Source organism: Phragmites australis, chromosome 15 (assembly GCF_958298935.1).
Source record: "Phragmites australis chromosome 15, lpPhrAust1.1, whole genome shotgun sequence".
NCBI lineage: Eukaryota > Viridiplantae > Streptophyta > Magnoliopsida > Poales > Poaceae > Phragmites > Phragmites australis.
The window spans coordinates 19,461,493-19,533,581 of record NC_084935.1 but is presented as its reverse complement, the minus strand read 5'-3'; the positions used below and the strand labels follow the sequence as shown (position 1 = coordinate 19,533,581).

At 42.7% G+C, this 72,089-nt stretch overlaps 1 protein-coding gene across 5 annotated transcripts; it reads left to right on the top strand.

Moving 5' to 3' along the window:
* The first annotated feature begins 21,774 nt into the window (after positions 1-21,774).
* On the top strand, positions 21,775-46,959 carry LOC133892593 (uncharacterized). Of its 5 annotated transcripts, none has more exons than XM_062333455.1 (21): positions 21,777-22,231; positions 22,337-22,422; positions 24,572-24,673; positions 25,520-25,626; positions 25,723-25,823; positions 26,284-26,371; positions 26,945-27,033; positions 27,848-27,987; positions 28,073-28,232; positions 28,390-28,525; positions 29,848-29,944; positions 30,624-30,702; positions 31,570-31,629; positions 32,413-32,531; positions 33,460-33,584; positions 42,530-42,751; positions 43,459-43,619; positions 43,808-43,965; positions 44,079-44,161; positions 44,248-44,333; positions 46,603-46,959. In XM_062333455.1, exons 1-21 carry the CDS (start codon positions 21,980-21,982, stop codon positions 46,744-46,746), a joined length of 2,595 nt encoding a protein of 864 aa, XP_062189439.1. In that variant the 5' UTR covers positions 21,777-21,979; the 3' UTR covers positions 46,747-46,959. The 5 variants fall into 5 exon arrangements, with proteins under 5 accessions (XP_062189440.1, XP_062189441.1, XP_062189439.1 ...); XM_062333458.1 differs by lacking the exon at positions 21,777-22,231 and adding an exon at positions 24,179-24,345 and having other exon boundaries at positions 22,350-22,422; XM_062333456.1 differs by lacking the exon at positions 42,530-42,751 and having other exon boundaries at positions 21,775-22,231.
* Positions 46,960-72,089: the final 25,130 nt, after the last annotated feature.

Genomic DNA, 72,089 nt, shown 5'->3' with positions numbered 1-72,089 from the left:
ATCCTTCATCAAATGCAACTAAACTAAATCACCCAGTTCAAATTTTGTTTTCTTCCTACCTTTACTTCCAGCAATCCTATACTTTTCAGTTATGTTCTCTATATCCTTTTTAGTGATTTCATGCAAGTTAAGAATAAATTCATCACATTTCTTAGCATCTAAATTAAGTCTTTTAAAAGTAGACAAAAGTAGTAAATCAAGAGGAGCACAGGGATTAAATCCATACACTATCTGGAACATACTTACCTTGGTGGTAGAGTGTACCGACCTATTGTAAGCAATTCAATATGTGGTAAACACTCTTCCCACATCCTCAAATTCTTCTTCAGAACTACCCGTAACATGGTCGATAATGTACGGTTGACAACCTTTGTTTGACAATTGGTTTAGGGATGACACGTAGTAGAAAACAACAACTTCGTACCCAATTTATTCCAAATGATCTCCAAAAGTGACTAAAAACTTTGTGTCACGATCCAAGACGATAGTGTTAGGCACTCCATGTAGTCGAACGATTTCCCTGAAAAATAAATCAGCTATGTTTGTAGCATCATCACTCTTATAGCAAGGTATAAAATGTGCCATTTTAGAAAAACAATCCACAATTACAAATATTCTATCCCTCCCCTTCTTTGTCCTCGGCAATCCTAAAATAAAATCCATGGAAATATCCTCTCAAGGTGCACTAGGAACAGAAAGAGGCATGTAAATGCCATATGGATTTAAACGAGACTTAGCTTTATTGCAAGTGGTGCAACGTGACACGTAGCTCTCGACGTCATGTCTCATATTTGGCCAAAAGAAATGAGCGGCCAGCACATCTTTAATCTTCTTTGCTCCAAAATGTGTCATCAACCTTTCTCCATGCCAAAATGGAGCTAGCTGGAATGCATAGCTTGTTGGCACGATAAAGCAATCTGTCATTCATCACATATTTATTCCATGTTTTCCTTTTTTACAATGTTCAAGTACTTCTTTAAAGTCTAAAGCAGTAGCATATATGTCCTTAATAGTCTCTAAACCAAAAATCGTATGATCAAGTTGAGATAACATGGTATAACGCCTAGAAAGCGCATCAACAATCACATTGTCATTTTCTTTCTTATGTTTTATGACATATGGAAAAGAATCAATAAATTCTACCCATTTAGCATGTCGTTTATTCAGTTTAGCTTAACTTCTAATATGTTTTAGTGATTCGTGATCAGAATGTACAATATTTTGGGCCATAGATAATGTTGCCAAGTTTCAAGCACACGACCCAAAGCATACAATTCTTTATCATAAGTGGAATAATTCAGACTTGGCCTACTTAATTTCTCGCTAAAGTAAGTAATATGTTTACATTCTTAAATTAGCACACCTCCAATTCCAATCCCATTAGCATCACATTCCTGTTCATAGGTCTTACCAAAATTAGGGAGTTGGTGAAGGTGATATGCTCTAGAGGCAATCATAGAGATGATTGTGTTACACGTCTATGTTCATGTACTACTGAAAAATGTGTTATTCCAAGAATAACTATCATTTATATTGATTGGCAAGTATGTGATTTTATCATGAAACTTTTGTTTATATCATGATGTTATTCTTAATCGATCCCTGGTCGCATATCATTGTTATGATACATAAGACCAGCACATGTATTGATTGATGATCACGTTACATGGATCATAGCTATAGATATATCAGGTCAATAATATAGACATTTATGTTAGAGAATATGATGTTGAATATACCCACCTTGAGATACTGCTAGGATTGTTATTTGTGATATGCCATTAGTTGTTATCTCAAATGGTGTACCTGCAGGATCCTTAGACCTGAGATCGTCATTGATTCCCAGAATGTGTAGTGGCATACTCTGAGACTGCTAAACGCTATTCTGTAACTATGTAGTCATAAAGGTAGTTTTTGGGTTTATCATGAAACATGTCGTGGGGTGTGAGCAATGAAGATGGAATTTGCCCCCTCCTTGATAACAGGAGAGATATCTCTTGGCCCCTCGAGAAAGTGCATGGCTATACCAATATGATTAAAGAGTTAATCATGATGAATCCACTACTTGATCGAGTAAATAGTCGAGCTATCACAAGGGTGGCACATAAGCTTAACTGGTATCATGAGGCAAAGAGACCGATGCATGTGTATATTAAGGTTCAGCCGATATGATCTTTTATGTATACTCGGGAGTCAACATGTCCTGCTAGGGACCGCTATTGATTTCGGTTTGGAAAGGGTTTCCGAGTCACAGCCGTTTGTACATGAACTTAACGGGTCACACACTTAATGGGTTGGAAAAAAACATTCGAATTGGATTCGTTTATGGGTTTTGATTGGATTGTGATCCATGAGAAGTTAGAGTCCTAAAGGGCTTCCAATGTGGGAGCCCATTGGTGAGCTCTATATAAGGAGAGGCGTGGGTAGGGCGTGCTTAGGTTGAGCCACTCTAAAACCCTAGCTGTAGCCTTCCACATGATCTCCCAAAACCCTAGCCACGTGTGAGATGCTAGCACATCGGCGCTCGGCGTTTCTGCACAGTACATGTGGATACCGTAGAGACGTTGCTGCTATTGTGGCGCTAATCTTCTCAGTGAGTTGAACACCACCTGCTCAGAGTTGGTCGAGGAGCACGACCACCTGCTCGGAGTTGGTCAAGGAGCACGACCACCAGCTCAGAGTTGGTCGAGGAGCGTGACCACCTGTGCGGTGCTGGTCGCAGATCTGATCAAGAAGCTGTTGGGGGAGTTTGATGCACACGACATTGGATCGGTCTACTCCAACTCTTCTTCCACTGTACTGTGCGTTGAGTGGTAACAATCTATGATCTCCTACAAGCATGATTTCCTAATACGGTAGAATTTTTTTGTTTTAAGCTAGCGTAGCCTTCCCGTTCCCCAATAGTTGGAGCAATGGAGCATGTGTGAGCTTCTCTTTCAACAATTTGAATGTTTGTTCTTATGGTCCCCATTTGAAAACTACTTCTTTCTTTGTCAACTCGTTTAATGGAGCAGCAATGGTGCTGAATCCCGCACAAATCGTCGATAGAAACCCGTAAGACCATGAAAGCTTCTTACTTGTGTAACAGTCTCAGGAGTTGACAAGCTCTTTATAGCTTTGATTTTTGCTTCATCCACCTCTACTCCCTGTGGAGTAACAAAGCCAAGAAAAGATACTTGATCCATGCAAAAGGTGCACTTTTCGAGGTTACCGAATAAACGTGCATCTCTCAAAACATTAAAAACAACACGTAAGTGATCAAAGTGTAGTTCATATGACTTGCTGTAAATCAAGATTCATCAAAGTAAACCACCACAAATCTCCCAATAAAAGCACGTAAAACTTCATTCATCAATCGCATGAAAGTACTAGGTGCATTAGTTAACCCAAAAGGCATTACTAACCACTCATACAAACCAAACTTAGTTTTAAATGCAGTCTTCCATTCATCTCCAAGTTTCCTTCTAATCTGGTGGTATCCATTTCGCATGTCAATTTTAGTGAAAATTATAGAACCACTCAACTCATCAAGCATATCATCTAACCTAGGGATAGGGTAACGATATCTTATAGCAATATTATTGATAGCTCTACAATCAACACACATACGCTAACTACCGTCTTTCTTAGGAACCAAAAGAACGGAAACAATACAAGGGCTAAGACTTTCTTGTATATACCCGCGGTCTAAAAGGTTTTGGACTTGTCACTGAATTTCCGTAGTCTCTTCTAGGTTGGTCCTATATGCAGCACAGTTTGGCAAAGTTGCTCCCGGAATCAAATCAATTTGTTGTTCAATCCCTCAAATATGTGGTAATCCCGGGGGTACCTCAGCTGGAAATATATCCATAAACTCCTGCAAAAGGTTAGTAATAGCAAGAGGCAAAGAGCTAGATATATTCTCGAGTGAAACTAAGAAATCTTTACATATCAAAGCATAGCATGGTAGCTCATTATCATAAATTTCAATAAGGTCAGATTTAGTAGCGTGCATAACATACCCTTTTAGTCTAGTTCCATCGGACTTAGAAGTTGTTGTTGCTTTCTCCTTTTGGGTGGAAAACCTTTTCCGCTACTTGCTGATTTTCAGACTCATTCTCAAACTCTTTTCTCTTATTTTCAGCTACCTCTTGTTCACAATTCAAATTTCAGCAGGGGTTAAAGGTAGAAAAGTTATTTTCTTAAGGGTATACTTATTACTTCTACCATGATATGTTGCATTAGTATCAAACTCCCATGGTCATCCTAATAAAAGTGAACATTCTTGCATGGGTACTACATCGAAATTAGCACAATCATGGTACAAACCAATAGAAAAATGCACCCTAGATGTTTGCATTACCTACACCTTACCACTGTTATTGAACCATTGAATATGATAAGGGTGATGATGGTTTCTTGTCGGTAAGGCAAGCTTCTTGATCATATCTGAACTTACCAAGTTGTTGTAGCTTCCTCCATCAATAATGACTCGAACACGATAATTCTTGATAATGAGGAACAACTGAAATAAATTGTGACATTGTAGCTATTCCGCTTGCTCCATTTGAACGTTTAACACTCTTTGTACAATAAGTGTCCTAAAATTCTCCCTAGTAGCTGCACTCAATTCTTCCTCATTGTTGATATCCGTCTCATGGTCGTCCTCATCACCTGCCTAGTTAGCTGCCCACCATCTTCATCCTCAACATCACTAGCACTTACATGCCCACCATCTTCTGTTGTAATGTACGCTCGCTGACTTGGACAATCTTTCATAACATGGCCCATTCCCTTGCATCGGTGGCATACAATCCCGGTCGATCATCCTGTAGAGACAACCAAAGAAGAGTTCTTGGCTAGACCATACACACTTACAGATTTGCTTACCTTGGGAGTGTGCGATGGTGTCAAAGGTGCTGCTGAATGCGCCTACTTGAGAAGGGGGTAGCAGACCGTATAGCTAAACGTGGGTCTATTTTGACTCGTCCTGGCGTTGATTTTGATGTAATCGAGCTTCCAAAATTGTTACTTGGCCTCTATTGTCGTCCCTGCAATTCTTTTTCTGCTAGACATGCAAGTTGGAGCAATCTAGGAACATTATTGTATTCTTTGTAATCAACTATATCCTGAATTTCACGCCTTAACCCTCCATAAAAGCGGGCCATTGCAGCCTCTTCATCCTCAATAATATCACAACACAATATACTAATTTGTAGCTCCTAATAATATTCTTCTATGGATCTATCACCTTTGTTTAAGCGCTGTAATTTCTTATGCAAATCATGTTCAAAAGAGGGTGGAGCCAATATGTTACGCATAACTACCTTTAAAGCATTCGATGTGGTAGGCACTAATCTATCGATGCATACACTATTCCACCAGATAATTGCAAATTCTTTAAATTCACTAGTGGCTTGCCTAACTCTATGCACTTCAGGGGCTAAATGAGTATTAAACTTCTGTTCAACCGTCATCTCCCAATCTAAATACTTTTCAGCATCATAAGCACTAGCAAAAGATGGTATGGTAAACTTAACCTTAACAAATGGATCATCCTTAACACGTAGGTTATATTGCTGAAAATTATTACCTCTCGTGCCTTTGACACTTGAAGTTTAATCAGTCCCGTTGTCGTGCAAGAAAGGCGTCTTGTTCTTGCCGCAAAATTTCATCATATGCGACAGATTCCTCTTGACCTCATGCTCATGGTCTGCGCCACAAGGATCCACACGCCCATGGTTTGGTGGCTGATTAACTACTCTATCAAAACGTGTATTGAGCATGGTAATACTATCATTAAGTCGTTGCAATGTAGTGTTTGTCTCCGCAAGCTTCTTATCGAAATTGTCAGTAATAGCTTGTCGATGATCATTCAACACCATTGTGAGTTCTTTCCTCAAAACACACTCCTGTGCATCCGATGCTTCTCCTGCTATGGTTTGAAGATAGAAAACAACGAAAGATAAATTATCCCTATCGACTACTAGGTGGTGGATATGGAGTCACACACTCTCAAGCATCTTACCACACTCTCGCAAGTGTTCTTATCAATCACCGTAGTTGGCACAACAGATGGTTGGTTCGTGATACCTTATCGGGTGCGAGTGAGGTAGTTGCAAGGGAAGAAACCGTTCTGATCGAGAGAAGGTCTAGCTTGGACATGCGGTATTTAGTAGCAAGGAATAGAAATAATTAAAATCAGATTAGCGAAGCTGAATAAAAGTCCACAATACTCGTCACAGTTGCTGGCCCGAACACATTCCTAGAACTAGCTCAAGCAAGCCAAAAACTATAACAGACACAAGCACAATGGAACAAAATTCGCAATCCAAACTAATTGTCTTTTTTTTGAATTCTCTCTCTTTTTTTGCACTCTTTGCTTTTTTTTGCACTCTTTTCTTCTTGCTTGCTTTTTTTTTAGAATGTGACATAAACTCATTACTCTTCTACTACCTTTTCTAAGACTAGTGAGGTACGTGGGTCACAAACTTTTTTCGGAGAGCAGGGGTATAAAGGTAATAAAAAGATACTCTCTCTCTTTGAACTTTGGCTACCTCTGTTTTGCTTATGGTGGTCGGATCCGAGAAGGTGGGCGATTTCAACTAGGTGGTAGGAGTGACTGGTTGGGACCCCGAATGGGTGATCGGAGTGACTGGTCGAGACCCAGAGTGGGTGGTCGGAGTGCCTGGTCGGACCCCGAGTGGGTGGTCAGAATGGCTGGTCAGGAACCCAAGTGGGTGGTTAGAACCTGAGCATGTGGTCGGAGTGATTGGTTGGGAGCCTGAGTGGGTGGTTGGAGTGCCTGGTCGGACCCTGAGTGGGTGGTCGGAACGACTAGTGATCGAACCCGAAAGGATGGTCAAAGCGACTAGTGGTCGCAACTTGATGGTCGACTCGACTAGTGGTCGAACTCGACTTGATGGTCGACTCGACTAGTGGTCGAACACGATTTGATGGTCGTCTCGACTAGTGGTTAAACTCGAGTAGATGGTTAAAGCGACTAGTGGTTGAACACGAGTTAGTGGTCGACTCGACTAGAGACACAATCTCGGCTATTGCAGACAAGGGCAGACCGAGATACACGATGACTAAGTGGAATAATTCAGATTGGACTCTAGGTAATGGAAAACGATGAAACAAAGATGATAACTGAGATTACCTAAGAGACAACCGAGGCTCTGATACCCTTTGATGCGCGTTTGCCCGATCTTCCGAAGGCAATATGATAAGTCGATTGGTGGAGTTTCGACATTGATGATCCAAAGGCGCTGACCAAGATAGATGGAGAACCCTCGCAACACACTACACCACTACTCCGTGGTTATCAACCGTGCCAAGACGCGGTTGACCTTACCAAGAAGGCTTTTTCTGCAAGCAAATCGAGAACATAAGCAAAAATAGGTAGATGCAATCTAAATATTGCTAATTGCCAATAAAGTACTCGAGTTGGGGTTCCACAAACCGAACAAGCGGCGAAACTGTATAAAATAGAATAATCTAAGTAAAACCCAAGCCTAAACTATGACGACTATTGTGTATATATAGCGGGGATGTAAGGAGATCGACCTAGGGTTGTGCAGCCATTGAACAAGGCGTACACAACCTAAACTCCAACCTCGGTACGATTACAAGACCCAACTAGGTCCAAAACGGTGGCACATCACCTTATTTATTTGACTCTGACTAAACTATGAGTAATGTTTAGTCGAGCTCATATCCACTGGAAAGGGCTCGTTGTAAGCTTTCTAGAATGTCCAAGATTGTTTAAAACGGACTTCGTATGAGAGAGTTATGCCCGCTTTACTGACGTGCTGTCCTGCAACTCGACCACGACCACGACTAGAGCTCAGCCTCGAGTCCGAGTAGACTTGACCTTCGAGGGATGATGTCCGGGTAAGGTTATGGTGCTTCTCCCACTTTCTAAGCAATAAAACATCACAATAATTTAGTAGGAATCCATCTAAAGAAGCATGAACAGCGAGAAACAAGTTTATCTGGTGGTCTAATTATCGTGCATATGCTCTTATAATTGGGCCTTGTATGATTTGAGAATTATTGGTGGTATTGATCGTATCCGAAGGAGCTATGGGCTCATCACCTTCTCTAGATGAACACCAAAGTCTAACAAGGTTTGTTTCATATAAAGGATTTGAGCACGACATGCTATGGCTGCAATGTATTCCGCTTCCACGGTGGACAAGGCTACTGAGTTTTGCTTTTTAGATAACCAAGAAACTAGGGATCGCCTTAGAAAGTGGTACCCACCCGAAGTACTCTTACGATCCACACGGCATGCGGCCAAGAGTAGAAAACTAGCACCTTTCGGGTACCATAAGCCTATGCTAGGTGTATGCTTTATGTATCTAAGGATTCTTTTAACCGCGGTAAGATATGATTCCTTAGGATTAGCTTGAAAGCGAGCGCACATGCGGTAAGGTAAAGAAGTGACCCAATCATAGAACGATAAAGCTTTTGGTCAACCGGTTTACACGTTTCATCCAAGCCGAGATGTCCATTTGTAGACATTAGAGTCTTCATTGGCTTGCAATCATCCATCTTTGTAGGATCGAATATGCGCAAAATATCCAATCAGAGGAGGGGGTGAATGATTGCGGAAACCAAATTCAAAGATTAACTCACCCAAATCAAAACTCAATTATCTTGGTATTCCACTTGAAATCAAATGCACAAGCTCTAGTAAAAATAATGTAGAGAAAGATCTGCTGGTCGGATTGCTCTCAAATTTGGTCAGCAAAAACTAGATTCAAATACTAAAATAACACAATAAGTATCAAATAAATCGGATATGTGGATCAAACGTTATTCCCGGTCGAAGCATACTATGTTAACCAGTATCGAGTAGATCAAAACTTAGTCGAGTTGACAAAAAGCTACTCGAGAACAAACCAAATCCACTCGAAATTTTCTCAGATCAAACACTAGATATTCTTGCAAGGTTTTGGATGGATTAAACCAAGATGAAACTTGATAAAAACACGAGATTAATTGAAAACCAAAACCAAACATAAAGAATATAGAACATAGAGAAAATTCTGAATCAACGACTCATTAACTTACGAAACTTGATTTTTATTGCATAGATGAGTTTACAAGATGCCTCTCCAAAGCATCCAACAAGGATTTCCATGAAATGACCAAACAACTCTCTCTCAAGTTTCTGTGCTGCCCTGTTCTACGCTCTTACTATCCAATACAACAGACATCTGTATTTATATGGCAGCTACACGCACAAACGTGACCGAATCGAACTACAACTCCCTGTCGTATTCAATTTGGTCTCTATCCTCCTCTAATCACAAGAGAACAAACAACTTCTGCTAATTAATCTAATTAGTCAACTACTCTTATGTAATCATGCATGCATATCTCCCATGCACACATGCATATACGTAGCCAACTCAAAGTCCGTCTCCGACACTAACTCTTGTCTCAAGTCCAGCTACCACATGACTCCCTCGTGCCTGCTCCGACATTAACATGAATTAGTCTTCACGTCCTCTCACGATCCGATCACCTCCTGCGTCCACTGCGAAGCCTTGTCTCGATATGCATTGTTTTCTCAGCTCGAACGTCCCGCATAACATCCTCAATCACCACGACCTCAATTCCTCCTAAACCTAGTTGCCAAACCTCAGTTCCTCCCTGAACTTAGTTCATCAATCCATCATCGACCACGTTCACCTTCGAGCAACACCTGCACATGAGTCAAACAATAATCGAGTACGAGCATAAGTCCTTCCTGACTTGACTCAAGATCAGTTCACGCAACACCACGCAAACTCCAAGGAAAACAAACACGCTAACATAAGCATACCCAATTAATGATAACGCATCAAACCAACTATATATCCAAGCATATCTTAGTAACTCATGAACATCAACCACATACCATTATGCTAAATCATTTTGCTCTGCCAATTTCATCAATCAAACCAATTTTTCATCACATGATCTCACAATCTTCCCCTTGATGAAAATATTGGTAACCCTCATGTGAACATTGGCAACCTTTCAACATACATGGTTTGATTTTAAAATCAGACACAAAGTGAAATTCAAAATATCAAAATAATCCTTTGAAGAAAAAAAATTCTATCCCCCTTTGAAGCAAAAAATCATTTGAAGCAAAAATGAGCAACTTTTTCTCCCCTTTGACAATTATTTCATAAAAAGTTCAAAAGAGAGAATAAAATCTCGTTATTTCAATCATTTCAATGAGCATCAGAATTCATCCACATATATAATAAATACTCGACCAAGCCACACTATCAAAAATACTTGCACCAAACTGTCTACACATGTAAAAATATAATGTAAGCATAACTTATGAAGTATAATTAATGATTTATTTATAAGGCATGGTCTCCCAATCTCAATCACTCGAATCCTCAATTTATATGCTATCAAAAACATGAATATCAAAAGTATATCATTGTTTTGATTTAAAAAGACATATAATAAGATGCAAATTTTGATGTCAAAAACTTCTCATATTCTTTTGCAAGGAATTGTATACACCATCAGTCTTATTCTATCTAACCATGCCAAACCTATATCAAAAAGGCAATCAGAAGCTTAAGACAATGGTTTTGGTCATACACGACTTCTTCCAAGTTCATATCAAAGTGCAATAATAAGCAGTCTCGAAAAAAGAAGTGCAACAGTGCATACTTCCTTGATCTTTTATCTATCAACTATTATTCAACACTTATTTATTTCTTTGATTCTTTTACATATAGCATTTTATTAAAGATCAAAGTAATCAAGAGAGTTTAACCTTAACAAAATTTAATTCAAGTTATTATTCGATTTATAAAACCATGACAAAAACTACACAGTTACATATGTAGATATGTAAGTGCAAAAACTCCTATGAAGCATAAGCACTGGCTTCAAAAGTCATATATGTATTAGATATGATGCTCATCATATTTTATTGTTTTCTTATTTATATAAACTTCGATAAGTTCTAAGATATAAGAAGTCCCCCTCAAAATAATCCCATATGATGAATAATACCAAGTTCTCCCCGAAGAAAGTAAACCGAGAAGAATCCAAAGGTTTTGTGAAAATGTCTGCCAATTGGTGTTCAGTATTCACACGAAGAAGTTCAATGTTTCACTTTTCAACATTGTCTCTAAGAAAATGAAATCTGATGTCAATATGTTTAGTCTGAGAATGTTACATAGGATTTTTAGCAATACTTATAGCACTAGTGTTGTCACAGAAAAGTGGAACACTATCTAAATTAACCCCATAATCTTTAACTGTAGTAACTATCCAAAGAGTTTGTGAACAACAACTAGCAGTAGCTACATATTTAGATTCAACAGTAGATTGTGCAATATAGGACTATTTGCTAGATTACCATGCAACAAGAGAATTACCCAAGAAATGACATGTACCAGATGTATTTTTTCTATCAATTCTATAACCTTAAAAATCAGTATCAGAAAGAGCTCTTAAGCTAATAGATGAAGAAGCAGAAAGCCAAATGCTAAAATCTTGAGTTCCATGAAGATATCTTAGAATCTGTTTGATAGCTTGTCGATGTGAAGCACATGGAGAAGCTTGAAATCATGAACACAAGCATACACCAAATTATATGTCTAGCCTTAAAGCAGTGAAATACAAAAGTGATCCAATCATACTTCTATATTCTTTTTTATCAATTGGCTCACTATCTTCATTAGGATGAAGTGCCATTGTTGCTGCAATAGGTGTCATGATCGGCTTGCTGTTTTCCATCTCAAAACATCATAGCAGGTCTCGTGTATACTTACTTCGATGAACAAAAGTACCTTCTTTGGTTTGTTTGACTTGAAGTCCCAAAAAGTACGTTAGTTCATTCATCATACTCATCTTAAATTCCCTGCTCACCGTTTCTGAAAACTGGGACACCAAAGCATGAGAAGAACAACCAAAGATGATATCATCTACATAAATCTGAACAAATAGTTGATCATTACCATGCTTGAGCACAAACAACATCTTGTCCACTTTTCCTATTTCAAAACTCTTTTCAAGAAAAAAGGTTTTAAGCCTATCATACCATGCTCTAGGAGCTTGTTTTAAACCATATAAAGCTTTAGACAACTTGTATACATAATTTGGATATTTAGGATTTTCAAAACTAGATGGTTGCTTAACATAAATCACTTCATTTATGTAGCCATTTAGAATAGTACTTTTGACATCCATTTGATATAAGCCTTTAGATGCAGCAAAAGCTAAAAAAAAATCTAATAGTTTCTAGTCTAGCAACCGGAGCAAAAATTCCCTCAAAATCTAGCCCCTCTACTTGTGTAAAACATTGAGCTACAAGTCTAGCTTTGTTTCTAACAACAACACCATCCTCACTTTGTTTATTTTTAAAAACCCATTTAGTACCGATAAGTATATGACCCGAAGGAGGTGCGACAAGCTTCCATACATTGTTGTGTTTAAACTTTTCAGGTTCCTTATGCATGGCATTGATATAAGATTCTTTAGTTAATGCTTGTGAAACATATTTGGGTTCAAATGAAGCATCAAAAGCTGAATGAGCATGAGAATTAGAATCAATAAACTTGGATCGTGTGATTCGCCCATACAAATCTCCAACCATCTGATCAGGTGGATGACTCCGCTGAATGTGCAAAGGAGCTATCACTCGAGAAGCAATCTCTTCTTCTCCTTCAATATGCACAGATGATGTAGTAGCTTGAGGATGTCCAACTGTAGCTGAAGTGATCAAAGGTGTCAAGGGATCTACAGCTGGTTGTATCATTGGAATTAAAATCTCATCCTCATCGACCTCATCATCATCCACAAAAATGCTTTTATGCTTTTGAACTCCCTTGAATATGTGTACCTGTACCTACATCACTTGATCTAGTTCCAGGACTAGGCTCATCAAAAGTAACCTCACAGGTTTCAACAATTTTGTTAGTCTCCAAAACAAGCACTCGATAGCCATGAGTATGAACAGGATATGAAGAAAAATACCATCTATTAATCTGGACTCAAATTTATCCAAATTTTCAGATTTCAGCATAAAGCACTTGCAACCAAAAACTCAAAAGCGAGATACACTAGGCCTATATCTAAACCGTAGCTCATATGAAGTTTTACCTAATTTAGATCTCAAGAGAACACGGTTTGAAACATAACAAGTGGTAGATATAGCTTCAGTCCAAAAATTTTTAGAGTAGAAAATTCATCTAACATGGTCCTAGCCATCTCGACAGAGTTCTATTCTTCCTTTCAACTACACCATTTTGTTGAGGAACTCTTGGTGATGAAAATTGATGTTTAATACCTTTCTCAGGACGAAAGTGATCAAAAGAAGAATTCTTAAATTCTGTTCCATTATCACTTCTAATCGCTCTCAAAGATCCTGTAAGATCAACAGACAATCTAAGAACTAAACTTCTAAAATAACCAAAAGGTTCATCCTTAGATGCTATAAAGTAAACCCAAGAATATCTAGAGTAGTCATCAACATAACAAGCACATACCATTTACCTTCAAAAGATTGTACTCTAGAAGGACCAACAATATCAAGGTGTAAAAATTGATCGGGTGCATTTGTCATAAACATGGTAATAGGTGGATGTGAACCTGAATGCATTTTACTATATCTACAAGAAGAGCAAACTACTTCGCTATCACCTTTAAACTTAGGCAAGCCATGAATAAGATCTAAACCACTAACTCGAGTGAGATGATCTCTACCAACATGACCAAGTCTACGATGCCAAAAGAATAAATATTTAGAAACATTAGCAACAAGACATCTAAGTTTAGAAGAAGGTAATGCATCAAAATCAGCATTAAAAACTCTTCGAAAACGTGAAATTCTAAAAATCAGATCACCTGAAGCATATAATATTTTACATTCATTTTTCTTAAAGCGCACCTCAAGGTCTTCATCAATCATTTGTGAGACAGAAAGTAAGTTAAATTTCAAGTTTTTGACCAAAGCAACATCCTTGAACATAAACTTGTTATTTACCTGCACTGTACCTTTTGTAATAATTGAGGTAGAAGAAGAATCTCCAAAAGTAATACTTTTAGCACGAGATGCACGTATAAGGGAGGAGAACCAATTTTTATCACCGGACATGTGGCGTGAGCATCCGGAATCGACCAGCCAAATATTCTTCTTCCTCGCTCAGGAAGCATACAAGGAAACAGAAGATGTCGAGACCTCAGTACTAGGGTTAGTAATAAAGCTTTTAGGAATCTAGTACTGAGTCACTCGACCAATATCAGGAGTAGGCAAAACACGAGTATCTCGAGTACACTTAACTCGAGAAGTTCGAGTGAGTTCAACTCGAGAAGCACTAGCAGCTCGAGTAGGTTCAACTTGAGTTACACGAGTAGTAAAAAGTGATGATTGTTTCACCTGAGGCACAAAATGAGGTGCCACAACCTCACGAGGGATAAAATGTGCCTTGCACAAATTAGACCTAGCCTTAGACTTTTGTTTATTTTGTTATTTAGATAGTTTACAGCAAAAATCTACTAAATATCCATCTCTACCACAATGAGTGCAAGTGTACCTAAGGATTTTGAAGAAAAAGCAACATTTGCATTCATTGTAGATGATAAAAATCCAGCAGACTTAAAAATAACCTTCTTAGGTTCAGATTCATCAAGAGTTTCAAATTTGCCAGAGCCAAGAGCTCTAACAATAGTGGGTGCATTTGTCTTAGAACGAGCATAGGGATCAAAACCTAAACCTTATTTACATATACTTGACTTAGATGAATCTAAAATCAGGTTCAAATTTTTCTTTCCCTTAGAAAAACGTTCTAAATTTCCTTTCAAGTAATCAACCTGTTTAGAAAGAGTTGGGCGCTTGTCACAAGTAATACTCATATGTTTCTTTTGTTTGTGACAGTTAGAGCATGGAAGAACCTCATGAGTAATCATGTCATTAGCTATTTGAGAAACTCTAGTATTAGCATCATGCAACTTCAATTTAAGAATTGAGCAATTAGAACAGGAAATTGAATCATGCAAATCAGACGTGAACAACTTGTATTTTTAACATGTTTGCAATTCAACACAACAAGTTTCTCATTTTTCTCAGTTTCTTCTCTAAGTTTCTCAAGAGTATAAGCATGAACATCTCTAAGAGAAGTGAGCTCAGAATAAATTAAGTCACATAACTTGCAAGCATCATTATCAGGAATTAAAGTCTTAAGTCTTGCAGTTTCAGAATTAACCGATTCAATTAAAACATCATGTTTCTTAATTTTCTTGTTATATTTCTCTAAGAGTGTACCAAGACGAACAACAACATTCGATAAATCATCATAAGTAGGTAATACCTCGTTACCATCACTGTCAAGTTCATCTTTGGTTGAGCTTTCTTTGTTGCTTGCCATGAGACATAATCCAGCCAAATCACACAATATCTTGCTCTTAGATGTTGTGTCATCCTCGCTGCTCTCTGAATTTATGTTACTCAAGTTGACTTGTTCGAGCGCTGAAAGAACTTGATGCACAACCTTGCGGTTGAGAAAGCTCTTTTTCTTCTTGTTGTTGAACGCTTCTTTTTCTCCTTCTCATTTTTTGATGCTTTATCTGCAAGTTTAGGACAATTGGAACGAATGTGGTTGAGATCATTATATTCATAGCATCTTTAAAGACCTCCACTTCCTTTCTTTCTCATACGCACATTCTGCAATGCTTTAGAAAACCGAGTAGAAAGTAGTGCTAAATCTTTTTCAGGAATCATTGGTTAGTAAAGATATAGAAGATAATAAAAAACTTGATGAAGAAGATTCAATATGAGATATGCTAGGTTGAGAGACCAAAGCAATTGATTTATTAACGTTCTTCCTAACAAAAATATCTAGCTCATGAGTTTTCAATTTAGAATAAAGTACATCTAATGTAAGTAAACTCATGACAGTAAATTCTCTAATAGATGTAACTTTCATCTCCCACACTGATTTATTAATGTTCTTCCTAGTAATTGACGTGCATTCTCAGCATCAGTATATGTAACATTAATAGCACGTAAATTACTAAGAATTTTATTAAACCGAGCGAAGAAATCATCTAGTGACTCACCATGCTTCATCTCAAAATGCATGTAATGTTTCTTAAATAAATCTTGACGTACCTCTTTAATAGTATTTGAACTTTCATGATAATCACATAATGTTTTTCATACCTCGTACGCCGATTTGAGATGTATTACTTGATCAAAGTCGCTCCTTCCCAAAGACTTGGATGATCAGGTTTCTTGCCTTACTGTTCATGAGATATGTTCTGTGCCGTCACTTCATTATTCTCAGGGACCACATATGACTTATAGACCTTTTCCCAAATTGCAAAGCCCTGTGCTTCAATGTAGGCCTCCATCTTCATCTTCCAGAACTGAAAATCAACTCCATTGAAAACACAAGGTTTTGTGGAATACATATTTGAAGCCATGTTTCTAATTACCAATTAAGATGAATTAGAAATGATTAAGGCTTTGATACCAATTGTAGAATCGAATATGTGCAAAATACCCAATCAGAGGGGGGGGGTGAATGATTATAGAAATAAAATTCAAAGATTAACTCACCCAAATCAAAACTCAATAAAACTCGGTATTCCACTTGAAACAGAATGCACAAGCTCTAGTAAAATGATGTAGAGAAAGATCTGCTAGTCAGATTGCTCTCAAATTTGGTTAATAGAAACTAGATTGAAATACGAAACTAGCCCAATAAGTATCGAGTAAATCGAATATGTAGATCAAAAGTTATTCCTGGTCAAAGTAGACTATATCAACCAGTATCGAGTAGATCAAAACATAGTCGAGTTGACAAAAAGCTATTCGAGAACAAACCAAATCCACTCGAAGTTTTCTCAGATCAAACACTAGATATTTTTGCAAGGTTTTGGATGGATTAAACCAAGATGAAACTTGATAAAATCACGAGATTAATCGAAAACCAAAACCAAACATGCCGAATATAGAACATAGAGAAAATTCTGAATCAGCAACTCATCAACTTACGAAACTTGATTTATTGCATAGATGCGTTTACAAGATGCCTCTTCAAAGCATCGAACAAGGATTTCCACGAAATCCCAAATCAGCTCTCTCTTGAGTTTCTGTGCTACCCTGTTCTGCGCTCTTACTACCCAATACAACAGACCTCTGTATTTATAGGGTAGCCACACGCACAAACATGACCGAATCGAACTACAACTCCTTGTCATATTCAATCTAGTCTCTATCCTTCTCTAATCACAAGAGGACTGCTCTGCAACCAGAGGAAATTGGTCGTGGGTTTGCTCCTGCGACCTGGTGACTGGTTGCGGAGCTTGGTCGGAGAGCCTGGTTGTGTGGTCGCTGGCTGGTCACGCGGTCGCTGGCTGGCTGCGAGGGCTGGCCACGGTTCCGGACAAACGTGGTATGCAGCACCTGTTGATATCTTACTAGTGTGGGTCCGCCCGCGAGGGGACCCCACTATTATTTACACCGACAATATCCACTATGAATTAAGTCTTGTGAGTACCTCCATACTTATGTTGCTTGTTTTTTTTTCAGGTGAAGATGGGTGTCGGCTACTCGAATCCCACCGAGAGCGGTAGTTTACCATGTAGTTTACCCCGGTAACCCCGGTAGTTTACCATGTGGGCAAATGGCACCACCGGTCTTCTTTTATTTTAGATGTTTTCTTTCCACTACGATTTATGTATATTTTTACGCTAGATAACACTTGTGTTTGTATTTCATCAACTTGTAATCACTTATAATCTTGTTTAACTTGATTTGTGATATTCATGTGGTGAAATGTATGTATGGATAACAGTTATCTTGGGAGTTATCAAAGCACACATACCGGGACTGTCGGAATTGGATTCACTTTAATAATTAGTGGTTATGATCAGTGTGGTGAGATGTGGGTTAGCTCGTGGCACGTCGAGAGTCGTACACGGACTAACTTTTATCTTATTAAATGATCATCTTAATGATTAACTCGAATTTAATTTGGATGGGTCCTCACACCTTGCACATAATTGCATATGAGATTTGAATAATTGGCATTGACAAAACAACTTCCTTTTCCTGATCAGAATTTTTTACCAAATCTCCCATTGGTTGCACCGCCTTTAAGATTTTTCTATCAATTGGTATCCTACATTGATCCAGATACTCTTCATGATTATTTGCCCTTTGCAAGTAGCTCACATGACTGAACTCCCGTCGATGATTACCGCCCTTTGCAATTAGAGTTCTTAGTGACCTCACATATATTAGATTCTTCTTCAAGCCCGGGATATACTAAACTCCTGTCAATGTGCGATGTGCTCCATTATGCATCTCTAATATAATTGTTCTCACCTTAGTGACTGTAGACTCCTTGCAATCCACTAGATGAACAATTCCATCCACCAGGCGTAGAGATCTTTTGTCAAACATCTCCCTCGCCGAATATATATGGATGTAACTACCTGAATCTAATATCCACTTATGAACAATGCCTGGTTGACTAACAATAAGTAAGTCTGCACTTATCCTCCTCCCTCAACATGGAGTATGCATCTCTCATCGACTTCAAACTTGAACAATCCTTTTACCATGTGATTTTCCTCATCACATAAATAGCATGTACATTTGCCCTTGCTCTGTCCTTTCTTCTTCCTGTGATTCTTGCTTTTGCCTATTCCACATAAAGCAGCCATGCTTGATCATCCGAGGATGGAAAATCATGTGGCTTTTTTAAGGACCCTGCCTCCAATAGATATGCAATTGCATGGTTGAAGTTGAGAGTGGTTTTCCCAATAAGAATATTCATCACCAATTGCTCCCATGATGGTGGTACAGATGAAGCCAATATGATGACCTTATCATTCTCCTCAATTTTCTTGTCCACACTAATCAACTACATGACATGCTTTTTTAAGACATTCGGATTGTCAAATAAATTGTGTTTCTTCCTCCATGCGTAACCTAAATAGTTGATGCTTCCGCACCCACCGATTTGTTAGTGACTTCGCCTTATACACTTCTTCTATGCTCCACCATAATTTCTTCGATGAATTCTCCTTGATTATCGAGTACTTTACCTCGTTAGAGAGACATAGATAGAATGTATGGACAACCTTCCACTCCATCACTTTCCATTCTTCATTGGTTGTCATCTTTGATTTTTTCCCATCAAGAGTACCATTTAATCCCTCCTGGACAAGCACATCCTTTACCATACATTGTCACACGCTGAAATTCCCTTTGCCGTCAAATTTCTCTTTTTATTCCACATCACTGACATCATCTTCATTTTGTGCCCCTAGCTCTTTGCCAACCTTCTCACAAAATCAGATCAATTCAGCCTCGACTCTAATACCACTTCTTATATTCTGATACCTCTGATTATGTACAGCAGTTCTCAAATCCAAATATGATATTGCGAGTACGGCACGAGCGTGCACCGTATCAAGAACGATATAAATGAATCTCGTAAAAGAACCCAAATAATGGTGTTGAACCAACCACGATAGGAGGACAATATTTTGGAAAAACTGACCGCAAACTCTTCAACCACAACTCCAAAATAGCACAATTGATTGTCACTCTCACAAGCCTATTCAACCCTCGAATTCTTCCCCTATTCAAAATCAGTCCTGCAAGTTGGGCATGGTTTTCCTAAAAGACAAGTAGATGAAAAGTGGGTGCAATTGGTTACAAACTTTAACGCTACAAGTGTTGTTATAAAACAACAGTTGTCGGATCTTGACAATTTTGCCTAACTTTTGTTTGTCAAAGCGTGATGATGAACAAACAGCTCTTGAGCTATTATGGGCAAGCTACATGTTTGGCATGGCAAACTAGCATATGCGCCGTCCTATTTCTGAAGTGGTAAACATTTTTTCATCTAAAAACTGTTGTGTTTCAGATGGGCGAGTCTCTCTTTATTTAAACCGATAAGCGATGAGATTATCAAAATTTCCACCCAAAAAGCGACTCGTCCTCATATATCAATTTTTTTTTATATTTTCCCAATATTTTTAAATTTACATGGCTATTTTAAAAATTGCAACAATAGACTACCGTTTCTAGTTCATCGGACGAGATCAAGGTCTCACCCCATTAACAAGTGACACCTTTTAGGCAATGACTGTCAGGTAATAAAAAACCGGTGGCTGCCACATGTTGCCTGTTTAGCTAGCAAGATCTTGCTCTCATCCGTTGAACAAGCGACATCTTGCACCAACGGGTCCACTGAAAAGGTATCACCCACTCTTCGGATCGCACAATTTGGTATATAAATCGGCCCATCACACCATGTAGCTTGCTCGTTCGTGCTCACTTGCTCGTGTCTGTACGTGTGTCCATATTTTTCATTTAACTCTTGATTTTATCCAAACATACAAGTGTAGTCCAAAAATTTAAAAATATTTTTATGAGTAAACTAGAGCTTACTGAAACCCATTTTAATTGATTTGATCAAAAAAAACCTAAGCCAATATTTAATTAAAATTCTAAAGAAGCCTACTTTAATAACATATAGAATTTTTAATGTCTGAAATAAATTCCCAAAAATCAGAGAAAATTCACTAATATTCTTATCATGTGATGTAATTTATAACAATGTTTCTAATCCTAAGTTATTTAGTGAAAAAGTTAGTTCCTTTGTAATGTTCCATTTATTTGTATTTTTATTATTTTTTGTTTATATATTTTTTGTTCATCATGTGAGATCTTTTTAGTAAACTTACCCTTTGATTGTGCAACATTTAGATGAATTTGTGTATATTTGAATTTGTTTGATTTCAAATTGAACTAAAAAGAGAATATCACATGAAATGATAAAAATGCATATAAATGGAGTATTACAAAGAAACTCACCTTTTCAACAAATAAACTAGGGTTGAATTTTTTTATAAATTAATATATCACATGAAAAGAATATTAGTAAATTTCTCTGATTTTTAAGAATTTATTTGAGGCATTAAAAATTACTAGATGTTATAAAAGTAGGTTTTTTAGAATTTTAATTAAATATTGACTTAATATTTTTGGATAAACTAATTAAAATAAGTTGCTAGTAAACTCTAATTTACTTATAAAAATATTTAGAATTTTTATATCACTCTTATATTCTCAAATAAAATTAAAAATTAAAAAAAAAATATGAATACATACTGACACAACACATGAGCACTAGCGAGTTGGATGGCGGGACGAACCTATTTATATTAAAAAAATGTCGCCGAAAAGTGAGCGACACATTTTTGATGGGCCCGCCAACGTAATACCTCGTTCATTCAGCGGGCGAGAGCATAATCTTACTCGTTGAATGGATGACACATGATGTTTTCTATTACTTAACAGGTGAGATCTATAAGTTGTCTCTTGTTTATGGGACGAGAATTTAATCTCATCTAATAAATAAATGATGATAGTTTATTATTACTATATTTGAAAATATATAAAAAAGCTCTCGTATATTCCTTATTCAAACAGGGCAGGCACGCTAGTACGCGTTTCCTTTCAAGCCGAATATCTAGGACTCGCACATTTACCCAAAACTTCCAAATGTATGGCACCACTAGATTCGTATCTTCTGTTTTTACTGAAGCAATACCAAAATATAAACAGTATCATAACATTAGCTTCCGAACCGTTAGATAAAAATAAACTATCAAATTATCTACTACAGTAACTTATAAATAATAAATAATAGTAAAATACTATTTATATAGACTCAGATTACTATATATATTTTAATAACTTTACTTCAGAACGACGTATACGAATCCGGACACCACCAACACCACCCGCGAAACAACTCGCCCCCCCCGCCACCCCACTCCTTCCCCAAATCGAAGTCGCGTGTCAAATCTTTCATCGCCGCAGCGGGTCACGAGGTGCCCCACACCACTCCTTTCCGAATCCACGAGCACGCCAAGCGAGACCACCGAGGGCCTCGCGACGACAGCAGCGGCGCCGCCGAGGCTGACCAACGAGCCGCCGATGCCCCCCCTCGCGCCGCCGCGCCGGAGGCCTGCTGCGGCCGCGGGCAGCGGGGTGGTTAGTGCCTGGGAGTCCGCGCGCGTGCTGCTAGTGCTTGCCACGCTCTACGGCGCCATGTCCCTCTTCGCCTACCGCGTCATCCACATGCGCCACGTCGCGCCGCTGGGCGCCGACGCGCCGCGGGATGCCTTCTCCGAGGGCCGCGTGCTCCAGCACCTCCAACGCCTCGCCGTCGACATCCCCAGCCGCCAGGTCCGCCTCCCGCGCCCGCGTTTCGCCCCCTCGTTGGCTGCGTCCCCTTGGCCATGCTGTTCGCTCGTGTGATGTGACCGAACGGATTTGTTGCTACTGCTGCAGGAGGGGAGCCCGGGATTGGAGGCCGCGGCGCAGTACATCAAGGGGCAGCTCGAGGGGCTCGCCGCCCGTGCGGGGCCGGAGTACAGGTGAATCTTCCTTTGCCCCTCCCCTGCTTGTTTGGATCGTACTTGAAGGCTTGTTGGAATCCTTGCTCTGCTCTGAGTGCGGAAGATTGTGAGAAAATTGACTATTTGACATCGCAAAAGTTGGGCTTCGATTTTGCCACTAAAAACATTGTCCATATTGATTCTATGCCATTTTAGCCTATTTAATTGGTTTTGATTTTCTTTTATCCAGTCTGGCCATGTCAAATGACCATTCTATCCCTCAAATCAATTTTCTCCACCGGACTCCACCAGACTAGATCGATCGAGCATAATATCTACTGACAAAAGGAACAGATGGACAATCGCAAACAAAGAACTAGCACTTCAGCCTTACAAGAATGCACAGATGGGGAAAAATTGATGGCTGTAACAACCAATTCAAAGATAAAGGAATGCCCATACTGATTCAATGCCAACACCCCAGCTCGGTCCCTATGAGGTCATTGTCCTGACAATCTCCTTCCAAGCCATGGCCTCTGACAGCTTGAACCTGCTCTCCTCCATTGCTGCAATTGAACGCTCCGTTCATGGCAAAGGGGTCAACTGCAGCTCAGATCTCGTGCTCGGCGATGAGGTCTGTGTCGGAGGCATCGCTGAACCCCTCCCACGTGACCCGGGACTCAGGCTGCCACAGCGTGGCACCCTCCTTCCTGTAGATGGCGGTGTAGACACAGAGGCTGCCCACGACGTTCATGGCACTCTGTGGGGAGTAGCTGAAGACAGCGGTGGGGCGGTGCACAGACCAGCTGACGGCGTCGCTGTGGCTGGATACCTCCTCGAAGAGGATGTCCTCCATGTCGTAGTAGAAGTTGGGGGTGCTCTGGTAGGAGGGCTCGGCCGCGTGCTTGGGCTGGCAGCCGTGGGGAATGCCACCTCGCTGCACCCGCCCAAGCACATGGCCGTGGCGGTCGCCTTTGGGAGTTGGAAACAAGTTGGTTTGGTCGGTCTCGTCTGGTGGAGTCGGGTGGAGAAAATTGATTTTGAGGGGTAGAATGGCCATATGACATGGCTTGACTGGATAAAAGAAAATCAAAACCAATTAAAAAGGCTATAATGGCATAGAATCAATATGGACAATGTTTTTAGTGGCAAATTGTTGAAGTCAAAGTTTAGGATGGCTACGATGTCAAATAGTCAATTTTCTCAAAGGTTGTAGCTTCCAGTGATAGTAATGGTTTTGCTGTTCTTGGTTGTTGGTTTGTTGGTCCTGCCCGCTGGGTGTTCGTTGGAATGTTTCTCCAAGTATTGCATTAAATTGAGAACCATTAAATTTGGATGCGACAAACTATTGGTTTCTAGGCTTTGCGATCACAGTGATATCTGGTATTTGGACTTTATTTCGTTTGTCGGATGCTGAACTGATTTGTCTTCGGACAAAAACACAGGAAAGTGTGGTCCAAGCAAGACAACGAAGAAGGGACAGATCCATGACAGCTTGAAATTAGCATTTGAAGCCCCTCAATTGCCAATATTAGCATGTATGGGAGATCATGCCATCTGTTTTGCATTGCATTGGTAACATTGGACTAGGTTTCGTCAGTGGCTTATAACTTGGTTGAAATAGGAAATTTAAACTTCAGTACTGGGCCCAATGTCCAAGGCACTGTAATAAAATAGTACTTTTGAGTTTTTTTTTACATCAGACATTGTAGTGAATTCCTACATTGGCTCAATGTTAGTTAGGTCAAGAGTAATTGGTCTGGGTATTGACTATTGACAAATAAATCAACTGCAGATTCTTGATCCTGAGCCTGCAGGGTCAATTCATGCCAGTATAAGCCTGGGGATCTTTGGCATATTCTTGATCCTGAGCCTGTGGGGGTCAAATCATGCTAGTAAAAACTGGCTTTGTAAATTTTGAAGTGTCTACCATTCTCTCTTGTATGTTGAGCAGAACCACAGGTGTTTCCATGGAATCACAACTTATTTGAACAGCTCTTCTAATTTCGTATGTCCATGCAGTAGTTTCTGATGCTCATGTTTCATTAGTCTGTAGTTCTGTACCATGAACCACTGAGAAAATTAGAATATTCTGATGCAGGATATATTAATCTGAACTGACAAGTTTCATTTAATTTCTTTTCTGATTATCACCAGTTATTGACTTTGTTTTCATTTCCCATTGCAGAATAGAGGTTGAGGAAACACTTGTTAGTGGCTCTTTTGGCATGATGTTTTTGCGTCACAGAGTAACACTAGGCTACAGGAATCATAAGAATATTGTCATGAGGTACACTCAGGATTTGGTTTCCTATCTTACAACATCTTATTTTTTTTATCAAAGTTCAACTCCATGTAATTAGGTGATTTTGAATTTGATCGAACATAAGAAACTATTAAAACCACCTTAGCTCAATAGTTTTTCCCATGGCAACATAACTTTCATGTATGTTCATTCAAATCCATCATGCAATTTACCTATATTATGCATTTGTAAGCATGTCTCCTTTTAATGTTTATTATAAAACTCATAGTGTTAATTCAGGATGTCATGCTACGTCTTGCCTTTACAATATTCTTCAAACATATTAACTAAAACTGGTAACCATATCCAGTCTGGTACACTTATTAGATCATTATAGAAGAAACAGTTTTAATCGCATACAGCATACAGGAGTGGAACCAGTGAGGTCATCTATCTAGATGCATAATAAGTATTAACTATTCATCTGTTGAGCCAGTACTAATGTACTATAACCAGAAGCCATCAATCAAGCCAGAGGATAAACCAGTCACTAAGCTAGTTTATTGATCTGATTTAAATTTCTTCGCCTCTAAGGAAAGGTTTGAAACACCCTTGATATGTCCATAACTCCAAACCGTACCAACAACTAAGCTTTGGGCCTTGCTTCACCTGAAGGCAAAACTAGTTTATATCGGTGGTTGCCCATGGCTTATTTGGCCAAACTCATATAATCATCAAATTTTGGGTTATAATCCATTGCTGGCTCAGGGCCACTTTGGGGTGTTAGAAAATGACAATCAATTAATAAGGTAATATTAGTTTGTCTATCTTGTATATTTTTTGAAGAGTAATTTTAAAAAATATTTTCTGAGATATAACAATTAATTACAGGATTTCATCAAATGTTTCAGAAGATCATGATCCATCCTTGCTGGTGAATGGGCATTTTGACAGTCCACTTGGATCTCCTGGTGCAGCAGACTGTGGTTCTTGTGTCGGTAAGTACGAATGTCTATTTTGTAAAAATAGATCATGTTCTTACTATGCAGACTTCTATCAAACGATATGTATCTTATGGAATGTTTCTTGTTCAGCATCTATGCTTGAGCTGTCACGGCTCGTTATTGACTCTGGGTGGGTCCCCCCTCGACCGGTGATTTTCCTTTTCAATGGTGCAGAAGAACTTTTTCTTTTGGTATGTCACTGTCATCACCTAACTACTTGACCACTTATGCGAAGCAACACATATAGAATGCATAAATGGAAATGATGATAGTTCTGAGATTTTTTTCTCCAGTAGTGAAGGTGCTAATTTTTAGTTGTCTGTGCTTGAGCTTAGTCTGAGCTAATTTTGTTCCAAGGGCTGGATAACATTCAATCTTAGCTGGTACCTCTGAGAAACTTGTCATTTTTCTTGGTGCAAAAAGAAATTATAGGGTTGGCCATCCTGGTAATAATCAATGTGCCACAAAAAGAAACATTAAAAGTCCACCAAATATTTTCTTCTTCTTATGGAATATAAAATGGTAAAGAATGGATTTAACATTTTGAACAAAAATGAGTTTAAAAGAAACAGTAAATCTTGTGTTGATTGTTTGTGTAATAAACCCAGTGAAGTAACTCACCTGCTCTCATCTTCTATGCTTTTTAACCAGGGCTCACATGGTTTTATAAAGACACATAAATGGAATAACACAATTGGTGCTTTCATTAATATTGAAGCTTCTGGAAGTGGGGGTGCAGGTATTATTAAATACTTATTTATTATATGATTTTGTTCTACTCAAGGCAAAATGAGTTAAAGGCCAAGCTTCATCTTATTTTGATTGTTCTTAAATGATCTTAATGTATCAATATATTCTACTTCATATTTCATCTGATGAATAGTTTATGAAGAAATTATCATACTGAGTGTAAGGTTCACTAATTAAGTTGGTAACTTTTAACACATATTAGTTTCACTAGATGTACTCTCACAATAGTAGAGTATTGAGTATTCTTATTGAGTACATCTGAAGTTTCCATGTGCTAATATGTCCCTCCCTGCAATGACTGTTCAATATTGCCCTGCGTTACATGTTCATTGATGGTTAAGTTTTGTACTCTCACAATACTAGAGTATTGATGGATTCAAACTTGTTAGTTGGGGATTTGTGATTCTGATCTAAACAGGTTCTGGCATTGTTAGATGAAGAGTAAAACTACTAGCATACTTCATAGGCATGTTGGCATGCCAAAGATTCATTTTTGTTGTTTGACTACTATGCTGATTTTAGATGCAAATTTGATCCTGGTCATTTGTCTTTTCCTCACCAGATTTAGTTTGTCAATCCGGACCTGGATCGTGGCCTTCTCGTATTTACGCTCAGGCTGCAAAGTATCCTATGGCAAATAGTGTTGCTCAGGTTCTTGTTTCTTAACCTGCATTATTTATTCCTTTTGCAAGTTCCGCAAAAGGGTTTCCAAACTTTTTTTTTGGCTTTCTATTGCTTGCTTATATAAGACTAGTTACATGCTTGTTCTTGATCTGGCCTTTTTGGCCTAGATTTAGCCTATAAGCTGTCAGCCAAGGTCAGGCTGATACAACAGCTTATTTTGGGGATTACAAGCAATCAGATATATAAGATCCAAGAGTAAACTGGTCATAGCTGTTTTTTGATTTTATCACAATTGATTGCCTTGTTGGAGTAATGGTAGGTAGGATAGCTTCCAGGTTAGGACATCAGTTGCCAGCTAGACATCAAGCCAACAACTTTGGTTAAACAGGGGCACCAAAATGCGAGTACACAAAGGGGAAAAAGTTGAAGAGGATCTGTGAAGAGAATGACCCCGAAATTCCCATTTCCTTGTGCCTTTTTCTCGAAACCTAGTTCTCTAGGATTTAAAAATAATTAAAAATAGTAGCCAAAGAACATCCAAATTGACAAGTGAAGGGGAAGGAGGGAGCACGTGGAAACATTTTTTTTCCAATTAGGCAATTATTTCTTGTTCACTTGTCCGTTCCTCTTATGAATCTAAATAAGCTGTGTACTGCTGAGCTCAATAGTGCTCTGTTAAGCTCTATGTGAATACTTGTCAAAATTGTTAAGATACTCTTTTCTGATGCTTGGTTCATCCTTTGAGTTGGCCTTCCATACATGTTGTGGTCACTCAATCTTGTAATGTTAGTACTACTGTGTAATCCAGCTGATACCTTTTTATTGTACTTCCTATGTGCAGGATATGTTTGGAATAATTCCTGGTGATACAGATTATAGGATATTTGCTGAAGACATTACAAACATTCCAGGACTCGATATTATATTTGTTCTGGGTGGTTATTTCTATCATACTTCATATGATACATTGGAGAACCTATTGTATGTATTAAACTATTGCCCCAACAAAATTTTCTAATATTACATATGTAATAATATAATTATAGAATTCTCTTTTCTGTACCAGTCCTGGAAGTATTCAAGCACGTGGTGAAAATTTATTCAACCTAGTGAAGGCATTCACTAATTCTATGTTGTTGAAAGAGAATGAGATATCCAATAAAGCTGCTATGGATGGAATTGAGGATTTGAGGGCTGTCTTTTTTGATTACTTGACTTGGTTCATGGTAAGTTAATTCTGTATTCTTGCCAATTTACAGGACAACACTAGTAGGATCTGAATGTTCTGATCAAAGATTTCTTTTCCCACTTATCATATGCCATATGTTTCTGTCATTGCTTGTGAATTTTTATTAATGTAACATTTTTCATTCATATACACAGGTGTTTTATTCTCGTAATGTCTCGCTGATTCTTCACAGTCTACCAGTAGCCATTTTTCTTCTTATGCCACTGTTCCTGAAGTTCCCAAACATTACCGTGATGTCATGGTTTGTAACTCTTCTTGATTTAATGAGAGGTAAGCGGCGGAATGTACATGAAAATGGTATCATATTATACTGCGCATACCAGATCATGTTGGCAGTTTTACTTTTTGCGTATGAGGTGGAGGTTTTTTAAGGAGGTAGAAGGGAGTAGAGGAGGCATCTGGATTGGAAACATAAAATTGTTCAAGCATACCTATTTGCAAATGTGTTGCCCTAATATTACAATTTTATGAACTTTTATTAAAACACTGCTGTTTGACATATTTGTCCCAACTCTAAGAAACTCAAGTGAGAAGAGAAATTATCAAACAAATTATATATTAACATTAAATTTATGAAGTATAATTTTATGAATTTCAGGCGACATGTCCAATAGTTAAGTGCAGCAGAGATGTATATGTTGCGATGGATTTGTGGCCATACAAGAAGAGATCGGATCCGAAATGATGATATACGTGATAGGGTAGGGGTAACACCAATTAAAAAAAGCTTGTCCAACATCGGTGATCGGTTGAGATGGTTTAGACATATCCAACGGAGGCCTCTAGAGTCACCTGTGCATAGCAGGATATTAAGTCGTGTCAATAATGTGAAGAGAGGCAAGGGTTGACCAAACCTGACATAGGAGGAGTCTGTAAGAGAGACTTGAAGGAATGGAATATCCCTAAAGAACTATCCATGTATAGGAGCATGTGGAAGTTAGCAATCCATATGCTAGAACTATGACTTAAGCTATCGGTCTCCTTTTACCATTATTACTATTACTAGTATCTTTTTATTTTTTATTTTTCTTATCATCTTTTTTGTTGGATCATTTGGGTGTCATTTCTAGCCTATCCCAACTTGCTTGGGACTAAAAGGCTTTGTTGTTTTTTTCAGGGAAAACTGTAGGGGAAACCCCCACAAATTGCACTAAGAGGCTTTGTTGTTGTTAAGTTTATGAACTTTAAATATTAATTCTCTTCTCTCTCTCTCTCTCTCTCTCTAAGTTAAAGTGTTGAGCTCAAGTGTTTACAACTGTGCAATAAGCTACATTTGGATGTTACTTCAACAAAAAGCACAACTTTTTCGTAGTGCTCTGAAGTTAATCTTTTCTTTATTCATCTGTATGTATTTCTTTTGGCTTATAGATAATATTAATTGCTATCTGTCTTTTGAGTTCTGGAGGCTGCTTTTGCAATTTGTGAAGTTCTATGAAATGTGCCCAATCTCAGGAAAAGATTTATGGACACTGGAATTCCCATATTTTGTCAAGGAAATAACCTGATTAGATACTAGCATTATCACCACATATTACATAATTCTGTACAATATTGTGCTGGTGAACTATGATGTTTCACACATATGGTTGCAGGAACGTTGCTCCATGCATTTGGCATCATCCTTGCAATATTTATCCCTGCTGTGGCTGCAGCATTACGATTGTTATTCACGAAGAATGCAATGAACTGGTAATGTTTGATCTTTCTAGAAGTTTTCATGTCGAGAGGTGTTTTGATGCTCTCCTAGAGAGTGAAAAGCGTATTGAGGGTCTGATTTGCATCCACCCACTACTCAGCTGCGACAGTGTTGCTTCCAGATTTGTGCATATAATTTTTCAGAGAGCATAAAAGCACCTCTCTTTTATGACACGCCGATTCATTTTGTGGATATTTTGATTCCCTTCCCTAACAGGTTATCTGTTGGGCATAATAAGATATTCATTTTTATCTAGAAGTTATGATAGTACAAGTCATCCATATTGCACTATCTTGCCTGTGTTCGCACCCTCATCCATATTGCACTATCTTGCCTTTACGGTGCTGCCTCACTTACATGCAAGAAGATGCAATGAGTCTATGTATTAACTAGTCATGCGCAATTGCAACATTAATGTTTCATGTCTCCTTTTGGAAATCTGAGCCACTGGTGCACTTCGGAAAATGAGGTGTCAATTTCTCACATGATTTTGTACTTACATATATTTGGTTGGAACATATTTCCAACTTTTGCATGTCACCTGGAAGTCATCTTTTTCTTCATGCTTCTTTCTAAAAACCTATGAAGTGAAAAGTTTTCACTTTATTATATTTTAGTTGAAAGTATTTCCAATCAAATTTATACTATTATATGTTTATTGCATATATGCAGGTTTGCTCACCCTTATTTGGCGTTCTTCATGTTTGTCCCTACTTCACTGGTTGGTCTATTGCTGCCGAGGATTACATGGGTATGTTCCTTAGTTATAACATGTACTTTGTGCTATCCTTTCCCCCTTCCTTTTTTGTTTCTGTGATTGTATATCTAGTATTTTGGCAATTCTCTTGATGAAAAAGAATGCAAAGAAATTATATGATGATGGTTACATGTTTGTATTGGTTGTTGATATTACAAATAATTATTTACTTACATGATCATCTGTTTTTGTATATCGAACAAATAATACAGTACTGTTTTCCACACAAGACTACTTTATTTATACAACGATACTCTAAGAAAGTTAGGATTTACTGGTTAATTGCTTTGGTCCTTCGCCGAAGTCTACCTCATCAAATACTCTCTATTCCCTCCATTTTCGTTTAAGGCTATTTTTTTTCAAGAAACCAAGATAATAGTTGTGCGAAATGACCATAGTATCTATGTTATTAGTATCTTGCAAACAAGAAGCAGAATAGTTAGTGTGGGTGTTTACGCATAAATGATGAAGAGAGGTAAAAAATATGAGCACATAAGGGAGAAGTCGTTCGATATTCGTGCAGCCATGCATATCTTAGATTTGAACAAGATTGCTAAAAATTAGAGGACATATATTTTGAAATGTAGTCAGTACTAGCTCTCTAGACTACATGTGCACGACATTAAGGATGATCAGACTTTAGAAAGGTCAATTAGTACTATCCTTCTGTCATAGAATTTTTATGGTGTATCAATTCTTCTGCAGATAGAAGATTTGCCCGCATTCTGAAATATGCATAGTCTGATAGAATATATGTTTTATAATTCCTTGCATGTAGCTTCCATCTGTTGGTGGTGAAACTGCAGTGTAAATTAATATAGTTTGTGCCTTCTAATGGATTTTTCTATTATTGAACTCTAGGGGTTGTCGGAGCAAGCTTACTTTTGGGGTGCTTTTGGGTTATATTCTCTAATAACTATGGTAAGGTTTGGAACATATTTTAGCTCCCTCTACCTTTACACATCACAGTTGCATAACTAATTAACTATTCCTGCACCTAGTCACAAAATATTGTCGTTTTGGGATACATAGCTTTTATTTAAAATTTTGTTATTTATGTCTCTATGAATATTGATATTGAACATGTGAAAAATGATATATGTAGATTCGTCTTGGAAAGTACTTTCATAACATTACAAATTTACTAGTTTTCATAGATATATTTAAATAGAAGCACTTTTGCCTTTAGTATTCAGGGGCTCACTAGTCATTGCAATCGCATTAAAAACTGATTTTCAGTTATATAATATGTGGATTTCAATCTTGGGTAGTGAGTTGTAATAGTTTATTTTGGGAGAATTTGTTTTCTGACTCATTTTAAATGGTAAAAGGGAAGGGGCAGACTGGGAATAGCTATTTTTTCTGTTTTTAATACCCACAAGGCTCTTTATAATAGTAAATATTTCGTTTCCTGTATATGGTAATTTTGTTCCACATGTACGCACTACTGACTGGCTAACTAGCAAAAGAAAGCTTGTTTGAAGTAATATTAGTCGAATCAAGATATATTTTCGCATTTTACATGCACATAGACAACTTTGAACATATGATGCACATGATAAGATCACAGCTATACCTTTGCAGATGAAATAGTTGATTTTATTTTCATATGATCCTTATGTTATACCTCAACGTACTATTTTGAACTTAATAATTTCTATGGTCCTACATGATTCGTGCTTAGACTATTTCATTTGTATGCAGGCCTACGTGCTAGCTGGGCTGAGTGGAGGTTTTCTAACATTTTTCATTTCCATGTCCATGCTTCTTGGGCGATTTATCTCTAGCATCAATAGGAAGCAGTGGAACCAACAATCACCAAAGTATGCAAACTCTCTTATTCGGATGGATTCTCGTTTAATTACTTTTCACGTTAGAAATGTGATCAATCCTACATATTTGTTTCTTTACTTCAACACAAATTATTTTTTATTTTGTTATATCGTAATACCTCCACTATGAGACACTGAAAACAGACACTTGGCATCACTGGCATCTGCACTTTTTGACACTAAATGCCATCAAGAAGCATTTATACACTTGACGGACAGCTAAATGAAAACGAAGACAGTACATTACTACCACCTTTGTGTCACTTTTTGTTATCAGTTATCATGAATTCATAATCACAAAAAAAAATTGTTATCATGAATTCATGATCCCTATGATAAGACGAACAGAATATAAAAATTGTCAATGACCAGAGCTAATTCAATTATAATAGTGCATAAGTGATCCTCCCTCCAATTCTAAACATGAATAGATTTTGGAAATTTCATATTTACTTGGAGAACATACTTATAACAATTAGCTGTAAGATGTATGTGAAATGCTGTACTCCAATATTATTATGATACAAGCTTTAAAAAACAACAGTAGTGGTGTCTGGTTCCCTATTTCTTTGATGTAATGCCCTTGCACCAAGCAAGTGAATTTTAAAACTTGGATACCTATGTCCAAAGATCAAGTAGAGAAGTGGAAGTCAGGTCTTACAATTGAGTGAATGGTAACATTTGCTACTCATAGCACTTGTCCTTTTGTTCGTTCAAGATCAAATTGCAGATATCTCATACTCGTACTTTTTTTTTACATGTTTATTACCCCTGTTACGACCAGAGTTGTGAGTTTACACGAAAATGTGGATCTCCATCTTTAACAGAATTGCTCCATGCTAAGCCCACACCCAACCGCCACAGTACGTTTACTTCCAGATCTGTTTGAATATTTTTGATTGAGACAAATAATGTGCAGGTCCTTGGTTGCCTATGTGGTGCCTATGATCCCATGTCTCCTTTATTGTCTTTACTATGGCGGGTTCCTTATCCAGTTCCTGATTGAAAAGATGGGCATGATGGGATCTCTTCCAAAACCATATGGTTAGTATACTATCGCTGATTTCAGTTTAGAGTTCAGAATTTCTTGAAATACTTGTGGCATTCAAAAGTTTGGTGAGAATAGTTAAATATCATATTTACGTGGAGGCAAATTTGGCTCCAGGACACCCAAATCTTGTGGTGTTTGCTGATACACCTGAAAAACGTGGTTCGGCTCCTGTACCCTCCAGTTATTTGGCCCTTTCCTACAAGCATAGTTATTACGGTGGTGCGGCGCGGCGACTCACCACCTTCGCACCTTTATATCGCTTATGGCGCGCGGCGTGGCAACGCCATACAATTTTGCCACAATTAATAACTTTCCTTTTTTATATGCAATTCTTAACTTTCCTATGCTTTCCCTGCCCAACAATTGTTCTTTTGAAGACCGGGTATATACATTTCCCGGTAGCCCACTTAGAGCTACATTAGCTGACTAGTCCACATGCACAAGGTCGAAGCAGCAAAGCCCAAAAAGGTCACAACCCACTCAACTAGCAAGCCAGCCTACCCATCGTCGGTCCATCCTAAGTAACGAGACTGTTGGTGGAATGGGTAGGTTAGCTACGCTAGGACAAATAAAATTTCTCCACCGCATTCAACCAAGAAACCATACGAGTAGGGGATCATGGATCGTTACCGCTAGACACGCAGTGCAGCGGAAGAAGAGTCGTGCGCATCCACGAAGAGGAACTAGTTGATCACGTTGACCACCTCGCTGATCAGCACCGCAACAACGGCAGCAACGCCTCCATGGTATCCATACGTACAGGGATGAAATGCTGTACGTCGGTGTGCTAGCAACACGCCTGGTTAGGGTTTCGTAGGGAGTTTTGGAAGAGGTGACGGTCAGGGATTTGGTGGTCGAATCAACTATTGCGCCCATGGCTCTTGCTTACTCTTATATAGAGTATACTAATGGGCCTTTAATCACATTAAAACTCATCATGACTCCCTAATGGACATTCAATCATATTAAATCCCACTTGCAGATCTAGTCTGCATATATGATCGCCTCTAGGGCATATCACTAACAATCTCCCACTTATACTGGAGTCGATATGCAAGTTTTAAATTCTATCCCTTTAAGTGTGACCCGTTGGGTTCATGTGTAAATGGCCGTTACCCGGAAATCCTTTCTGAATTGCAAGTCAATAGTGATATCTAGCAGAACATATTGACTCCCGAATGCACACAAAGATCATATCAGCTAAACTTTGATATACTCATGCACTAATCCCTTTAGCACACGATACTAGTCAAGTTTAATGCGAGATACGTGTTACTCTTGTGATAGCTCGACCATTTACTCGTTCTCGTAGTGGATTACTATCTTGTGATCAACTCTTCAATCACATTAGCATGATCATGCACTTTCTTAATCCATCCACATCGAGGGGCCTAGAGATATCTCTCCTGTTATCTAGGAGGGGTAAATTTCATTTTGATCGCTCATATCTTAAGATTACTATCTTGTGATCAACTCTTCAATCACATTGGCATGATCATGCACTTTCTTAATCCATCCACATCAAAGGGCCTAGAGATATCTCTCCCGTTATCTAGGAGGGGTAAATTTCATTTAATCGCTCATATCTCAAGACATGTTTCATAGCATAGCCGAAAGTTATCTTTATAACGACTCGGTTACATAATAGCGTTTAAAAGCTCCTAAGTGTGTTACTTCACATTCTGGGAATCAATGATGATTTCAGATCAAAGGATTCTGTAGGTATACCATTCAAGACTACAACTGATGGCATAATAAATAGCATCGCAGCAATGTCTCAAGGTGGGTCAATCCAACACCATGTTTTTTAACATGTGTCCACATTATTTATTCGATATCTCCATATCTGTGATCCATGAAACATAGCCATCTATCAACCAATGTGCTAATCTATGAATCATTATTATCCCATATAACGATTTGAGATTAGGGATCATTTAGAATAACATTATAATAAAACAAAGAATTTCACAAATAAGTTACATACTTGCTAATTAATGTAAATGATAATTATTTAAGGAACCAAATAAACGATTATTCAAAAACACATAAACATAGACATGATAAAATCTTTCACATGCACTAGACTCAATCTTGCAAGTATCTAATACCCATAGAGCTCATGTGCGTCTTATGCTTGGGCTGCGAGAGAGGCTTTATCAATGGATCAGCAATATTTGAATCGTGTGCATCTTACATATCTTTACATCACCTCTATCTATGATCTCTCGAATAAGGTGATAGCGCCGTAGTATGTGCTTGGACTTTTGATGTTACTTAGACTCTTTGGCTTGTGCAATGGTTTCACTATTATCACAATGGAGCTCCATTGGACTAAATGCACTAGGCACCACATCTGACTCAGAAACAAACTTTCTGATCTAAACAGTCTCCTTTGGAGCTTCAGAAGCAGCTATGTACTTAGCCTCCATCGTTGAATCGGCAATCGTTTCTTGTTTGGAACTTTTCCAACTCACTGCGCCTGCATTAAAGCAAAACACAAATCCAGACTGCGATCTGAAATTGTCCTTATCGGTTTGAAAGCTAGCATCAATGTAACTATTTATAATGAGCTCATCTTCACCTCCATAGATCAGGAACATATCCTTAGTTCTTCTGAAGTACTTCATGATATTCTTAGTCGTTACCCAGCGAGCTTCATCTAGGTTTGATTGGTATCTACTCATAACACTTAGAGTATAGAAAACATCTGGTCGTGTACAAAGCATGACATATATGATGGACCTAATAGCAGAAGCATACAGGATCGCACTCATCCTCTTAAGCTCATCATGTGTCATACGACACTGACTCTTGCTAAGATTGATGCCATATGATATTGGCAAGAAACCTTTCCTGGAATCTTATATGTTGAACCTTTTCAATACCTTATCAATGTATGTGCTCTGGCTTAATCCGATTAGCTTTCTCGACCTATCTCTATAGATCTTTATGACCAATATGTATGCCGCCTTCCTAGATCTTTTATTTAGAAACTCTTTTACAATGAAGATTTGACAGCATCAACCATTGGAATATCATTCCTGATTAACAATATGTCATCTACATATAAGATCAGAAACACAAGTATGCTCCCACTAGCTTTTTTTCAAACACATGGCTTTTTTTTATTCTTGATAAAACCAAACCCTTTGACTACTTCATCAAAACAAAGGTTCCAACTTCGAGATGCTTGCTTCAGCCCATAGATGAACTTTTGAAGCTTGCATATCTTCCTAGCATTTTTCGGATCGACAAAACCTTCAGGTTGTGTCATGTACACATTCTCACTTAGGTTTCCATTAAGGAAAATTGTTTTGACATCCATTTGCCATATCTCATAGTCGAAATATGCAACAATCGTTAGGAGGATCCGAATAGACTTTAGCATTGCGACGGACGAAAATGTTTTATCATAATCAACACTTTGAATTTGCTTGAAACCTTTGGCCACCAACCGTGCTTTATAGATATAAACGTTTTCATCCATGTCTATCTTTTTCTTAAAAATTGATTTACACTCAATGGTTTTTACACCATCGAGCGGATCAACCAAGTTCTAAACTTTATTCTCTCGCATAGATTCTAATTCGGATCTCATGGCTCCAAGCTATTTCTCAGAGTTTGGTCCCGCCATTGCTTTTGTATAGTTTTTTAGCTCATCATTATTTAGCAATAATATATCACGCTACCCCGTGGTTAGGAGCGTGAACCGTTCAGTTGCGCGACATGCCCTTTCAAACCTACGTGGGGCTAGTGGCTTAACAACAACAACCTGCACATCCTGTTGAGATTCAATAGGAGCTGAAATTCTTTCTGGTGTTTCTTGAATTTCTTCGAGTCGCACCGTGCTCTCACTGTCTTTGAGAGGAACTCTTTCTCCAAAAAGACACCATTCTAGGCAACAAATATTTTGCCTTCTTGTTATAAAAATAACATCATTTGGTTTCCCTAGGATACCCCACAAAGAAGCACTTGCCTGATTTAGGAATGAGCTTAGCTGACGTCAAACGTTTTACATAAGTCTCAACCTCATATCTTAAGAAAAGACAATGCAGGACACTTCTCAGTCCATATCTCATACGACATCTTTGGAGCTTTATATGGAACCCTATTTAATCTAAACGAGCAGTTTCTAGAGCGCCCCTAGAATGACAATGGAAGATTAGATTGACTCATCATGGATCGAACCATATCTTAACAAGGTTTGGTTGCTCTGTTCGGATACCACATTCCATTGAGGCGTTCCTGGCGGAGTTCACTATGGAACGATTCCACATTGGTTTAGATGATCATCGAACTTATGGCTCAAAGATTCACCTTCACGATCTGATCGTAGAAATTTAATTGTCTTGCCCTTTTGATTTTGTACCTCATTCTGGAACTTCTTGACCTCTTCAAAGGATTCAGACTTGTGCCTCATAAAGTAGATGTAATTATATCTACTAAAATCGTCGGTGAAAGTAATGAAGTACTGAAAACCACATCTGACTGTAGAACTCATTGGTCCACATACATCTGTATGTACAAGGGCTAACAATTTATTCATCCTCTCACTTTGACTAGTGAAAGACGTCTTAGTCATCTTGTCAAGTAAACAAGATCCGCATGTATAAAATGATTCGAAATCAAATAAAGCTAGAAAACTATCTTTATGGAGCTTCTCCATACGCCTCTCATTTATATGACTCAAACAACAATGCCAAATATTAGTGTGATTCAAATCAGTAGGCTGAACTCTCTTTGCATTAATGTTATAAACAGAGACATCCTCAAGATCTAGAATATAGAGTCCATTCACCAAAAGACAACGATCATAACATGTCATTCAAATAAATTGAACAACACTTGTTCTTTATTATGACTTCAAAACCACTATCTTGTTTCAAACATGAAGAAATAATGTTTCTATCCAAGGCCAGAATATGATAACAATTATTTAATTTCAAAACTAATCCTAAGTGTAATGACAAAGGGTAAGTGCCAACAACCAGCGCAACAACTTTTGCTCCATTGCCGACACTAATATCCACCCGCCTCTTGCGTTACTTCTAGTCCTTCTTAGTCTCTGCAACGATTTGCAAGTATGAATCATCGTATCGGAATCAAATACTCATGAATCATTAGGACATAGCAAGATTAATTTTAATAACATTTATACCCGAAGTGGAAGTCTCATTTCACTTCTTCTTCTTGAGTTCTTTCAAGTACAACTTACAGTTCGTTCTCCAATGGTCAGACTTATGGCAGTGGTGGCAAGCATTAGCAGCAGCAGGGTCAGGCTTAGACTTTTCAACAGGTTTAGGCCTAGAGTTTGAGATCTTATCTGAAGTCTTAGCCTTGGTCTTGCGTTTTCTCTTCTTACTAACCATCATCATATGACTAGAGCTTTTCTTAATGCTTTCCTCTTTAGCATCCTATGCAATTCAGCTATGTTTTTCTCCATTCTATTCATATGAAAGATCAGAATGAACAGCTCAAAGCTTGCAAGGAGCGGCTAGAGAATCACATTAGGATGCAACTCTGGGCTAAAGGGGAAAACCAAGCTTTTTCAGGCTTTTAATGTAACCAATCATCTTGATCACATAAGGACTGACTGGGCTACTTTCTGTCAACTTGCACACAAATAAGGACTTTGAGGTGTTGTACCTCTTAGCCTTAGCTTGGTTCTCAAACATACTACGAAATCCTACAATCACATTGTAAGCATTCGAATTCTCATATTGTTTTTGAAGCTCATAGTTCATTGTGGCAAGCATGAGACAACCAACATCAAGTGCATTATTGGTGTGCTTCTCATAAGCCCGCTTTTCAGCGGCTGTGGCATCCTCTTTTGGTTTAAGAGGATAAGGAACCTTTAGAACGTATTCCTTTTTCTCTTGTTTTAGAATAATTCTCAGATTACGATACCAATCAATAAAGTTTGTTCAGAAAGCTTTTCTTTTTCAAGAATCGATCGCAAGTTAAAACTAGAAGCATTACTAGCAGTATGTGTCATGATCTACAATAGAAAATAAACATGCAAATTCAGTACTAAGTTTATGTGAATCTTCTATTAAACATTGTAATAAAAGACGCCCCACTACATATTTTACAACAGATTTTCCTTTAACGACATATAATGTTTCAAGATCTATATTCATCTAAGTTCCAGTGAGCTTTGGCATCACTGCTAGAAACCTAGTGACGCAGGTAAGTAACAACTTACTAATCATATCTTTATGTGACTCTTGTTTGTTGGATGGCATCGAATGCCCCTGCACCCAACACCATACCCAAAGCCTAAAACCGTTTTGATAGCTTTGTTAAGTAAACCAACACTATACTACAGATGTTCGACATCCATCCTATTTAATAAGATAGTTGAAGGTATCCTACTTTGGTAGATCTACCACACAACGATCAAATTTTAATAGGTGTAGCTATTGGAAGGGCATCAATTACTTTTAATTTTTCTAAGAAAAATTATTCTATCATAATAATCATATCCACCACATAAAACATAAAAGAATAGTATGACATGAACATAAAAAGTACAGATAATCAGATTAGCTGTGATATAGTATAACCCTTCCTATGTGGATCTCCATTGCTAAGCTTCCTGTCCTTATAGCCATCATGCTCGAAGGTTTCATGATCATATACTTAGCTACTATACCTAATAGTTAGCAATGGATTACATGGTAATATCAAGCATCACATGTCGACACATAGGCCGTTATACAATAACATGACAACCTTAAATTGTAATTAACTATGACACACAATGACACAAGGCACGAAATTACATACATAATAAGGCCATACCGGTCACATTATTCTCTGTAAAAACAAGTTAAGCGTATAATCGAATTCTAATATCGTGATGTGAACATGTTATTATAGCAATCTATGCGTGTACGCTACGCAATGGCGGTCCCGCTGGCCGGTCAGCAGGCGGGGGGTCGAGGGGGGAGCCGCCCTCCGCAGGTTTTAGGGTAACGCTCTGAAAACCTCTCAGAAATACATAGATCGTATCTATGAAATCGTTATGAAAATCTCATTGGATTGATCATATCAAGTTGATTCTGAATCATTTACAATGCCTCAATTTCCATTAGATCAATCATATTAATCATCGTATGAGATTTTTTGGAAACGACGATAACACTCACAACCTCAATCTACTGTTCTTCCAGCCATGTAGTGACGCATGCTGTTAGCCCCTATGGTGATTTCAGCCGGTAGTGGCAAAGTCACACGCGTAGGTAGGTGGGAGATTGAGCTAATTTTTTGGTCATATGGTTTCATCGATTCACACCTCATCTGACCCTTATTACATTAAACTGCGTATCATCCGATTCATCACATGAACCGATCATAAGAACACAAATAGATCCAATCTATTACTACAATATATCAATTATATATGACCGATCCAGATAAAAAATTACACATGTAGGCTTTGGTGCTACTGTTAAAGAACGGGTAGGCTATGTTAGGACAAACCAAATTTCTCTACCATGTTCAATCAGGAAACCATGCGAGTAGGGAACATGAATCGTTACCGCTAGAAGCGCAGTGCAGCGGAACAAGAGTCATGCGCATCCACGAAGAAGTCATCGATCACGTCGGCCACCTCGTCGATCACGAAGATGAAATAATCGATCTCGTCGTAGTGTCCTTATCGCCGATCAATACCGCAACAACGGCAGCAACGCTTCCACAGTATCCACACGTATCGGGATGAAACGCCGTATGCCGGTGTGCTAGCACCGCGTCCGACTAGGGTTTCGTAGAAGAGGTAGCGGCCAGAGTTTTGGTGGTCGAATCAACTATTGTGTCCACGGCTCATGCCTCCTCTTATATAGAGTACACTAATGAGCTTTTAATCACATAAAAACCTATTATGACTCTAAATCCTAATAGACATTTAATCATATTAAATCTGACTTGCAGATCCAGTCTGCATATATGATCGTCTCTAGGTCATATCACCAACATAGACTCCCGCACGACAGCTCGACACAAGCGTTGCCCATGGACACAGAGCAGCGGCGGCTGGGATCTAGGATCTCGACGGTTGCCGCAATCCCTCCCTGGCGTGGATCTGCTGGATATACTACTGCCGCCGCCAGATCTGTCGCTCTCGACCGTCGGATTTGTAGGGAGGGCAAGCAATGGCTCGGCGGCAGGCGGTGCAGGAACTCTAGCCCCTCAATGACCAAGTCTTCCTTTCAGAAAAGACCCTGTGCCCATGCTCCTCCCCTCCATAATCCCTACGACCCCGCGTGTATGGCACCCGCCACACTGCATGGGGATGCCACGGCTTGCCACAATAGCGCCATAGGGATGCCACAGCAATGTGGCGGACGCCATACACGCCAACATCATGGCGTTGTTGTGGCTAGGTGCAATTCACCGCCACGACGATATAGCGACGCTATGGTGATGATATGGTGACGCCTTAATAACTATGCCACAAGGCACTCTGCATGTTTCTTCTTTATCTTCCATCTTCTCCACGACAAATTGTTGTTGCAAGGAGAAGAAGATCCTGATTAGTGGGCTCCACTAGCTGACTTGGGCGAGCTATACCTTTCCCGCATATGCTGTCTCTTAGTATGGGTGTATTTTTTATGGTCGTTATGCCATACAGCAAATAGTCAGTATTTTGGTGTGTCATCCAGCAAACCCGTGGTTGAACAGCGTTCTACCACAAACGCCACAAATTGACAATGTCCTTTAGTGAAATTTTCTCTTGCATTAATTAGGTAGTCAGCTTACCTCTGATTTAGTTGAATACCGTAGATACTATTAGATATGATAGATAGGCTTGAATATAATGTTCTTCATTTGCTATGCTGCATGGATGACTACTGGGTTCAGGACAATTTGTAGTCTTCCAGCACTTACATCAATGGTTATGAACTTACATCATCATTTGGCCTTCTTGCAGGATATTTTGTGCCTGATATTATTGTTGGGGCTGTAGTTGGATTGGTTGTTGGTTGGTGTTTTGGTCCTCTAGCACCTGTTGCTAGTCGTTGGTTATCCAATACCTCAATTCTGCAGGGCCTTTTGCAAATTACAGTAGTTGCTTTGGCTATCTCATCCCAACTATTTCCTTACAGCACTGGAGCACCAAAAAGAGTTGTTCTTCAACACACTTATGTTACAGGTTCGGTGCTTTTAGGTTGCTTGAATTATGACACGGAATAATATATCTCCAATTTTGTATAGTCCTGAATCACTATAAGTAACTGAGCCATAGTTCAAGGAGTCCTCAGGTTCATATATGGGTGCCTACTTTCTTCTTAATGCAAAAGTCACCTAGTTCCTCATGGGTGGTCGTCTTTCCTAGTTGAATCGCTTGAAATGAAACATGTATTTCCTTCTCATAGTCATGTATTTTCATTGTTTACGAAGCTGCCATAATTTCAATATTTGATCCTCCAAAACTCACTTTACTGGAGCTGCTCATGCCTCCAACTGAAAATAAGCTCTCATGTACAATCAAGTCCTGGAATCAAGTCTAATTTTCTTGTCCATTGGAAAATAGTACAGGGTTTTAAACTTCATGGAATTTTGGTACTCACAAGTTTTCTCAGTGCATCAGTGATAAATTAACTCCATCCAGATCCTTGTTTTTGGCCTCTGCTGCAAAACTTGTGTCTTCTCTAGCCTACCCCTATGGCCTCTGCTGCTGCTGTTGTTGTAGAAAGAGGCCCCAAATATTTGACATTTGTAATTTGATGCCTCTCAACATTGTGGCATTTCTTCTGAAGCTATTATCTATGTTGCGCGCAATAAATTATCCCATGCATATCTCTGGCCTATCCAAAATATCATTTATTCCTATGAAAATGTATGCTTGATGTTTTTCAGATGCTGATAATATTGTGGAGTCAAACTATGGTTTCTCCGTGGTTGATGCTAACCCGTTGGAGTTTCTTTTCAACAATGCACCTGAGGCAGCCAAATGGCTGAAGGATAACTCAGAGTTGTCCTTTGAAGAAAAGTATCGGTCTGATAGAAGCTCATGGTTGGTAAGTAAACATGGTTGTAGAGTTAATAAGTGTAACATTGAGTCATCAAGATTCTTGCAAGTGTCATTAGTTAATTTTCAACAGCATAGCCCCTGATTGCTTTCTTCATATTTTACCTGTATGAATGTACGCCAAAGGAAAGTACACCAAGCAATATTGAGCAATACATTTTTTTTTTCATTTTGCAGGCTCTGTATCCTGTCCCTTTCTTGTTCTCTGGAAGTTTAAAGTTTCAGGCACAAACTGAAGACATTAGAGAGTATTACCAGCATTTCCCCCAGCTAGTTGTTCAGAAGACCTGGAGTAACAACAAGCAGCGAAGGGTGCATCTCAAGCTTTCACTTGGGTAAGTATTATATTTGTTTTACTACCATAGGTCGAAAAGTGTACAATCTACGAAACCTGCAAAGTATATTTTCTCATATGCATATTTCATTTTACTTTTGTATACCTGTTCAGTTCATTATCAGAGATTTGGGCCACTGTGCTGAACATTACTGGGCCACTATCAAATTGGTCCTTCGCTGATAACATGCTCCCAGGTTGTCGCAATTATTTTCCGCCATTAGAATTGTTTGCTTTCATTAGACTTGCACGGCATGCTAATAGTTTTCTTTGTCCTCATTAGCTCCTCAAACTGTAACTGGCGGGCCACCATCATACATCTGTCGACTTAGTGGAAAAAGCAACATGGATTGGTCTTTCTGGTTGGAGGTAATGTTATGCCAGGGTTTGTTGATTGGTCATAATGTTTTACGAAACTGCTTAAATAGTTAAATTCCACACGAGTTGATAAGATGTTCTTGTTAGGAATAGCAACTTATTTTCAATAGTAGCTCGTAGAGACAATATGCAGAGAGGACAGAAGAGAACATGATAAGAGAGAGTATATGATAAGGACGGTATATATCTGACACCCCTTCTCAAATGCCGTATACAATAGAGTTACATTTGAAATAGATGACACTAAGTAATAAATTTAGACTAATATATTAAAAAATTGTCTCTTGAAAGCCATCATAGAGGGGAGTCTTGTAATCCTATCGAATCATGGTGAAGAAGTGTATAGTGAAGCATAAGAGTAATGCCAAAGAAGTGCATAGCAAAGCATAAGAGCAGTGTCATGATGACGACAACAAAAGAATGCCCTTAGTCAAGAATCGCAACAAAACGATATCGAGTAGCAAGACGATAAACAAAATTGTCACTAGAGCTACAGGAAGACTAAGATAACACAAGAATACCTTAGATCAAGAATTGCAAAGACAACAATAACAAGTAGCGAGACAATAAATAAAGTTGCCACTAAAGCTACGGAAAGATCTAGATGTCTATGTTGCATTAATAACGACTAGAAAGAAATCGGCTAATAGATGAAGGAATATGTGAACTTGCATGGTATAAACGAAGACTTTGATGGATGTAGAGGAAAAGCAAAAATTAAAGCTAGACGTGATGATAGAATGACTCTAATACGAGGCAGACTAAGCAACAGTAAGGATACTAGCAGAAGTAGTAGAATCAGCCAAATATCACCATCAAAACTACTAGCGCCACTGTTGACAGCAGCTTCATTTTAAGGAAGAGCACTTGAAGCAGTTGGAGTGGCTGGCGAAGTTGTGTGCGCTGCAGTACCAGTCCCCTGGGCGGACAATCAGAGCCAGCACCAAAGCCACCGTCAAAGGAGGAACCACCACTGTCACCGAAGTCGGCATAATCACCTCCAGCACTACCATAATCAGCACCACGCGGCTCCCGTCTGGCACTGTTGAATAAGGAAATTCATTGCACCCCGAATCTCTTCTTCAGATGTGTCATGATCAATGCCAAGAAGCTTGTACACCGGAACATGCTCGTAGTTGAACCTGTGCCACTGCCGATGGAGAGGCTCATGGAGCTTCATCCACAGACGCGGCGGGAGCACCACGGCACCCCCACACGCTGCCGCCCTAGCCGCCGACGATGCAGAGCCGTTGGAGTGGGAGGGCAAGGAAGGCCCACAGTTGGAAGTCTTCGCCGCAGCCTAGCGTTGAGAGTTAGAGCCAGCTAGCCATGCAGAGGGAAGCTGGCTGTGCACATTTATGGAGTGGGAGAGTGGCGTGGCTGAGCGGGTGGATGGATGCCTCTGTTTCTTCCCCGAATTGGCGCCACACGGGCCGAGAGGAGGGAGGCGCAGATCCGCCCGACGGTGATGTAGGCGGGGGATTTGGCCAAACGGCAAGTGAAGGCGGGGGAGCCGGCAGCAGGGGCAACCCCGTGAGGGCGGGCACTATAGATCCAGTCAGGATAGGGCCGGATGAGAGCCAACGGGAAGAGAGCCGATGTGGAATAAATACAACGAGTTGCAGTGTAAAAAAAAAGAAACCTAACTGTGACTAGCAACTTGTATTCAATAGTAGTCTCTGAGGGCAATATATAGAAAGTACAAGAAGGAGTACAGGATAAGTACTCTAATAATTTATACGTAAGAGATAAGGACTCTGTATTCCTAACAGTTCTCACCCACATCGCATTGTGGCCCTTCACGTCCACATTGACCTGCAGCGGTGAACACTGATGCCATCTTGTCAACTTGGGTGGGGTTTATAAAGGATATGTTTTCTGAAACATTAGAACCTTGCCCGGGGTTATTTATTCTATGTCACAAACCAAGATAGCAGGAGTTTTCCCACTGATGCCATCTTGTCAACTTGGGTGGGGTTTATAAAGGATATGTTTTCTGAAACATTAGAACCTTGCCCGGGGTTATTTATTCTATGTCACAAACCAAGATAGCAGGAGTTTTCTCAAATTTTCTAAATTAACATATTTTTGGGGTTGCCATTGCCAATTACTATGATATGTTGATGTTTAAATACTAGAGCTTGTTTTCTCAGTCTTTCGGTTGTTACTCTTGTTGGAGCTCCTTTTCTTGCTTGTCATTGTAGTTTGTGTTTTGTGAAATGTGAAACATCTTGCTGACTAATAAATTGAATAATGACAGGCCAACTCTTCAGAAAGTCTGAGAATCGATGTAGCAGTACTCGACCAGTATCTTGTTGATAGTACAAAGAAATTGAAGAGCCTCTTCCCAAGTTGGGCAGACTTGACAGCCTTCACTACATTTTTCTCAACATATCATTTATGAGGTCCAGTATTTGATGTCAAAAAATTGTAAATCTGTTTTATTTTGTAAGAGGAAATGGAACTATAGTGCTATATTTGGGGGTATGTGGTTTTCTTACCCGCAATCAGCTGGTCCTGAGCTTGGAGCTGGTGTGCTTGTAACATCTTTGTAACTGTACCTTGCCATAGCAGTCGTTTTTAAGGTTGTCAAAATCTTTGTAACTTTACAACACAAGATTGACTGGACCGATCCGATCAGTTTAATTAATGTAGAATCTCAGAACGGTAAGATTTTACCAAAAAAAATTGTAGTATCGTGATCAAAATCTTATACGATCCTACCTATTCTAACGATTTTGGTACCTTATTAGAAACAATTACTTATTACTTATACATCTCCAATTTTGTCTAGTCATTATAATTTGCATAAATAACATATGGTACTTACTTTGGCCTATAGTTTGTAAACAAAAGTTATAAAGATAATCGATAAATGTAACAGTGATGGAACGTTTATATTACCCGCTGAATGAAGTGCCTGTTCGGTAGACCCTAGATAAATCTTCGTGTGGTGTGAGTTTGAATCCTAGAAAATATCGGTTGAAACAACCTGGAAAATTTAGCTTTCCAGTTTTAGATTTTTTTAGAAAACTGTAAACATTTACTTTTAGATTTTTTTAGCTTTTAGAAAATTGTACACATTTCCTTTTAGATTTTTTTCATCAATTAAAGAGTTTCCAGGTTTGGTTGTGGCATGGTTCAAATGTTTATTTTGCTTTTGTCACACTGACACCCAATTCCTAGAGTTTCCAGTTGTTTGGTGACGGGAGAAGATATGAGCAGCTGGATTGATATCTGACATATTGACTTTCAACAAAAATTTGACAGAATTTTTGAACTTTCTTCATCTGTGTACACGTGATATTTAGTCAATCCATAATTATGTTTTTTTCTAGAGCAACATGCACAATATGCTCTTATTTATTCATAGTTACATAACACATTTCGCAACTAGAGAAACACACCTTAGGGTCTGTTTGTTTGGATTTTGCTTCTGTTTTTTTCTGCCGTTAGAAGTCAGAAGTCTAAACAAACAGAATTGTTAAAAAGTAATTTTTGAAGAAGTCAGAAGTCTGCTTCTAAAAAAATGAATTAGAAACCGAGAAGCTAGTTGAGAGTAGTTTTTCTGAGAAGTTAAATTTTTTTTGCAAAAGTCAACAGCTAAAATTCAAAAATAACTTTTCAGAAAAGACAAAAGTAGAAATTCAAATAAATAGACCTCTAGAATAAGACCAGAGTGCCAAACACGCTAGCGTTGATGTTGCACATGACACGACGTTGCTCAGCTCTCTCTCCATACAACTTATAAAATCATCTTGAGTGGCCAGAGTTAATGACATTAGGCCGGTGGAGGTGTTGCTCGTTATGGTCGTCAATATGGTGAAGGAGGTGGTGGAATTATGATTCATTTGATTGGAGGATATGCCTGAATAGAAAATAGTCATCTAAACTTTTTTTTTATATTTGATTGATAGACAACTAGATAGAATTGTAACTAAGAAAAATATTCTTCTCAAATGCTCTCATCGCATGGAAACTGCCATCCACCCGAATGATCGATTCCCACAAACCCCCCCCCCCCCCTCTACTTCCTCTCACCTCTGCTCTCCGTTTACAGTCGACACTCCTGTCACCGTCCCCTACCACCTAGCCGCCGCCTCCCTCCTCCATCCAGCGCCGCCACCCCCTCCGTCCCCCTCCGCCGCCCTCCTCCATCCCGCCATCATCCTTGTGAGGACGAAGGCCCTGCACCAGCACAACGCGTAGGAGGCTGCCATGATATTGGACCTGTTCGGCCTCATCGGCGCGTACGCCACGGGTTGCTACCGGGAGTGAGCACGTCCATCTATGCCATGGCCCTGGCAAGTTCCGTGCTGGTCTACGCCATGGCCCTGCCAGGTGCCGTGCGGATGATGTCGAGGTGCGTGCGGCGCCTCCCCGTCGCGGCGAGGCGGCTGTCGCTTTCGCCATTGTTGCGGAGCTTGAGGAGGTCACAGAGGTTGGACGATGCGGCTGGCTTCTTGCACGGGGAATCGTGGCCTCCACCTGTTCGACGGAATGCCGGAGACACGCTGGAACCGCAAGAGAGCAGTTGCCGTGGCGAGCGGCGAGGACCTCCTGTCACCGCCCCCTACCACCTAGCCGCCGCCTCCCTCCTCCGTCCAGCACCGCCACCCTCCTCCGTTTCTCGCTACTGCCCTCCTCTGTCCCCTGCCATCATCCTGGTAAGGACGAAGACCCTGCACCAGCACAACGCGCAGGAGGCCGCCATGATATTGGACCTGTTCGGCCTCATCGGCGCGTACGCCGCGAGTTGCTGCCGGGAGCGAGCACGTCCATCTACGCCATGGTCCTGGCAAGTGTCGTGCTGGTCTACGCCATGGCCCTGCCAGGCGCCGTGCAGATGACGTCGAGGAGCGTGCGGCGCCTCCCCGTCACGGCGAGGCGGGCATCGCTTTCGCCGTCGTCCGGAGCTTGAGGAGGTCACGGAGGTTGGACGATACCGCTGGCTTCTTACACGGGAATCACGGCCTCCACCTGTTCGACGGAATGCTGGAGACACGCTGGAACCTCAAGAGAGCAGTTGGCGTGGCGAGCGGCGAGGACCTCATCAGCGTGCTCCCGGACGACGCCTCCAACTCGTGCTATCATCCCTGTCAACGGACGAGGCGGTGCGGACGTGAGTGCTATCCCGGCGCTAGCACCACCTCTGGAAGTCCACACTCGCCCTGCGCATCACCCGCAGTGGCAGGTGCGATTTGTCACCCAAGAAGCTAAATAACTTCGTGAACCATTTGCTGCTCCCACTACCGGAAACGATGTGTATGCCGAGTGCTATATATCAGGCACTCGGCAAACAACCACCCACGCCGAGTGCCGGACGAAAGCACTCGGCAAACAAATAGGCACTCGGTAAATACATCAAAAAAACACTCGGCAAACCATAGCACTCGGCAAAATTGAGAACAAACACTCGGCGAATTCGGGCACTCGGCAAACAGCGCGCCACGTGTCTCTCCGTTCGGCGGCTGACGGCGAGTCACCCCTTTACCGAGTGTCGTCTAACGGACACTCGGCAAACATAAATGTTTGCCGAGTGCTCGATATTAAGCACTCGGCAAACCTTTTTTTATTTACTTTCTTTTTGGTTTACTTTTGTTCTCTTTTCTTTCTGGTAATAACAACCAACCAAAGGCCGCCACATCGATTCCGATACTACTACAGTATGATTTAAGAATGATATTGTTATAAACTTGGAGTTAGAATTCAGTCGTGCTTCAAGATTGAGATGCAGCAGATGTGGACTCCTGGGAGCGGCCCTTGGAATCAGTTGTGCTCTGAAAGAGAATAACAATTCTTCTTCCTTGCCTTAAAAAAGGAATTTTCAATGCTTGCCAAGTGGAAGAAGCAAAAGCAGATTAGCTTGACACACTAAGCTGGCCTTCTGATCTATGGATTTTGCTTGGTTCATCGTTAAGTGCATCAGAGGAGGTAGCTGGTAGCATAGTGATTAGTGGTGGAACAAAAAAGTGACTTCATTTGGCGATTCTTGGATGGATAACGTGTTTGCTATGTTCCATCAAAATCTAACTTTATGGACAACTCTTTTTCATAAGAAATTATTTGATGGATATAAGTCAAATTTGATCTGCAAGTACATAAAATAACGAACAAAAATCGTGGTTTGGAGAGAGAACGGATCAGGTTTGAACCCGAAGTGACGATTGAATCGTCGTTTGACCTTGAAACTTTTTGTACACTCAACATACAACATAGCATATTCGATGTTAAAATTTGGTATTTTTCTGGATCCGTTTGCTATTTTTAATTCATTAAGTGCATTTTTAGGCTTTTAATGGATATAAGTCAAATTTGATCTGCAAGTACATGAAATAATGAACAAAAATGGGTAGAAAAATCATATTCATGTTGTTGAGTCTATTTTTAGGCCATACCCAAGAAATGAAAAGAAATTTGAAACATCTGGGCGGCAACACTCGACCAACAACATGTAGCTTATTGGTTTTTTAATTCTAAAAAAAGCAAACGAAGTCAGAAAAATATGAGACTTGCCATAGTGGCATGATATGATATGTAGAGGCTGAGATAAAAAATTGAGAAGGTTTCGCAAAAGTTGTCATGTACGATGCTTAGAAATCGAAGCATCTCCGAGGAAGAATCATGGTTTCGAGAGGGAACGGATTAGGTTTGAATCCGAAGTGACGTTTGAATCATCGTTTGACCTTGAAACTTTTTCTACACTCAACATACAACATAGCATATTCGATGTTAAAATTTGGTATTTTTCTGGGTCCGTTTGCTATTTCTAATTCATTTAGTGAATATGTAGTCAAAAAAAAATTTCAGGTGTTTGCCGAGTGTCTTTGTTTTACACTAAACCAGTTGACTGGTTTGCCGAGTGTTCTAGATTTGACACTCGGCAAAGATCTCACACTCGGCAAAGCAGCGAATATAGGGTTTCCCCACCCCGCGCGCGGGGAAAGATCGAAAACTGTCCCGCGCGCGACTCCCCTCCTGCCGCCGCCGCCTCGGCCCGCCCCCGACCCCGTCCGCCCCCGCCCCCCGTTCGCCGCCGCCTCGGCCCGCTGCCGCCGCCGCCACCAGCACCGCCGCCTCGGCCCGCGCCCCCCCGCCGCCAGCGCCGCCGCCCCGCCTCCGCCGCCAGCGCCCCCGCGCCATCCGCCGCCGCGCCCCTCCGCCGCCAGCGCCGCCTCGGCCCGCTGCAGCCCCTCCGCCGCCGTGCCCCTGCGGGCCGCCGCCGCCTCGGCCCGCGGCCCTGCACCGCCTGCGCCGCCGCCCCCTCTACGCCGCCGCCTCGGCCCGCGGCCCTGCACCGGCTTCGCCGCCGCCCCCTCTACGCCGCCGCCTCGTTGATATTATTAAGTCTAAAACCAAATGCAAGAAGGATGACATCCTCCTATTAGTTGCATACTTGCAGTACTATTTTCAAGAGGTCAAACATTCAATACTTTTTTACTTACCGTGTTTGTCTTTCCAATTATTAACATTGTTGCAAGTAATCAGCTTTAAACCTTTGCTAGCTTTGCCAACTATAGGAGCGAGCTATTGATTTTCAGGTATACCAATGGCCTGCACACTCTGGTGCTGTTCCTATGCACCATGATAGATTCTTCTATATTTCCAGCCAATTATTATTTAAACATCTTGCGATGTACTTGTCTGTGATAGTATGAAAGTGGCTGGAGGAACAATTTCAGTATGCAGTTACTAAACTGCATCAATTTAGAAACAAGGTTGCCTTTTTGCAGTGTCATGTTTACTGATCTCAGTCTATGCCCTTTGAAAGTGTTACAGGTTTTAGCTCTTAGATTATATGTAATACGTTATGAAGCACCAGACCACAACAATTATTTAGCTACCTATATTACAGTTTTCTACTATATATGGTGCTGTTTCTTATAACTGTAGAAACTTCAACAGTAATTTAAGCACAATTTTGATTACATTTGCTCAAAATGTAGAGACGGTGGTATCTCTGACATTGTCCAAGTCTTATAACAGTAACGAGTAATGGTTGATGAGCAGGGATGAACTGACAATCATTAGTTTTTTTTTCCTTCAGATTTTAACATGATTGGAAGAAGACCAAAGAGCATCTTGCCATGAAGAGATTTCGCTGCCCGACGTAGCTCGTGAACAGGACCTTAGGAGCAGGGAAGAACAGGAGCAGACAACAGAAGAAAGGAGAAGCAAGGAAGAAAGAGGAAAGAAGAAGAGCAAGGTAACAATTTCATAAGCTTTCCAGATTGTATTTAATTTTGTTTTTTGGCTAAGAAGAAGAAGATGCTGGTCTTGATTACATCAACATTGTTGACATCGTTTACATATACCATCAAAGTACTAAACTAATGTGCAACTAATGGTACCTTTTCGTGTAACCAGCTATATACATGCCTTCATCTTAAAGCAAAACGTTCAATTTTTCCATATCTCCTTTTGTGTGTATATCTGACTTTGGTGCCATCTACCCCCACTTTAAATTTCTAGTTCGCAAATAATTGAAGTACATAGGAAACATTGCTTGGCAAAACAAAAAAAGTGATTCACTTGGATGATATTCTACAAACATTGTATGTTTCCAGTACATGAAGTTTATTTTAAAAAATAAAGTACAGAACCAGTAGGCATTTTTAAATATCATTAATTAAGTGCAAATACAATTTTTCATGCATGCGAGGGTATACTCTAACACAGTGACTAAACACTGTAGCGGTATTTTTTTATATGATTTTAAATATTGTAGTGACTATATGAGTAATCAGTACAAGAAAATCAAAATGTACAGGACGTCCTTTAATTTGCTCTTTTTTTCTCAGTTTAGTGGAAGAATTCCTAGGATTTTGTTACAAAGAATTACAAAAAATAAACTTCATCGGATTGTGTTTCAACGTTGTCACCAATGCCACTAACACCCCAGCTTAATCAGTCCTTTATATGAATTATATTGGCCTCTTGCACATACATTTGTTAATACTAGTGCTGCTTCATTCAATTGCATCTAAAGCAATGCAACATTGCACAAGTTTAACGTTTCTGCAATGTTCAATACCAATTGTTTAGTGCTGAGTTCATAGATGAGGTAAACATTACAACATTTGGTTTATAATAGTAGTAGATGAAACCTGTCTGTGTTTGATCAATGGTTTGCAACATATTGTTGTCAAAGCTTTTATAGCTGCAACAATATGTGCATGTCGCGTAACCTATGCGTCTCCCATTTGAAAGAGTTATGGTTACAAATATGCAAGTCTTTGCATATCTATAACCGTAACTGTTTCGAATTGTCCACGTTTTTTGGACAGCCCGAGGATGTGTAGATTGGGTTCGTTTCAATGCTCTACTCCGATCCGAGACAGAGTTTCGGCAGCGTCTCCCCGTTGTTCTTCGGATACGCATTCTCTTGGCTTTGTTGCCGAGACGTGTATTTGGAGAACAGCGGGGAGGTGCTGCCGAAATTCTGTCTCGGATCGGAGTAGAGCATGGAAACGGCCCAATCTACACTTCGTCAGGTGGGATTAGGACCTATCTTTACCTATTAGATAGTTTGATGCATGCCGATTCCCTCTTATGGTCAAACACAAATATTTGATTTTTATATTACTTGCTGAATAAAAAATATGATATGTGTATGTTTCCCAATCTGTTAGAGGATGGATGATCGTGAGTGGATGTACACTGGCCGCTCTAGTCAGGGTTTTTTGACCGATGAATGGATCTAGAAGACCGATGCGTTCTTGGAATTAGCATTTGCTAGGCCTAAGGGACCTCGTGGAACTTGGTGCCCCTGCAGTATTTGTGCAAACACGCGTCAACAAACAAAGGAGGTCATGGGTCAACACCTTTGTAAGAATGAGTTTATGCCACACTATACCCGGTGGACCTACCATGGTGAGTCCGAACGTGCCAGAGAGGAGGTGGTGCGTCAACGCACCAATGACTATGATGTCGGGGTCGGAGACATGCTAGATGACTTCTATGACGCACATTTTAATGAAGCACGTATGGAGGACGTGCCGGAGTCAACCGCAAAGGCCTTTTATGATATGTTGTCTACGGCGCAGCAACCCCTTCACGAGCATTGCAAGGTTTCTCAACTGGATGCCATCGGACGCCTAATGGCTATCAAGTCCCAGTTTAGCTGCAGCCGAGAATCCTTCGATGCAATGCTAACAGTTGTTGGTAGCCTTCTCCCGGAAGGTCACATTCTGCCAAAGAGCATGTACGAGTCGAAGAAAGTCCTCCGTGCACTTAAGATGACATATGAGCAGATACATGCTTGTCCAAAGGGATGCATCTTATTTAGGAAAGAACACGCGGACGCAAAGTACTGTGTGAAGTGCAATTCCTCTAGGTATCTTGAGGTAGACTCTGGTGATGGTCAGAAGAGGCAGCTCGCAATCCCCGTGAAGATCCTTCGGTATCTTCCATTCGTACCGAGAATCCAACGGCTGTATATGACTGTGGAATCTGCTAAACAGATGACATGGCACAAAGATGGGCGTCGATACAATCCTGACAAGCTGGTACATCCATCGGATGGTGAAGCATGGAAGACGTTCGATCTGATTCATCGTGAAAAAGCTCTAGAGGCTCGTAATGTACGAATTGTGCTCGCAACTGATGGGTTCAATCCATATGGTATGACTTGTGCCTCATACAGTTGTTGGCCCATGTTTGTTATTCCCCTCAATCTCCCCCCCCGGCGTCATCTTTCAACGACAGAACATATTCCTGTCGCTGATAATTCCGGGGCCTGAATACCCGGGGAAGAATATGAGTGTGTACATGGAGCCGCTGATGGATGATTTGGTCCGTGCTTGGGAGGATGGGGTCTGGACATACGACCGAGCTACAAAGACAAATTTCAAAATGCATGTTTGGTACCAGTACTCCCTGCATGATCTACCGGCGTATGGGATATTCTGTGGTTGGTGTGTGCATGGGAAGTTCCCATGCCCAGTATGCAGGGCGGCTCTGATGTTCATTTGGTTGACAAAGGGTGGCAAATATTCTTCCTTCGACAAGCATCGACAATTCCTTCCTCTTGACCATCCATTCAGACAAGACGTGAAGAACTTTACGAAAGATGTAGTTGTCGAAGGCTCAGCACCACCTAAGATGACCGGTGCCGCGGTTCGTGCTCAGTTAGACGCTCTCGAGTCCAATGCCCAAGGAGATGGATTTCTGGGATATGGTGAGCAACACGCCTGGACTCACAAGCCATGCTTGTGGAATCTCCCCTACTTCGATGATCTTCTTCTTCCACATAACATTGATGTAATGCACACTGAAAAGAATGTCGCTGAGGCCATTTTTGGCACAATCATGGACATTCCTGAGAAGACGAAGGATAACGTTAAGGCTAGAGTCGATCAAACGAGATTATGCAATAGACCACAGCTAGACATGGCTCCTCCCAAAGGCGGGAAATCGTGGACGAAGCCAAAGGCCAATTTCGTTCTTACAAGGGCCCAAAGGAGGGAAGTACTTGAGTGGTTCCAAACCTTGATGTTCCCTGATGGGTATGCAGCGAATGTGAAGAGGGGAGTGAATTTAGCTACTTTGCGAATCAACGGGCTCAAGAGTCATGACTATCACATATGGCTTGAGCGGCTACTGCCGGTGATGATTCGAGGCTATGTCCCCGAGGATGTTTGGCTAGTGCTTGCGGAGTTGAGCAATTTCTTCCGCCAGCTTTGTGCCAAAGAGTTATCTCATACCGTGGTAGCAGACATGGAAAGACTGGCGCCTGTGTTGCTCTGCAAGTTGGAGAAGATCTTTCCACCCGGCTTCTTTAATCCGATGCAACATATGATTTTGCACCTCCCGTATGAAGCACGAATGGGGGGGCCCGTGCAGGGCCGCTGGTGCTACTCAATTGAGAGATTCCAAAAGATTCTTCGAAATAAATGTAAAAATAAATGCAAAATTGAAGCATCCATAGCCGAGGCATACATCCTGGAGGAGGTGTGAAACTTCACAACAAAATACTATACTGACAATCTTCCCAGTGTGCATAATCCACCCCCTCGTTACAATGTTGGAAACCCCGAAGATGAATCAAAGCTTAGCATCTTTAGAGGGCAACTTGGCAGTACAAGTGGTGCGACTAACAAGACCTTGCAACATGAAGAGTGGCGCACTATTATGTTGTATGTCTTGAGCAACCTATCCGAAGTGGAGCCATACATGCAGTAAGTGCTCAATACATTATTTCTCAACTAGTCACAAGTTTGTGTCCAACTCCGCTTCTTCTCATTGCTATAGGGAATTCAATGAGCAATTCTGGCATGAATCAAGGGAACCTACCCTCGAGGAAGCTTCGGCCCTTCTTAGAGATGGTGTGGGAAATGACATGCCCGATTTCATTTCTTGGTTCAAACAGAAAGTACTTTCTAACTTGGCTATTACACCAACTTGATTTCATTTCTAACTTGATTTCATTTCTTACATGCGACTAATACACCAATCTATCCCGCTTAAACTTGTAGGGAACAACCGACGAGTCTATGAGTGCTGACTTGAGACAAGTTGCGGATGGTTGTGCCTATAGGTCAGGTAATTAAGGCTTACGATGTGAATGGATATCGCTTCCACACAGCAAGCCACGAGCAGAGTCGGCCCAATCGTAGAACAACAAATACCGGAGTTTTTACTGCAGGCTTAGATGGGGCTGAGTACTACGGAAGAATTGAAGAAATATACGAACTGAATTTTGATGGGAGCAAACCTCTGAATCCCGTCATATTCAAATGCCATTGGTTCGATCCAGAAGTAGTGAGACGGACCCCTAATCTTGGGCTAGTCGAAATTCGACAATCAACCGTCTTACCAGGAGACGATGTCTATATTGTGGCTCAACAGGCCACGCAAGTTTATTATCTCTCGTACCCGTGCAAAACCGTTGAGCGTCTTAAGGGTTGGGATGTTGTGTACAAGGTACCGCCACACGGTAAACTACCAGTCCCAAACAATGAAGATTACAACATAGACCCCAACACATATGATGGAGAATTCTTTCAAGAAGATGGGCTCACAGGGAATTTTGAGATCGACTTGACGGAAGCTCAGGGCATGGAAGTAGACAATGAAACTAGTGCTGACGAGGACGAAGAAGACGAGGTTGAGAATACAAGGGACTTGGAATTACTTGAGCGGTTACATTTAGACAATGACAGTGATGACGCCATTCCTCCTCCCGAGCATCAGGATGATTATTTCGACACGCGTGATAGTGATGATGAGACTTATGATCCAGCTGATCCCGATGATGATGATTATTTCTAATAACTGTATGTTTATTTGTAATAACTGTATGACTTATTCTTTCTCATAGCATGTTTTTTTTAGTATGCTTCATTTATTTACATCAAGTTGTAACATCCGTACTAATTGGTTTACTTGTTCTCATAGCATGGTGGGCGGTATGAGGAAGTTAACGTCGCTATACAAAAAGGCGACGGGGAAAGCCACGGATGCAGGTGACGGGTCCGGAAAGAGACCCCGGGGAAGACCTCCAGGAAGGCCGAGAGGCGGAGGCAGGGGTGGAGGAGGTGCTTCTATACCTGCTGTTGAGGAGGAGACTGAGTCGCCTCTAGGTGCGGCTGAGTCTGAGTCTGACTCGCCTATACCTACGGCTGCGACTCAGTCTGGGGATGAGGAGGAGCAGGTAGAGGAGGAGCAGGTTGACCAGGGGGGTAGCTCTAGCTCTACTTCTTCTCGTGTGTGGCTGCGTGGTCCTTCGAGCCTCCCGAGGCGACCGGTGCCAATGGCTAGACGCCCGCTCATTCGACCAGATGGAGAGAAGTAAATGGCTCTCTCTACTCTCATTATTTTTTTGCCTTTGTATCTTCAATATTTCAACACATACTAATAAATTGCCTTTACACTTGTGCAGGAACTGGCTGAGGGTTGGAGAGGGTGACCACTCACGCCATGTAAACGGCATCCTTGGACTTTTGATCAAGGAGAAGTTCCCTGGCATGGTTACTTTGGGCGGAGTAACCGAGCCGGCATACACATGGGCCCACTATGCAGCCGCGCCGGACGCCCGTGATCGGGAGGGAAGGGTGTTTCCCAATAGAGCCGAGCGGGTGAAGGCCGAGCTGTGGGTAAGTTTCGTTCGCACTACATTAGTCAATACTAATCGCATGGAAATTATTTAACTAATGACTGGATCCGTCGCGTCTATATGCAGGATTTTTTTAGATGCGAGCCGGGCTTGGAGGCTAGGGCAGCTGCTGTCATCGACAAAGCTGCCAAGAAACTTGTTAAGGATATGCACTATGAGGCGCGCGTCCAGGCCGTGATCAAATTTCACGCGGAACACCTTGGAGCGAAGGTGACAAAAAAAGACGCTAGGACCATATCTCTGACCCGGGAGCAGTACCTGAAGGTAAAGTACAATAAAGCTTATTGTTCCTTAGATTACTAACACTTAATTTCTTCTTCTTATATATCATGCACTTGATTATTTAGGTGCCTCCGGGGTGGTGCGCCGGAGACCTTCCGTGCTGGTTTGTGATCGTGGACAAGTGGTGCGCTCCCGAGTGGGAGGAGAGTCACAATGCTTGCCGGGAAAGGCGATTGTTGATGCCTGGCGCGCCACACCATCAAGGCAACCTCAGCCTGACTGGTTTCGCGGCTAGATGGGTATGCAATAGCATCTGTTGTTCCCAAGCTCAGTTCTCCTTAATTTCTGTGCGGGCGTCCCCTTTATGAATGTTATTGCTTTTCTGTTGCAGTCGGCAAAAAATGATGGTCAGCCTCTCTCCCAGTTCAAGGCTTATGCTTTGGCCCATAAGTCGAAGGCGATGCACGGGGTTGCTTATGACCCGAATGACCCGGCCTCAGCGTACACTAACGAGAACGTCAAGGCTCGCCTGGATGGATACACATCGTTGGCAAAGGAGGTCCACGGCCCAGACTTTGATCCGAGCGAGCAGGATCTTGATGGGGAAGTGGTTATGAGGGCGGGAGGAGGCAAGAAACATGGCCGGTTCTGGATTGGCGACGGCACACTCGATACGGCCACCACTCCCTCTCTCTCTCAGCTTAGAGCTCAGAGCACGAGCTCAGGTCCGGGTATACGCCCTCGCCCAGAGCCTACACGGATTGCGATGAACAAAATGCAGGTTAGTTCTGTTTCATTCATCCTCCACTATCTTTACATGCTTTGCATTGGAATGATGATGAGATTGCGATGACATACTGTAGGCCCAGCTGGATGAAGAAAGGAGGCTCCGGCACGAATTAGAGAGATCGTTCGAGGAGAGGATGGCGGCAAAACGATCCCAGTGGTATGCGATGATGACGCCCCTTTATGCTGCAATGGGTCAAACTCCGCCACCGATGCCAACCCCTTCTCGTCCACTTGCTCCACAGGCTCTAAACACTCCTGTGAGTTAGTTTATAACCTTGTAATCACCATTATTACCATTCTTACAACCATAGAGTGTTGTGCTAACTATCTACTTTGTGCAGTATCCATCAGAGGGATCGAATACGCCTGGAGCTGGAGGTTCGCACTTTGGTACTCCACCTCACTTTGGTTTGTTCTCCTCACTTTGAAAACTTACTTTTGTAACCCTATATCCATACTTACCATTTCTGTTTACTTTCAAATGCATACTTCTTAATTAGCGTTTTTGCTCCTTAATTGATGCAGGTTAAGGTGGTAATCAAGTGTTGAGTCCGTTACGGCCTGCTACATTTTCTTTTTGTTTGGACTATGTTTTTCTATCTTGTCACGACAATTTGTCATGTTTGTGTCACTTGCGACGGTTTATGTGATGTTTGTGTAATATGCGATGTTTATGCGACGCTTTATGTGATGTTTGCGTAATATGCGATGTTTATGCGACGCTTTATGTGATGTTTGCGTAATATGCGATGTTTATGCGACGCTTTATGTGATGTTTGCGTGCAGTGACAGTTTTGAATCTGGTATGGATCAATTGTCGACCTGCTAAATAACAGTTTGCCGAGTGTTACACTCGGCAAACAAGGCTATGCCGAGTGTTACACTCGGCAAAACGGACACGTGTCACAAGGTTGTTCAATCTGGCATTTTGGATGCCACTTTGCCGAGTGTCCACGGGATACACTCGGCAATGCGTGGCACGTGTCGTCAAACTGTGCTATTTGGGTGCTATTCTGTGCTCACTTTGCCGAGTGTATACACAGACACTCGGCAAAGTGTCCTCGTGTTTGCCGAGTGTATCCCTGAGACACTCGGCAAAGTGTCCTCGTGTTTGCCGAGTGTATCCCTGAGACACTCGGCAAAGAGGCCGTTAACGCATTGACACCGTTAGGTCACTTTTTTTTGCCGAGTGTCGTATTTGGCTCTCGGCAAATATGTTTGCCGAGTGCACGATATAAAACACTCGGCAAACAGTAGTTTGCCGGCACTGTGTATGCTGACAGTGATATGCCGAGTGTTACACTCGGCAAACATGTTGCCGAGTGTTTTAAGGCCTTCGCCGTGTGCCCTAGGCACATGGCAAAGTCTCGAAATCCGGTAGTGTCCTCTGTGGCCTCGCCTGTTGACGAGTGCGAGATCAGCTGCGATGAGTTCTATGACGACCACGACGATGAACTGTTCTGGCTCGTTGGGTTGTGGATCTGCCGCGCCTCATTTTGTGATGCCCGGGTGCTCAAAGTCCATGTCCACACTGAGAGCTAGTGCTTGCGCCTTAAGAACGTGCCTTTCGTCTCGCAGCTGCTGACAAGGGTGGAGCTCACTGTTACAGTAAGAGATCGTCTTGCTCTAACAAATACGACTATAGTTTTTTCTAAGGAGTAGATTTAAGCTTGAAGATAAAATTTAAGAGGAAGGACCACCACGACTGTATTGATTGTAAAGATATGGATTGAGCTAAGGAGAGTATTATAGGAAAACTTTGTGATTATACTCCTCCATGCTGTGTTGAGTGTGTTCTCTTTTTTTCATCTCCTTTCAGGTGACCACGACTCCTTATTTATAAGGTAGTATGTAGCTTAGTGTATAAGTTATCACGATGTACAAATATCTAGGACCTGACTGAATTACTGGATCTTATCCTGGTTAACTACTTTTCACTTTATATAGAAGATAAATATCTATCATGGTAACTATGTTGGTGCTTGCCCCCTGAGGGGTGAGCTGACTGCCAATTACGGCCCGGTGTCGCTCTCCGAGGGTGTCAGGACGATTTACATCGTGTTGGGGTGTCAGGATAAGCATCACTTGCATCGGCATTTATCACTCGTCATCTCGCGTTAGGTCAGTGGCAGAGAGAGAGTGTCCTTTTTTCTCTGATATTATCTCCGAAGGCCGGTCGCGTCTTTAGGCTTCGGAATGCCGCATGGGCACCGGAGGGGCAGCCCGAAGGGGTCCGCAGCCCCTGGGAATAAGGCCTCCTGTTGAGTTCAGAGGTTGAAGGCTCCGGGGGTAGTTGCTGTAGCTCCAAGTGTTCAGAAGGCTACGTTTGAGCCGGAGAGGTGGTTCGAAGGGACTTGCAGCCTCCGGGGATGAGGCCTCCTGCCGAATCTGGAGGTCGAAGGCTCTGGAGAGACCTTTGATAGCGACCGCCAACTATTATCCTTAAGCTGGTATATTTTTCCCCAACAGTACCTCTTCATTCTCTAGCCTCGACGTTTGGAGGGGTGAGAGGATGTAGAGGAAAACCAACTCCAGCCTGGGTTTGTAACAAGAATGTCCGAAGGCCATTCCCTATCTCTAAGGAGTTTTTAGGTGGGAACTTCGGGCGTTGATGGTGAAGCTCAATGCTGACGGTGCATTGGTGATGGCAGCACACCCTGGGGTTATGCTAAGGTCAGAGGAGCAGCCAGCGTCGAAGTCGGAGTGGAAGACCAAAGATGTCCAGCAGAGGAGGTACGTTTCAGAGCCTGTTGGAGTTGGAGTATATGGTATCAGGACTCGGGCCCAGAGAGGCGTCGGTGGAGGTGATGCACTCCGGGGTCCGTGTTGAAGCCGATATAGATTGTTTGGACTGTTTTGGTGATAGGTCTTCCCGTCATTTGAGTTTGTCAGTGTGGGGGGATCACGTGTGGGATCAGGGAATCTCCACGTTTGCCCGTTTGATGATAGTAGGATGGGATGTGTCACTGGCGCGTTTCTGACTGGATAATGCATGGGTTCGTCTAGGGTCTGGTACCCATGCCCCTAGTAGGCGCCGAAAGGGGTCTATGTCATTAATGTGACGGGACATTCGTGCGAGAAAACGAGACATTGCCATGGGATGTTGCCACATGTCGGTAGGATGACCGGGATATGGCCACGGGCCTCCAGAGATTAATGAGGGACGCCACGGAGCGACGTTGAGTTGGTTCCGCTTCTCTTCTTGGGCGGACGTGGCCGCTCGGCCCGGGTATAAAGCGGGGGTCTTCCGGCTGGATCTATCACCGCCCCACGAGCGAACATTTAACTTGTCTTTGAATATGATATCGTCTTCCTCCTCATCCTCTTTAGAAACATCGATGATCTTGACTGCTTCTACTGGGGCTAGGCCGTTTCGGCTACCGGTGGTGGCACTGGTCGCCATCCATCTTTCGTCCCTGCGGGGCGAACAACTACCTCTTGCCCCTGCCCAACCCCCGGTTTGGGAGACCATGCATGTCGAGATCATCGATATTTCTGATGATGATGCGGGGATCTACTGGGATCTCCTGCGGAGGGAGAGTGACAATGAGGAGTGCACTTCGGTGGCGAGGGCTGGGAAGAAGCGTGAGGAGGACACAACGGTGGCTCCTTTGGTTTCTTCCTCGTCTTCTGACAGCTCAGGGCAGCTATTACATCAGCTTCCGTGGTGACAGGCCGCGAATTAGGTGTATACACCGCTCCATGTGTGGACCCTACCGGGGTCCGTAGGAGGCAAAGGAGGCCTTCGGGGGTGCTTTGCGGACAGCCCTATTCTGCCGTTTGGCCCTACCGTGGGTCATAGTTGTCTATTGCCACCTTGCACTCTTTCTCCCCCTGGTTTGCTCTCTCGGGGTTTGCCTCCTTTGCAGCGGCCTTTGTACTGTTTGCTTCTTTGTACGTGTCCTCAGGATGCACGATTTGTTTAATAATACAATTTGGACCAGTGGGGGTGATTGTATCTCTTTTTGGGCTGAAGTGTGAGGGGGTCCTTTGAGTAGGGGACCACGTGTCTGTGTGCCTTCGTCCCTTCGAGCTGCTTTTTTTCGTCCCCTTCATAGACGATGGCTAGTTTTTTGGACGACCGAAGTGCCGAGCCTTCGCATAGATCATCGTTGGTTTCGTTCCTTTCGGGGGATAGGTGGCCTCGGGAATTTGGCGGTGGTAGATATGTAGGGTAACCAAGGAGATCCAGGTGAAGCGGTGGTGACCTCGTTGTTTCTGGTTATCGCGTGCTCCACGGACTCGGTGCTGGTAGGACCTTCTTCCAAATTTGTTCTAGATTTCTGACCCAGTGAAGCCCATCTGGAACCTTGGGACACAAGGTCAGGAGGTGGTTTCGACCCTTTTAGCCGATGTTGGGAGACAAGCTCTCGGGGCTTGGAGATGGCGTGTTGGAGGTGAAGCCGAAGGCCAGACGGGAGAGGTGGTCCTCGACACCCTCGGCCCTTAGCTGCTGCACGGCTCTGGAGGTAATCCGCTTGGAGCCTGGCGACGACGTGTCAAAGGCGAAGTCGAAGGACAGATAGGAGAGGTGGTCCTTAACCCCCTCGGACCTTAGCCGTGGCCTGGCTCCCGAGGTAATCCGCTCGGAGCCTGGCGACGACGTGTCAGAGGCAAAGCCGAGGGCCAGACGGGAGAGGTGGTCCTCGATCCCCTCGGCCATTAGCTGCGGCTCGGTTCCGGAGGTAATCCGCTCGGAGCCTAGCGACGATGTGTCGGAGGCAAAGCCGAAGGCCAGACGGGGGAGGTGGTCCTCGACCCCCTCGGCCCTTAGCTGCTGCCCGGCTCTAGAGGTAATCCGTCCGAAGTATGGTGACAGTATGTTGGAGGTGAAGTCGAAGGCCAGACGGGAGAGGTGGTCCTCGACCCCCTCGACCCTTAGCCGCGGCATGGCTCTGGAGGTAATCCACCCAGAGCATCACGAAGGCGTGTCAGAGGTGAAGCCGAAGGCCAGACGGGAGAGGTGGTCGTCGACCCACTCGGCCCTTAGCGACGGCCTAGCTCGGAGGTAATCCGCCTAGAGCCTGGCAAAGGCGTGCCGGAGGTGAAGCCGAAGGCCAGACGGGAGAGGTAGGTGTCGACCCCCTCGGCCCTTAGCCGCTGCCCGGCTCCAGAGTTAATCCACCCAGAGCCCGGCGATAGCATGTTGGAGGTGAAGCTGAAGGCCAGACGGGAGAGGTAGTCGTCAACCCCCTCGGCCCTTAGCCGCTGCTCGGCTCCGGAGTTAATCCGCTTAGAGCCCGGTGACGGCGTGTTGGAGGTAAAGCCGAAGGCTACACGGGAGAGGTGGTCCTCGACCTCCTCGACCCTTAGCCGCTTTCCAGCTTCGGAGGTAATCCGCCCAGAGCCTGGCGATGGTGTGTCGGAGGCTAAGCTGAAGGTAGACAGGAAAGGTGGTCCTCAGCTCAGTCGCAGCCCAGCTCCGGAGGTAATCCGCTCAGCCTGACGACGGCGTGTTGGAGGTGAAGCCAAAGGCTAGACGGGAGAGGTGGTCCTCGACCCCCTCGACCCTTAGTCGCTGCGCGGCTCCAAAGGCAATCCACCCTGAGCCAGGCGACGACATGTTGGAGGAGAAGCCGAAGGCCAAACGAGAGAGGTGGTCCTTGACCCCTCGGCCCTGAGCCGCTACCCAGCTCTGGGAGTAATCCGCCTGGAGAATAGCAATAGCATGTTGGAGGCGAAGCCAAAGGTCAGACGGGATAGGTGGTCCTTGATCCCCTCAGCCCTTAGTCGTGGCCCGGCTCCTGAGGTAATCCACCTGGAGCTTGGCGATGGCGTGTTAGAGGCGAAGCCGAAGGCCAGACGGGAGAGGTGGTCCTTTACCCCCTTGGCCCTTAGCCACGGCCTAGCTCCGGAGGTAATCCTCCCAAAGCCTGGTGATAGCGTGTTGGAGGCAAACCCGAAGGCCAGATGGGGGAGGTGATCCTCGACCCCCTCGGCCTTTAGCTAGTTCCCGGCTCTGGAGGTAATCCGCCTGGAGCCTGGCGATAGTGTGTTGGAGGTGAAGTCGAAGGCTAGACGGGAGAGGTAGTCCTCGACCCCCTCGGCCCTTAGCTGTGGCCCAGCTCTAGAGGTAATCCGCCTAGAGCCTGGCGAAGGCGTGTCAGAGGCGTAGCTGAAGGCTAGATAGAAGAGGTGGTCTTTGACCCCTTCGGCCCTTAGCCACGGCCCAGCTCTGGAGGTAATCTGTCTGGACCCTGGCGAAGGCGTGTCGGAGGCGAAGCCAAAGGCCAGACGGGAGAGGTGGTCCTTAACCCCCTTGGCCCTTAGCCGCTACCCAGCTCTAGAGGTAAACCGCCCAGAGCCCAATGACAGCGTGTTGGAGGCGAAGCTGAAGGCCAGACGCGAGAGGTGGTCCTCGACCCCCTCGGCCCTTAGCCGCTGCCCAGCTCTAGAGGTAATCCGCCCGGAACCTGGCGATGGTGTGCTGGAGGTGAAGCTGAAGGCTAGACGAGAGAGGTGGTCCTCGGCCTTTAGCCGCGGACTGGCTCTGGAGGTAATCCACCTAGATGGGAGAGGTGGTCCTCGACCCCTCAAGCCTTAGCCACTGCCCGGCTCTGAAGGTAATCCGCCTGGAGCCTGGCGACAACATGTTGGAGGAGAAGCCGAAGGACAGACGAAAGAGGTGATACTCGATCCCCTCGGCCCTTAGCTACTACCCCACTCCAGGGGTAATCCGCTTGGAGCCTCGCAACGACGTGTTTGAGGCGAAGCCAAAGGCCAGACAGGAGAGGTGGTCCTCGACCCCCTCGGCCCTTAGCCGTTGCCCAGCTCCTGCAACAACCAGTTGGGGATACATACTATTTCTCGTGCCACGCAGAGTGGGCTTTTACTTATTGTTAGCATGACCTTCATTAACGACGTATGAACTATGTCATTAAATGAGACTGCAGGGTAGTGACTTTACCTATTACCATATGTGTCTGAGTCATGCGGGGCACCCGTATGTGTGGCAGTCATTAGTGTTGTGGCCGTGCCCTAGTCTGTAGGATGTACCGTATGTCTTCGGTGGTATTGGAGCTTGTGGTTGATGTTGAGGTCGCTGCCGGGGGCCACGTGCCCTGGAGCCTGTCCCCAGGGCCTCCTTTTCTTTGGGGAGACCGTCGGGGTCGTCTGGCGAATCGGTTTTCAAAGCCGAAGTGGCTCCAACTGTGCCTCCCCAGACATGGTGGACTTGGGGTTCCCCGCATGCGGTTGGCGTCTCAAGGGCTGCATCTGAGGTACAATCGTGGTCTGCACACTCCGGGGCATTGCGCCTCTTTGTAACCTTCCTCTGCCTGGGGGCCCAAGAAGGACACTGGGTGTATAGGTTCTCCTAAGGTGTAGGCTCGGCCGAGGCGTCCCAGGTGTTGTCGAAGGAGATACCTTGGGACCAAGTCCAGGCGGGGACATTCTAGGGTTTGACAGCCCAGAACCACTAGAAGGTAGCTTGCTTGGCTGTGACCTTAGCCGCGACCTCTTCTGGTGCAGCAAGATCTTCACCATGTAGAGGCTGGAAGGGCTCAATGCCGTCTTGAGTTTTCATACCGACCCAAGGTTCTAGGTTGGTCAAGGCCGGAGGAGCATCGTCCCATATGGCAGCGGGGCTGGAGGGTATACGTGATACGCACGGCTGAGACAACCACGCGTATGGTTGCATAGTTGTAATGGTGGATATAGCGGCTAGCGTGTAGGTGGTTTTTTTGGTGGATTCTACCTCTCTTAGCACTTATGTGTTCGATGTCCCCACGGACGACGCCAACTATTGGAGCAAGAGATCATCTTGCCCCATCAAGTAAGACGAGAGTTTCTTCTAAGGAGGAGACTCAAGCTTAGAGACAAAGTTTGAGAGGAAGGACCACCACGAATGTATTGATCGTGAAGATATGGACTGGGCTAGGGGGAGTATCACAGGAAAACTTTGTGATTATGCTCCTCTGTGCTGTGTTGAGCGTGTCCTCTTTTTTCCGTCCCTTTCCAAGTGACCACGACCCCCTATTTATAAGGAAGTATGTAGCTTAGTGTACAAGTTATCACGATGTACAAATATCTATGACCTAGCCGAATTACTAGGCCTTATCTTGGATAACTACCTTTTATCCTACATAGAAGATAAATATCTACTGTGGTAATTATGTTGGTGCTTGCCCCTTGAGGGGTGAGCCGGCTGCCAATTATGACCCGGTGCCGCTCTGCCGAGGGTGTCAGGATGACTTTCATCATGTTGGGGTGTCAGGGTAAGCACCACTTGCACCGGCATTTATGACTCGTCACCTCGCGTCAATTTAGCGGCACATAGGGGAGGTGTCCTTTCTTCCATGATATTATCTCCGGAGGCCGGTCGGGCCTTTAGGCTTCGGAAGGCCACATGGGCATCGGAGGGGTCCGTAGCCCCTGGGGATAAGGCCTCGTATTGAGTTCGGAAGCCGAAGGCTTTGGGGCTACTTGTTGTAGCTCTGAGTCTTCGGAAGGCCACGTATGAGCCAGAGAGGTGGTCCGAAGGGACTTGCAGCCTCGAGGTCTTCCTCGAATGTGCCTTCCTCTAACAATTGCAATAACGACAAAAGCGCACATAATCAATCAAACGATTAAAACAAAGACTAAACAATTTACAAAAATTATGAAAATGACATGATTGGGTAGATCACGAATTTAGATGAAGATCGGTGGAAGAATCGTTGAAAACGGAGTTAGAACGGAGGAGAAACGGGCTTCGGAAGTTTTGCCGGGAGAGAAAATCGGGAAAAGAAAAGGGGGAATATTCTGTTTTGAATCGGCTCGGGGCTTAGCTCAGCTCGGCTCTCGTTTCAGCACGGTTTGACTATTTAGCTCGGGGATCGGTGGCTCGGCTTAGCTTGGTTTCGGAGTCAGCTCGACTCAGTTGCGACTACTCAGCTCGGAGGCGCCCGCAAGTTAGCCGAGAGATAGAGAGAGATAAAGGGAGAGCCGGCTGCTTGGCAGGGAGAATGAGAGGGGGTGAGAGGGAGAGAGGGGAAGGGACGACGGGGTGGCGGCACGCCAGTAGAGGCCGGCGGCGGACCTCACCAGCCGACGGACCAAGGTGGCGACGACCGGATCTGGCCAGCTGCCGGGGGGTGCGAGTTCTTCGACCGGGTTTAACGACGAGGAACGGTGGACCGGTGAAGGGAAGCGGCGGCCGGTGATGATGGAGGGGCCCACGTACGCTACACAGGGGGGAAGAAGAGAGGGTGAGAGAGAAGAACGATTGGGGGGCTCACTGGCGACGGCGCCGTTCGGAGTGGAAGGGAGGGAGGCAGCAGAGGTGAGGGAGAGGTGGAGGTGCAGATTGGGGGGGGGGACCGGTGCACTATTCACCTCCTTAAATAGGGGTGGAGACGGGGCTGCTTGGGCATGAGGGGCGGAGACAGGTCCAGTACGCTGCTCGCCTGCATTTTAAGACAACCAACAATATAGCCGAATACGAGGCCGTCCTCTTAGGCCTCCAAAAGGCCCGAGCCTTGGGAGCAGCCAGAGTCATCATCCATACCAACTCTCAGATCGTCACTGGTCACGTCAACAAGGACATCCAAATCCGGCATCCAGACATGACAACATATCTCGAGGCCATTCGCAAGGCCGAGGCACACTTCCGCGGCATATCAATACGAAGCATACCACAGGCGGACAACAGTCAGGCAGACGCCTTAGCAAAGGCCGTAACCATGGGTAAAGACCTACAGATAGGCACCTTCCTCGAGACCCTACACTAGCCGGTCGCCAGAGCTCTTGACGAGACAGCCACCGCCATCCTCCCCATCGAAGCTGCGGACTGGAGGGCCCCCTCCTATCCTTCCTAAGAGGAACAGAAGAACCAGACGACCCAATTGCACTCCGCCGCATCCAGCATCGCGCCAGGGTCTACCATCTCATAAATGGCGCCTTTTACAAGATAGGTATCTGCGCTCCCCTCCTTTGATGCATTACTAAACAAGGAGCCGACCTCCTCCGAGAAATACACGAAGGCCTTTGCGGCAATCATCTGGCACCTCGTGCCCTAGCTGGTAAGGCACTTCACCAGGGACTCCATTGGCCTACGATCATGTCCGATGTGGAAGAACTCGTCCGCACCTACCAAGGATGCCAATGGATGGGACGCCGAAGCCACCGACCTCCAACTCCCTTGCAACCAATCGCCCCCGTCTAGCCCCTGGCTCGTTGGGGTATGGACCTCATCGGTCCATTTCCCCTTGCCAAAGGAAACCTTCAGTACCCAGTGGTAGCATTGGAGTACTTCTCCAAATAAGTCAAGGCTGAACCCCTCACTGCAATCACGTCAAAAAATGTCCAGAAATTCTTCTGGAAGAACATAATCTGCCACTTCGGTGTTTCACGATAGCTCACGATGGACAATAGCACACAATTCGACTCTGGGCCTTTTAGATAGTTTTGCGACGACCTCAGCATCGAATTATGCTTCGCAGCAGTTCGATACCCTCAGTCCAATGGAGCTGTTGAAAGGGCCAACAGCAACATCCTCTTTGGTCTAAATTGCCGCCTCATCGGCTTAGCTCAAGGCCTCTGGGTCGAGGAACTTCCTAAGGTTTTGTGGTCCCTCCGTACCATTGTCACGCAGGCCACCAGGTTGACACTCTTCTGCTTCCTATATGGAGACGAGGCCATGACCCCCACCGAGGTCAAGGGATGCTCACTCTGGGTACAACTTCCACAAACTGACAGAGAAAGGGAGCTCTCCCTCGACCTTACCGAAGGCACACGGCTCCATGCCATTCAAAACCTTAATCACTACATTAAGAAAACTAGGGCCTGATACGATCCAAGGGTTACACCGCGAAACATCAAACTCGGCGAACTAGTGCTTCGACGTGCCCTAGCCCCAGGAAAGCTACGCAACAAATGGGAAGGCCCATACCTGGTTCTCAAGTCTAACAGGCCTGGCTCCTACCGCCTGGCCGATACAGAAGGGACCCCCCTCGAACACAGTTGGAATGCGGAGACCCTTCGCAAGTACTATGTATAGAGAACCCTAGACTCAGTCCTCTTCGAAGATACCAAAAAAAACAAGAAGAAGACCCCCTAGCATCTTGAAGGCACAAGCCTCCATGCTGGACGGGCATTCCATCCACCATCTTTAAGGTCTCACCAACCTACGTGGCGAATAGGCAAAGACCGCTCCAGCATCTTGAAGGCATAAGCCTCCATGCTGGACAGGCATTTCGTCCGCCATCTTTAAGGTCTCGCTAACCTACGTGGCGGATAGGCAAAGACCGCTCCAGCATCTTGAAGGAATAAGCCTCCATACTGGACAGGCATTCCGTCCACCATTTTTAGGGTCTCGCTAACCTACGTGGCGGATAGGCAAAGACCGCTCCAGCATCTTGAAGGCATAAGCCTCTATGCTGGACAGGCAATCCGTCCGCCATCTTTAAGGTCTAGCTAACCTACGTGGCGGATAGGCCAAGACCACTCCAGCATCTTGAAGACGTAAGTCTCCGTGCTAGACAAGCATTTCGTCCGTCATCCTTTGGGCCTAGCAAACCTAAAATGGCGGATAGGCAAAGACCGCTCCAGCATCTTTAAGGTAGTGCCTTCATACCGGACAGGCACAACACCCGTCGTCATTTCTAAGGCCTGGCCGACCTAACATGGCGAAGCGATAAACACCCTGGCACCGACATGACTAAAAGTCTCCATGCCAAAATCACCCGACCCTTCCGATATCCTAAAAACCTAAAAAACTCTGAGCTCCCCACTCACACCTACTGCAACGCAATGCACCTCGAAATCTCGCACCCAGTGGCCGCTAAGCAGCCGTAGGATGCGAAGGGGCTGGGATAAGGGGCACAAGTGAAGCGTCGATGCGATCAATCATAAAAAGAGAGAGAAAAAGAAACAAAACAACAAGCTAACACAACGCAAGTTGTACACACATAATATACAAAGAGCCTTTTTATACAGTTAACTGCTGTACATCGAATCTATGCCCAGTAAACTGGCTAGCCTGCTACGCCTCCCTGTACCACTACGGAAAAAGAGGGTGCCTGAACGCCATGCCTCTCGGAAGTACCGCGGGACCTAAAGAGTCATCCCCGACAACTGCGGACAGGAGGCCAACGTGAGCCCCCTCTGTAAGAAGAGCTACTGCCAAAAATAGAGACTCGGCCTCGGGAAGACGAAGGATCCGCCAGGAAAGGATACGAGTAGAAGGCCAAGAAATCCAGCTCTTCCTCCTCCTGCCCCCCCGGTGAGGCCTCTACAGTCTGTACCTCCTCCACCTTCACCTCGCCCAAGATAGACTCGAGAATTTTTGGGGGCACTCTTCTGTCAAAACCCCAGGGAAGGATGAAGCGTTGTAGCGTGAGCCAACAACCTCCCGAGCTGTTCGGGCCGCACACCAGTCATCCCTTGCAGCAAAATATACATCCAGAGTGGACACCAGGGGATCCTCTAGCTCGACCTTAACCAAGATATCAGTGGCCACCTGCGGATCAATACGCCTCTCAGAATCTCGAGGCATAACGAAACAACTCCACTGACGAACGAACGGAGTAGCCCCCGACGCTCCGGACGCACTCGATCCCTCCCCAGAGGCACTATCCAAGGTACACACGAGGCCTCCTCCGACCTCAGGCTGACATACCTATACATGCAAATCGGACTTT

Bases quoted from the DNA above. Each gene is read 5' to 3' on its own strand.
- LOC133892593 (XM_062333455.1), top strand. From the start codon at position 21,980: ATGCCCCCCCTCGCGCCGCCGCGCCGGAGGCCTGCTGCGGCCGCGGGC. The intron at 29,945-30,623 runs GTAATGTTTGAT...GCATATATGCAG, and splicing joins ACGAAGAATGCAATGAACTG to GTTTGCTCACCCTTATTTGG. The intron at 32,532-33,459 runs GTATGCAAACTC...AATAATGTGCAG, and splicing joins TGGAACCAACAATCACCAAA to GTCCTTGGTTGCCTATGTGG.